Genomic DNA, 72,089 nt, shown 5'->3' with positions numbered 1-72,089 from the left:
CGTCATTCCGACCCTCCAATAGCGTGGATGTGTGGATGGGATCATTTTTGTGCAAGATGGCGCAACTCCGCACATTGCAAATCCAGTTAAGTAGCTTCTGAAGCGCCATTTCGGAAATGCTGGAATTATCATCTGCCATTTCCCTACAGCCTGGCCGTCCCAATCACCTGATCTTAATCAGTGTGACTTGTGGCTGTGGGACAATCTGAAGGATGTGTTCAGTGTCCCGATTGAAAACTTAGCTCCACTGAAGGCACGCATTACACGACACATTCTGAACGTGACACCGCAAACACCTCGATCAGTTGTGAAACATGCTGTTTCTCGATTTCAACTTGTTGCAGAAAACGGCGAACACCATACTGAACATGTTTCGCGCCAGTCACACGGAAATTACTAATCCGATTTGATTTTTTCATTGGTGGTTTTTATGTGGGTTTTGGCCTAGGAGAATTAAAAACCGATTTTATTGTTTTTTTAGTGCTTTTCGGCCTCAGGACAATTAAAAACCTAATGATGCTTTTTATGTGGTTTTTGGCCTCAGGACAATTAAAAACCTAATGATGCTTTTTATGTGGTTTTTGGCCTCAGGACAATTAAAAAGCCGATTTTTCCCATCCAATGTTGTAATGACCTATCAGCTAACGTAACTAACAGTATCAGCCCTGTACACCCATGCATACTGAGTAGTACAGTTTGTTTTAAGTCAAACGTACACCATAGGCATTCTTGTATGATTCATTTGTCATTTGTCATTTGTAGACGAGCACTATTAAATTATGAGTCTTACAGTGCCATCTATTCTTACATCTTGTAGCACGTCTGTAGCCAATTGCAGTGAGAACTGTAGAGGACAGATGGTTGGTGCAGTGATGAGCAGCTGACGCTCAACATAAATGAACGTAACGTATTGCGACCGTGAGATGGATTACCATTCGATTAGACTATTGGCGAGAAATCCCTGGAAGCAGCAAGAAATGTAAAACAGATAGCAGCGACCTGAAGTGAGAGCGATGATGTAAAGCGACTTGAGGGAACAGTAGATGCCAGCCTGAAAACCTTTGAAAGACCCCTACAGAGAGATAATTCGTTTTACATCTAGATCTGCATGATTACATTTCATACTTACATGTTGGACACACGGTTCATAGCACCACCTTTACACTATTTCTCTAGAGTTCCGCTTTCGAATAGCACGTTGGGAGAAAGTACTCCTCAGTCCTCCCGTGCGAGCTCTGATTTCCTTTATTTCATTACGATAGTCATTTCTCTCTATATAGATGGGAGTCAACGAAATATTTTTGCTTTCGGAAGAGAAAATATGTGACTGAATTTCGTGAAAAGGCTCTCGTCAGAGCGAGAAAACACCTTTCTGTTGATGACTGGCACATAGAATTCGACTATCACATCCATCTTACTCAGTCGTGTGTTTCGTGATGTACAGAACGAGCTGCCCTTGTTTGAACTTTTTCGGTGTCCCCCGTCAGTCCTATGTGGTAAGGATCCCACGCTGCGCAATAGTATTCCATAGAGGACGGACAAGCGCAGTGCAGTCAGTCTCTTCTGTAGATTTGTTGCATCTTGTAAATGTTCCGCCAAAAAAAAAAAACCAACCTTTGAGTCACCTTCCGCAAACATTTTCTATGTGACGGCTCCAAATTAAGCTGATTCTGACAGTAGTTCCCAGATATTTCTAACAGCTATGAAAAAGTTTCCGTTCGTAGGCAGCACAATCTAGAATCGGTATGTCAATCAGGCAAAATTGCTGTGAGTGTTGAGGACACCGTCCCAGCGACGCACCAAGTTGAAGATCCTATTACATGAAGGAGGCCGTAACTGCCTGCTGCACATCGACAGGAACTGACGACCATCCAAGAACTTTTCTAAGGGACTGAAAGCGATCTGATCGCATGGGCAGGGGTCAGGACTACGGGGCGGATGCTCGAGTGCCTCCCTCTTCGAGTTGGCGTAACTTCTGCGTTACGACAGTTGCGGTGTGGGTACCTGCGTTATCGTGTAGTAGCAACACCTCTTGGCGCACTATTCCACAATGGCTGTTTTATACAAATATGATGCCACATATACATTCTTCATTCTCCGATGAATGGCTATCGTTGTTCGTCCTTCGGCAGGGAAAAGAGTAACAGCACGTTGGTCGTGTTTGAACACATTTGGCAATAACCTCACCAGAGTTCACCTTTACGCATTTAGTGCATGAGCCGTGTCGGCTTTGCGGCTATCGATATTTGCTCAGAGATGTTAACCTTTCGGCGGTGGTGAGCCGGTCGCCAGGTGGCGCGGCGGTGGGCGGAAAGACGGGTCAGCGCGAGTGAGTTCGAGTTGGGAGGAGAGAGAAGACGGTGCGATTGACCAGGGAGGGGAGGTAAACCGGTCGGTGAAGAGGTATTTTTGAAAAGGCATTGTACAGGCGCCAGTTATAACGGCTGTGTCTTGAGATGGTCTGCGCAGCCAAGCAGTTGGTGGCCGTTAACTGATGGCATTTTATTGGGAGACTGTAGAGGCGACCTGCTTCTCTGATGCTGTTGGACGATTACGTCGCTGAACTGATAGGGTGGCGTCTTTTTATCCATGTTTTTCATGTTGTGGTCGGACCATACGCAATTTATTACACCGTTTTGATGGGACTCTTGTTGCTTGGTGTCTAAGAGCGTCGGCATTCTGCCTTACCATCCCAGCCGTGACGCCTATTGTGTGTTTTAAAACTGAGTGTTTAGTTTGCTCCAGACAGTCTGGTGGATCTTCAGCTGTATGATGTACCAAAGTACGATAACTCCGTGAGACACTTGTGCGGAGGTTTGAATGTCCGCATCCATCAAGGGTTCTATTATCGTAATAATAAAATATCATTTGCTGTTTTTTTGGCATCACGTGTGGAAGTGATCTCAATTGGTTATTTAAAATATGTCAACCCTGAGTTTAATTGTTACTTGTAAGCTGAATTTAGCCATCCCAATTTGTTTTAACTCTTGCTATGTAGACTGCTGCTATGCCTTTTTATTTAAAGTCGTTTTAAGTGACTGATTTTGGTTTATTAACATAGCACTGTTTGAGACATTCGATTGTATCGTGTTGTTTCTGCGTCAGCACACGCGATTAGTTGGACTATAATTGTGTTGTTCTACATCTGTGCCTAGGTGGTGAGTCTGGGTTACACCTTTGGGTTCCTGCTTGTGCTTGAATTGGACGAAATTGAAAGTTCCGTTAAGACCGAGATCTACCCAATAACAGGCCTCTGAATTGGCTGGCTGAGGAAGAGGAGCACCCGGGAAGTGAAGTCGGACGCGTCTGTTGCACTCCGCGCCCTCGGTCGGGCCGATAAGTCGGGTCCCAACGGCACAACCAGGTGTGGCACGTGTTGGCCGATCCTCAGGACGTTCATGTCCGCACTTGGCGGATCCCCTGACCTGGGAACTATTTGTAAGAGAAGTGTCTGATATAGATTATTGCCTGTCTAGTTGAGAGTCCGCATGTAAAGTTACTCTTTCTTTTAAATAAACATTATTGGGCAAGGTTTTAACAACTCTCTCTAAGTGTATTTACGATAGCCCACTCGGCGTGCAGTGTCTACTATTTTCTATAAGAAGGTATTATCTTTCTCATTTGACAATTTGTTATACATTTGTTAGTAACTAAAACAAACTGATGGGCTTTACGTATTAATGTTCTCTGACTGGGAGTTTATTACAAATGTTATTTCTTCACTGTTTGTTAATACGAAACACAGCTATTCAAAGTTCATGTGTTAGGTTACCCTTTTTTAAGGTATTGTCCTTCTCATCTGAAGCGTTGTCATATATGCTTGGGTACTGAAAGCTTTATGACAATTGTTTTTTCTGATCATTTACTTTAATAAATATTGTGAACAATAAATGGTGAATGCTCCCCTGCCTTAAGATCCAGTCCTTCCCCTTAGTCCTTTGGGAGTTTTATGACACGCCGAGGTAATACCGGTTTCAGTGCAGACATGGCGGAAACACACTAATTCCACTCTCATCCCTTGCCTATATGTCGGTGCTTATATACCGGCATCGGAGTGTCGCTCTGTTGTGTATAACACACTTGGCGGATCCCCTGAGCAGGGAACTATTTGTAAGAGAAGTGTCTGATATAGATTATTGCCTGTCTAGTTGAGAGTCCGCATGTAAAGTTACTCTTCCTTTTAAATAAACATTATTGGGCAAGGTTTTAACAACTCTCTCTAAGTGTATTTACGATAGCCCATTCGGCGTGCAGTGTTTACTATTTTCTATAAAAAGGTATTACCTTTCTCATTTGACAATTTGTTATACATTTGTTAGTAACTAAAGCAAACTGATGGGCTTTACGTATTAATGTTGTCTGACTGGGAGTTTATTACAAATGTTATTTCTTCACTGTTTGTTAATACGAAACACAGCTATTCAAAGTTCATGTGTTAGGTTACCCTTTTTTAAAGTATTGTCCTTCTCATCTGAAGCGTTGTTATATATACTTGGGTGCTGAAAGCTTTATGACAATTGTTATTTCTGATCATTTACTTTGATAAATATTGTGAACAATAAATGGTGAATGCTCCCCTGCCTTAAGATCCAGTCCTTCCGCTTAGTCCTTTGGGAGTTTTATGATACGCTGGGGTAATACCGGTTTCAGTGCAGACACGGCGGAAACACACTAATTCCACACTAATCCCTTGCCTATATGTCGGTGCTTATATACCGGCATCGCAGTGTCGCTCTGTTGTGTATAATCTGCAACAACGGCCTTAAACGGAGACTTATTGATCGCCCCTTATAGTTGAATCGGCTGTCTTTAAATTGTGGAAAACCTCACACTTTTTACTGCTTGGGGTCATTGCCACTTTTCGCACCATACCGATGCTTTATATAAATCATTTTGCAATTGGTTTTGTCTTTTGATGACTTTACCAGACTGTAGACGACCGCATCATTTGGAAACACTGGAAGACGGCTGCTGAGATTGACACCTAAATCAGTTGCATCTACTAACAATAGCAGAGGGCCTGTAACACTTCCCTGGGGAACCCCAGATACGAACTAAAATTAAGAATCCAGTCGCACCACTGAGACTGTACTTCAGGTACGCAGTTTGATTTGAAGCCGATTGTGGCAACAGGCGAAAGAAGCCTTCTGGAAGCCTAGAAATATGAACTGAACTTTAGATCCCATGTCGGTAATACTCAGTGTGAAAGGGTACAGTACCGCCCGACATTGAAAATAGGTACAACATACTTCATTATTTTTGTCAGAACAACACTTTTTTTGTAAAATAACTCAATTTCAATTAATACAGTGAAGCCGGATACCAGTGTGGGGAAGAATGACAATTTATTTATTTAATTGATCACATGTGCACTCCCACAAAATACGCGTAAATCCCTACGTCCAGTTTGGTGAGATCTTTTGAAATGAATGAATGTATGGTCGTCTGCTAACCACAGATAGTGAATGTGAATATATGATCATCTTTGAGTCGATCCTTTGGCCACCTTTGGTGGGACCAAAGAGATGAAATTTACCTGAGCTTTGAGCGCCTGAAATGTGGCTGACCAATACGATAGCATGGTCTTCCCCCACCTCGACAGAGGTGCGAGAGGACCTCGAGAACGGCCATGTTTCAGCACTCTGCCGCTGGATCCTGTGCTGTTAACACCTGTTTTAGTTGTGCTCCGTAATGACGAAAGAGTGGAGTCATGGTATGCATGTGGAATATTTAAGAGTAGTTTGAAATAATAATTTCTCTATTTCAGGAACTTTTGTGGGGAGAATTAAATGTCAGGCAGGTAATATTAATGGGATTGTAGTAATCTTCGGAAGTGACCAACGGTCACAATGAAACCACGTGTAGCAATAAGTTGAAATACTTCCTTGTGCTTAAGTTAAGCTGAATCACTAGCGTGTGTACAATAAGTTGAAATATTTAAGAAATAGCGTGTGTACCATAAGTTGAAATATTTAAGAAATGGTGTGTGCAGGACTTGAAATTAGAGACGAGTACTTCCACGTGGTGAGTACTGTGTGAGTCTCAAACTGGGTATGAGACAAAAGATAAAGAGAAGTACTCGTCCATGGTATCAGTTGAGGACTCGCGTGTGTGATGAATAAGTTCTTAATATTACTTTGCGTGATATGGTTCCGTGTGACGCTAGATTCAAACTCTGAAAGAGTAGCAAGGTAGTTTCAAAAGATTAGTGGGTTATGCTTGTTCCTTCTGTATCGCTCGGTCTGGAGGAAAGTTTCGTGATGATGATTGTGAGAGTCGAAGTGTGAGGTATAATAAAAGATCCACCATCCTATCCAGAAAGTGCACTGTTAAAATAATTACGAGGCCATAATATAGAGATTCACCAATGTAAAGTCATGCCCACTGGGCGGAATTTATCTTGTGTTATTGTTGTAGGTTATAGAATTTGTGTGTTTAGGTTAGAGAATTTATCGGAATAAATAAGATAGTGAAAAGAAAAAGATTGGTGGACTTTTCCATTGAATTGTATGTTGCCATAATGTCCTGAATTTATGATGTGTGTGCCATTCATATTCAGTGCGGTGGCCACGTGTAGACAAAAGCCGTTAAATAAAAAAGGAAAGAAAATGTGGTATTGCCAGTGCGTAGTGTACAGTCAGAGTTCTATAAATTACTGATAGTCAGATGCGTGTTTCCGTTGCGTATTATTCATACAGGAGGATAATTTGTAACTTAATTGTGAGTACGAGAGTTCATGTTACTCGATAAATAATAATGAATCCACTCGCTTGGCAGACCACTCATCTTGCAGGCCTGACTGGTTGATGCCACAGTATGAGCAAGGCAAGTGGGTGCCTCTCAAGTGCTTCGAATACATAAAGCACCGTGTTTCACAATAACGACGCTTTCTGAATCCATATTGGTTATGTGTCATGCGCGGAAGATCTGGCTTGCAAGTCAATAAATTGATTTAACATCGTTCATCATATTAGATGATTCATGATTCAGGTACTTCTGTAATTGTGTCATTCATGATTTAAATAATGATAACTGCAAAAATGGTTCAAATGGCTCTGAGCACTATGGGACTTAACATCTATGGTCATCAGTCCCCTAGAACTTAGAACTACTTAAACCTAACTAACCTAAGTACATCACACAACACCCAGTCATCACGAGGCAGAGAAACTCCCTGACCCCGCCGGAAATCGAACCCGGGAACTCGGGCGTGGGAAGCGAGAACGCTACCGCACGACCACGAGCTGCGGACAATTATAACTGCACCAGTTACTTATTTTTGATGCTTAGCACAACGCGTCGTGAGAATTTAATCTCCCTTTAAAGTGCATTAGCTTACATGAATATAATTGGTGATGTTTGCATGTGTGATTTTCTGCCTCTCTTACGAGTTTTTAAAGTTAGACTGCAATCGGAAAACCGGACAAAATGAATCTTTGAGTGTCTCCTCCATTATATAGGATATCACACACATGCAAATCATTACTTACACTGTTTGTATACGAATGATATTACGACACTATGACTTCACAAAGAGATTGTACTCAGTCACATTTGTTAGGGTTATTGCATTGTAAAATTCAAAACATACTTTTACCACTGTTGACTTAAATTATCGAATTTTTTTTTGGTGACGAAAGTACATATTTATGAAAATTGTTAGTCTTAACATATCCAGGAGAAACATTTGTAGAAATTGAGTGATTTACCATCTATTTTGTCACTGAGAATGTTGTCGATTTCCTTTTTGTGGTGTACAAGTATATCAAGCTCCTCTATTAAATCCATTGCATGAGCGCGCACAAGCAATAGTAATTGTGCACCAACCAGAAACATACTTACAGACGTCACTCACCACATGTCGCTGAGATTCAAAAGCCCCTCAGTGCAGGGGATGACCTCGCGGTTTGGGCTCTTCCCCCAGGCAACCAGAGCCCACCCCCACTAAGTACAATGCTAGAAGGGGACATCACCAATAAGAAGTGTCAGGTACCGTGGTTACACCAGATGACAGGAACCTTCTCAAAACTCAAGGATTCTTTGGTGTTGGCTACTGTTACGTCATCCAACTCATACTGCAGACCTGCCTCTAATGACTGGCGCAAGCCAGAGGGCCATTGGTGCAGCAATGCAGCAGCTGGTAGCAGCGATATGGCAGCCATTGGCATTTATTCCAAGAAATCTCTTGCCAGCTCACACTCTGTGGTCAGCTATCGATGGTGAGTTTTTGGCAATATACAAAGAAGTAAAATATTTCACTGCAGATTTAGAGGCAACACCCATCTCTACCGCCCACTGGTCAACGCCTTTGGGAGGATTCACCAGGAGAGTACGGCAGTCGAATCAGGCATCTGCAATTCATAGAACAATTTACAACGGACATACGTCACATCAGCGGTTATGACAACATTGTTGTTGGCTCTCTACGAAAAGCGTGTACAGCGATTCAAGGAATTCCATCGCCAGCTATTGCGCCAGCACAAAAAGTGGACGATGAACTGCAGAGATTAAAGGAAGACAAAAATTAGAGTTATGAACTAAAAGAAACTTACGTACCGGCCGCGCATACGACATTGCGGTGCGAGGCAGCTGGTGGTCAAATTCGCCCCAATATTCGTGAACAATACCGTAAGACCTTATTTCACATGGTTCACGACCTTTCCCATCTAGCAATTCATGTGTCGACGCGCGCAGTTACTCAGTGTACCACTTGGCCGAACGCAGACAAGGACTGTTGACGACTGGCTAGAGAATGTTTACAGTGTCAATAACGCAAGGTCGGACGGCATGTTTTTGCACCCACTGGCAATGCCAGTACTTCAGCAACAAGATTCACCCACATATCCGTAGACTTCGTGGGACCATTATCCTTGTCGGAAGATACAGTTACCTACTTATAATGACTGGCTGCTCTACAGAATGCCCAGAAGCTGTACCGATTACGGACATTTCGACAGAGACGGTGGCTAGGAATTTTACCGGTATATGGATCGCCAGATTTGGAATCCTTCCACGGTGATAACCAACCGGAGACGTCAGTTTGAGTGTGAACTTTTTCCAGAGCTTAAGAGATTGTGTGGAATTTCATCTTGCTACCATTGGGATGGTAGAGAGACTCCATAGAAGTCTTAAAGCCGTATTCACGTTTCAGCAGGAGATGTGGATCGAAGCTTTGCCAGTAGTTTTGCTTGGCTTAAGAACAGCTGTTAACGCTAATATCGATCTAGCAGCAAGTCAAATGGTTCTCGGTAAACAGATTCATATTCCCGTGGAGTTAACAGAGCATCGAAATACAATGATGCCTTCAGCTAGCGTGCTACAAGACTTCTCTCATAAACTACAACGTTCAATCCAAAATCTTCCTATATTTATTCGTAAAAATCTTCATCAATGTCCAGCTGTGTGGTCACGAGTAGTAGTTGCAGTCAAACTACCATTGTGAATGACATGTGCATAAAAATAGTGCAAATAAGCGGCGTAAAAGCTGATATCAACTAATAAATAATAAATAGTGAAGTTTGGCAATCTCCATGAGACATCTGGCGATTATGAAAGTTTGCTTTCTTTACTTACACAGCACTGCAGTAGGAACTCAGAGGTTACGTAAGATCCCATTATTTAACATCGTTGCGGCCGTTTTGAGGTAAAATAGAGGAATACGGGAAACATCTGACTTGAAATACACATTTGCAGCGGGATTTAAATGTATGGCTACTGGTGCAGTAGCACACATCCAGTGTGGCATCGAGAATATGAAAGTTCTCCCATTTCTGTGATACAGGCTAAGGCAGAAAGAGTCAGATTTATCACAAAGTAAATAATGAGTGACTTTGTGATTTACTCGTAAAATAACCTTCTTGCGCTCGGAAACTTAAAAGTTTGCAACCCACTGCCACTTACTACGCTCGACTTCTTCAGATTATTTAATCGCAATTACAACTAAATTTGTAATGGAGCTAGTAGGATAACGCAGATCCAGTCCTGGAAGTCCGCCGTCTATCCCTGAGTTACCAAGCGTTGTCTGGATGGTAGTTTATACACATACACATCAAAAAAAGTTTTCCATCACCCAGGTTCCCAGAAGTCCTGAAGATAGTCGTCGACTGTGGATATTGTATCAGAGACACAATCCCTTTGACTGTTCTGAGATGGCACTAAACCCTCCCAAAGATGTAAACAAACATGCATAAGCAGCGCCTATTATACGGAACTGGTCCGACAGCTGATCAGTTCCAGTCATTTCACCAGGAAGGAGGTACACGGCTTGTGTTGTCTGCCGTTCAACTATGCCTCGACGGTCAATACCGCGGTTCGATCGCATCCGCATTGTTACTTTGTGCCAGGAATGTCTCTCAACAAGGAAAGTATCCAGGCGTTACGTAGTGAACAAATAGATGTTGTTCGGACATGGAGAAGATACAGAGAGAGGCCGAAACTGTCTATGACATGCCTCGCTCAAGCTGCCCTATGGCTACTAATGCAGTAGATGATGATTATATCTCGGAGGAACCCTGACAGTAAAGCCACCATATTGAATAATGCTTTTCGTGCAGCCATAGGACGTCGCGTTACGACACAAACTGTGCGCAATAGGCTGTATGATGCGCAACTTCACTCCCAATGTCCATGGCGAGATCCAACTTTGCAGCCAAGACACGATGCAGCGCGGTACAGATGGGCCCACCAACATGCCGAATGGACCGCTCAGGATTGCCATCAAATTGTCTTCACCGATGAGTGTCGCATATGCCTTCAACCAGTCAATCGTCGATGTTGTGTTTGAGGCAACCCGGTCAGGCTGAACGCCTTACACGCACTGTCTAGCGAGTGCAGCTAGGACGATGTTCCCCGCTGTTTTGGGGTGGCATTGTATGGAGCCGACGTACGCCGTTGGCGGTCACGGAACGGCGTAGCGGCTGTATGATACGCTAATGCCATCGTCCGACCGATAGTGCAATAGTGCAACGATATCGGCAACATATTGGCGGGTTATGCGTCTTCTTGGACTACAATTCACGCCCCCATCGTGCACATCTTGTGAATGACTTCCTTCAGGATAAGGACATCGCTTGACCAGAGTGGCCGGCATGTTCTCCAGACACGAACCTTATCGAACATGCCTGGGATAGACTGAAAAGTGCTGTTTATGGACGACGTGACACGCTAACCACTGTAAGGGATCTACGCCGAATCGCCGTTGAGGAGTGGGACAATCTGGAGCAACATTGCCTCGATGAACTTTTGCATAGTATGCCACTACGAATACAGGGATGCATCAATGTAGGACTTGCTACTCAGTATTAGAGGTACCGGTGCGTACAGCAATCTGGTCCTCCACCTTTGAAGGTCACGCTGCATGGTGCTACAGCGTGCAGTGTGTGGTTTTCATGAAGGATGTTGGCACTTGCTCCATACACTTACGCATCCTACAGTGCTGGTGGACAGTGCATATGCCCGGACTTAACGATTCTGAAGGGCGGCCTGTAATATTGGCCGCCGTAAGTGCGTGACTCCGACTTAGTCTCTGCGGCGGCCGGGCGGCGGTAGGGTTTCATGACTAAGACTGTACGTATGAGAGCAATATGCACGTTTCAAGGGCGGTATCCTTCAGTAACATACAACTGGCATAAACTTAGTGGTGGATGAAGCTACACGTTGCTGAACAGACGTTCTGATTGGCAGTGTTCATCATTTGACGCATCGTAAGTGGCAGGTGTTCGCAGCTCGAAAGCGCAATTCAAAAGTTCCGTATGTGAATCAGGGAAATAGCGCACGATCCGATTCCACCTGTCTGCCTCGACACATTACGTCAGATTTCGAATACACTGCACAGTTTACGCTATTTGCTAAGAAAACCACAGATAAAATTTAACAACAGGCTGCTTACTGCCTTCAACATGGCGATCACGAGCTAGACAATTTAGACTGCAAACAAACTTAAAAATACGCAAAATTTGTCAGTCACTTAATGAAACGAAACTGACGGGATAACCGCGGGTTGCGACAAACTTAAAATAGGGCAATAAGAGTAACATTATTCCGAGATAAGCACATGATCTAAAAATAACAGATAAGAATTCCTCCAGAATAAATTGAAAAAAAAAAAAAAAACCAACACACATACACACACGCGCGCGTGCACAGACACACACACACGCACGCGCGCGCGCGCGCGCGCGCTCTCTCTCTCTCTCTCCCACACACACACAAATCGGAATCGGTTATTTCATTCGGCCTATAGACATTGATGGAGAAAAAGCCCGAGAAGGATTTCTGCAAGTTAAACGAAAGCTGGTAGGCGCTCTACATCTGAGAAACAGTGTCAGTTCCAACTTCGCGCCAGTCGCGTAAGAGTGGCACTGCTAATGACACTATACGGATGCGGATCAGGTTTGCTTTACATACGCGCTGTATTGGTTATGAGCGTTAGTTACCTTTGAGACTGAACATGGTGAACTGATGTTAGTGGAGAATACTTTAAGGCGACAAAGCCGCCACTATCGGTACCTCACTGACTTTGAGAAAGGTGATGTGATAAAGCTACAAGAAGCGGGATGCTCCTTCTGTGATACTGCAGAACGACCTGGCATCCATATAGCCACTGTACATAATTGCTGACAACGGTGCTCACCCGAATGTACCGTAGCGAGTAAACCAGACTCCGGACTGTCATGTGATATTATCGAGAGGATAGACCGTCCTGTTCGGCATATGGCTCTGGCGCATCGTACTGCATCTGCAGCAGCAGCTGGCACCACAGTGACACAACGAACTTTTACAAATCGGCTACTTCATGCGACAGTTTCGAGCCCGGTGCACAGTAGCGCGCAATACACTGACCTCAAACGAAAGCCGTTTGACACAACAGTGGTGTCAACCGAGCGATCCGTGGAAGCCAGGATGGATCTCTTGCGTGTTTTCTGATGAAAGCTGTTTCTTTCTCGGCACCAGTGATGGCCATGTGTTCGTAAGGACGAAAGGTGAGCACCTGCAACTAACATGTATGTGTGCTAGATACACTGGACCTTGAAAGGTGGCTACACTGAGCCACAGCGCCAGAGATTGCGCCAGAGAGTATTTTTTAGCCGCCTCCACAGGCAGTAGTCGTTCAGATGCGGTGGTAGACAGTGCTTGTCGTGAAGTCGTAGTGGAGAATTCTTGTCGAGAAGTCGTGGTGGAGAGTGCTTGTGGAGATGTTGCAGTAGCGTGTCGTTGTTGAGAATATCCCATGGAGAGTGCTTGTTCAGATATTGTCATATTGCTTTTATGGACTAGAGTGTACTTTTCGTCAATATATGTAAAGGTAAAAAATTCCTTTCACCCCTAACATTTCCCGCAAAACTAACTTCCTTCGACATAGCCGTAAAGTTATCTGTGTTCGATACTATTCCAGAATCTTCTGTCGTTAATCTCGGCATATGGCTCTGGCGCATCGTACTGCATCTGCAGCAGCAGCTGGCACCACAGTGACACAACGAACTTTTACAAATCGGCTACTTCATGCGACAGTTTCGAGCCCGGTGCACAGTAGCGCGCAATACACTGACCTCAAACGAAAGCCGTTTGACACAACAGTGGTGTCAACCGAGCGATCCGTGGAAGCCAGGATGGATCTCTTGCGTGTTTTCTGATGAAAGCTGTTTCTTTCTCGGCACCAGTGATGGCCATGTGTTCGTAAGGACGAAAGGTGAGCACCTGCAACTAACATGTATGTGTGCTAGATACACTGGACCTTGAAAGGTGGCTACACTGAGCCACAGCGCCAGAGATTGCGCCAGAGAGTATTTTTTAGCCGCCTCCACAGGCAGTAGTCGTTCAGATGCGGTGGTAGACAGTGCTTGTCGTGAAGTCGTAGTGGAGAATTCTTGTCGAGAAGTCGTGGTGGAGAGTGCTTGTGGAGATGTTGCAGTAGCGTGTCGTTGTTGAGAATATCCCATGGAGAGTGCTTGTTCAGATATTGTCATATTGCTTTTATGGACTAGAGTGTACTTTTCGTCAATATATGTAAAGGTAAAAAATTCCTTTCACCCCTAACATTTCCCGCAAAACTAACTTCCTTCGACATAGCCGTAAAGTTATCTGTGTTCGATACTATTCCAGAATCTTCTGTCGTTAATCTCCAATTCTGAAAATTTTTTGATTGTGAAAATTTTTGAACTGGTTCTGGACTATTTTCCCGACTTATTAAATTGTTTTCTACTTCATTATTCATCATACTGTTCTCATGTGTTGGCGATTTCGCCATGTTAACAATTTCGTCATTCTCACTATCCATCATTTTTGCCTTTTTCATCGATCGGGTAATCATTTACAAAACATACAAAACTCGTCACAATACGAAAATTTCACAGTATATAACACTTTATCACCAACAATACCATTCACACGAAATGCTTCCCGACAAACACGATTAACGGACATTTGAAATCTTCATAATTGCACAAAATTGTCAAACCCGTATACAAGACATAAAAAATTAAATTCTGCAAAAATACCGTCAGAAGAATGACAAGACAACTGCAAATGTTCAATTACAAAATCTATACATGCAATATAGACTACAATTACTGAAGTACAAATTACTACAACAATACTACTGTCTGCTATTTTTACTATCAGAAGATTCCACGGGACGATCCGAAAAAGCGGTCGCCACGTGCATGGGGGCTTAATTAAATATTAGTGCAAATAATTTTAATTTTTTAGTAGCTGAATGTCCGGCTATGCAGTCTCGTAACCGGTTGGCCCTGACTAGTATTAGTACGCAATCTGACTGCATTGAATAACAACAAAGAATGTAAGAAAACTTCTGTTAACACAATTAATTAATTAAGTCCCCAGCATCTATAAAACCTACGAAACAACAATACACAAGTGTAGCTGTTCTGTGTGTGGAAGTGTGATTCAACGTACACATCTGGCACGGTTCTTCCTCAATAAGACCAGATATTTTAAACACCATTTATACTGAAGTAATTAAAAAAACCAGAAATACTATAATTGCACATAAAAACCAGAAATACAGTCTAATACAAGAACACGAGCCAGATGCTTTGTTGACTGAACCTCTGACCAAGAGGCATTATTGTTTAAGACATTGAAATAATAAAAAAAGGAATTTTTTCCCTTCATATATATTGACGAAAAGTACACTCTAGTCCATCAAAGCAATATGACAATATCTGAACAAGCACTCTCCATGGGATATTCTCAACAACGACACGCTACTGCAACATCTTCACAAGCACTCTCCACCATGACTTCTCGACAAGAATTCTCCACGACGACTTCACGACAAGCACTGTCTACCATCGCATCTGAACGACTACTGCTTGTGGAGGCGGCTAAAACATACTCTCTGGCGCAATCTCTGGCGCTGTGGCTCAGTGTAGCCACTTTTCAACCTACACTAGGAGTTATCGTCTGACGTGCGATTTCGTACGACAGCAGGAGCACTCTCGTGGTTATCTCACGCACCCTGACGGCAAATCTGTACGTCACTCTGGTGATTCGGTTTGTTGTCCTGTCATTGATGAACAGTATCCCCTGGGGCGTTTGAGAACAGGATAAAACTTGCCCACATATCGCTGTTGCAACTCAACGTGATCTACAGTGTGTCGACATGTCGCCTTCGTCTGCTCGATCACCAGATCTGCCTCCAATCGCGCACGTGTTGGACGTGATCGGACCAACTCCAGCGTCATAACAAACAGCGTTAACCGTCTCTGTATTGACCGACCATTTGCAACAGGCATGGAACTCTGTCCAACAAACTGACATCGAACACTTGTACAACAGAATGCAGGAGCTGTTAATGTAACAGTGTTTCACATTTGCAAAGGCTTATCTCGAACTTACATTAACCTCTGACTTTGCATTGTTAACCTCTTACATACGTTATCTACACAAATGTATTCCCGAAATTTGATTACTCCAAATTAATTATTTTTTAGTGTTGCAGTTTTTTCTCTCAGTCTATTTCAAAAGGAGACAGCGATACCACGCTTCTCTCCCCCCACCCGCCACAAAGCTATAATAATCAGTATCGTAAAATTAACTTGACAACAAGCCCCCTACAGAAAAAGTCCATTTCCAATACGCCGCATATCCACGACGTCACACTAGGAAAAAAACATAGCCAAACATTTTGTTAGAACCAACATTACATTTATGATCACTACTCGTTTCAGTCGCAACAATTTGATCTGTGCATATAGGTTCCTGCCTAACCTCCCTCTCGAAACATATACCAAATATGAGAAACAGCCAAATTTGTGACAAATAAATATATAAGTATAATCGTTAATCGTTTCACCCGCAGACAATTTAAGCACTGCTCGTAGGTTCCTGCCTAACCTTATCCGAGGAAATATTGCCGCATACGGAAATAAACAACCAAATAGTTGTGAGAACCAAAATTATAAAAATGATGTCTACCCGTTTCTCTAGCAACAGTATAGGGTGTGCTTCCAGCAGGTTCTTGCTCAACCACACCCTCGTAAAGCACGACATATTTGGAATAAACTGCCCAGTTTCACCACTCACTAAGGCAACCACGGCTAAAATTTAGTAACAGGCCGCGTACATCCTTCGTATCGTAAAGTAATGACGTCACAAAGGACGTCACTGGTCAAAGAAGGCTGGTGGACTTGGAGCGTGCTCATGACCCAGAACGACCGAGGTTAGAACTCGCGTGTCTTTCAGCCGTGAGCAAGGACAGATATGATCGCTGGTCACCTACCTGATTTCAGGCGAATCAACTCCCCGTCTCAAGATACTGCTTCCTGCTGCTTCTCAAGACGTCACACTAAGCTGTTATTCACTCCTCTGTCAAATTACAACCTTTCTCACCACGAATTAACAACCTCGGAACGATAACGAACAAAGCGCAATTCGAATCAAAATCGAATTGATGCTACGCAACAGCCGACGCAGCTTCAAAGCATACTGTATTGTTGGGATCCTGTCCTGGGTTCGATGCTAAGCTGCTGTTCATATAGATTCAGTCCACTCCTTATTGCCTTGCTGGTGATGTGTTGCTGTAATCGAAACAGTTAAGAATAATGATATATGGGTTAAATACTATACTGATGAGAACTTATACTACTAGTACATGTTATAAACAAGCCTGTCTAAAAGTCTATTATTAAATCTGTTAAATTCTACGTGTTATATAATTCACTATATGAATTTTTAGAAACAGTTGTGTTTGAGAGTACTGGAAATAGAAACTTCATTAAAACATACAACAAATGTTTTCTGTTAATTACAGATTCTTGTAAGGAATAGTATTTTAATAGTTGTCATCAGCTTGAAAGGAGGTATGAAGCTAATTCGGTATATTTTCATGCGACGCTACGAAATATTGTTCGAGAGATAACACGGAAAGAATTTTCACAGACGATACTAGCTTCTAAATGAAACAGGCAAATGTTGATTTTGTGGCCTGTAATGGACGTCAGTACTTTTATTTTTGACTGCTTGGGACCAATGCAAATAAATAAAACTTGAACTATAGTCTGATTTGAAGTTCGAATTGCAATCGTTTATGGCTAAGTGAAATATAACAAGAGTGAAGATTATTGGATGAAGCAGTAAGGAATATACTGATTCCATGTTAGCCTCAGATTTTTAATAGTGTACATGAGAGCATTCGTGATGAAGACGTAAGCAGACGACTGTCGTATATGTGTGAATTACGCAGGGTGTTCCGAAACTACTTGTTCAGATTAATACAGGAGACAGAGCACATTAAAACAATTATATTTGTTTGTAGTACATATGGTCCCTGGCGTCAGTTTCTGAGGCAAGGGGAAATTTACACAGAAGGTAGTGTAGGATGCAAAGTACAGCAGTGGTATTCATACGAACTGCTCGAATGCGAGACCATTGGCCTGTATGCACCCAGTACATCGTCGGACTTTTGGCTGGTGTGTCTGTTCGAAGATTCCTGGCATGTCCGCAGTGGAATCGGCAGGGACGAGAGTTCTAGCTACGAGGTTTTCTTCCGTCAGGTGACGGGTGGCCAGGCCTCTGTCTGTTCATATGAGAGCAGGTACCGTTGGCAGGCTACATCTACAATTATTTGTCGAATGTATTCCAAACTCTGTCTTCACTATAGTTTTTACTCTCTACTGACCATCAGTCATGTACAATTCAGCAACCTGGAGCATGACTGCAAATGAGCGAAGGAAAAACTATTAATATTTGTAAACAAGAGTATGAGTAAGATATGGGGACCAACCTTAAATAAAGGAATATGTTGGAATAGCGAGTCACGTAATTCCCGTAAATTTCAGGGAGTGGGGCGATGAGCTCTAACGCCACGATCAATCACATTTCAGACGTGTTCGGTCGGGTTCAGATCTGGCCAGCTGGGGGGCCAGCACATAAACTGAATCTCGCCACTTTGTTCCTCGAGCCACTGCATCAAACTTCTGGCTTTGTCACATGGCGCATTATCTTGTTGAAAAATGCCACTACCGTCGGGAAACACGGAAGTCATGAAGGGGTGTACGTGGTCCGGAACCAGTGCACACGATATACTTTGGCCTTCATGGTGGCTTCCACCAGCTCCACTGGACCCATGGATGTCCAAGTGAATGTTCCCCAGAGCATAATGGAGACTCCGCCAGCTTGTCTCCGACCAGCAGTACAGGTGTCAAGGAGCTGTTCCCCTGGATGACGATGGATTCGTGCCCTCCCATCGCCATGATGAAGAAGGTATCGGGATTCATCAGACCACGCAACGCTCTGCCACTGAGCCACTATCACTCACCTACGCCCTCCAAGTCAGGTACAATAAGATACTGAGGGCTGGGGTTCTCTGCCACCATTTCTCTCCTTCAATTCTCCCCCTGCCATTTTCTTGTGAATTCCAACAGTTCAGCCCTCCACCATTTGTAACCTAGAAGAGAGCAAAAATTTCGCCTTACCCTGCAGCCAACCTAAAAGAACGGATTTCACGCCAGACAGGGGGGATTCATCAAGTACAGGCTGCCGATCTTCAAGGTAAAGTTAGAATTAACTAAAATACGTATCCCACAGATCACTTCCTACAGCCAATGGTCTAAGTATGATATAATAAGCATGGAATGTAAAATGATAAAATACCGTACCTAGTTGATGTGATATAATCTAATGAAAGATAGACTCGAGTAACCATACGTCTTTCATCGTAAAGATTTGTTGGACGGAGTATACCATCACTAGCACAGTAGTGCAGGCTCAAGGCTAGAATAATACGTTAACAATAATAGTTCAAATGGTTCAAATGGCTCTGAGCACTATGGGACTTAACATCTGAGGTCATCAGTCCCCTAGACTTAGAACTACTTAAACCTAACTAACCTAAGGTCTCAGCACACATTCATGCCCGAGGCAGGATTCGAACCTGCTACCGTAGCAGCAGCACGGTTCCGGACTGAAACGCCTAGAACCGCTCGGCCACAACGGCCGGCAACAATTTCAGTCATAGAACTCTGCACACTAATCTCTCCCAGTTAAAGCCCTTTGCAAATTGTCGATTTCTATGTTAATCTGTACTACCATTTTTAGCTTGTGAGATAGTCCAAGTTTGATTGGAGTGCTTCCGGGGAGGGGGGTGGTCAGGTTGGAGGACGGACCGAATGTTGAGCGGAGTGGTTCTCGCTTTATTTCGAATATTTTGGAATTCTGATCCTTTCAGTGTAAGCTCTCTCTGTTAGTGGAGCTACCTGGTGGCTGGTTTTGCGACTTGCGGCATGCAGCAGCTGGACACACAGTCTTTCCTTTTGTGTCGTTGAAGTGGCTTCCCTTAAAACAAATTGATGACATTTCTGTTTGTGTGTCTCGTAAAGTCTTAAAGAAAGGGGATCCACATCAAAATTGGTAAAAAAGGGGAAGATACAATTGTAATATTGTAGCTTTAATTTGGTATGCTGATGTGTAAGGTTGTAACTTTAATTTGCTATGCTGATAGCGTACTGATGGTCAATAAAAGCGGTTTAAAACTGTGATCTGTCTGGGGACGTTAACCGTGGATTACTGGGCAACTGTTTCATCAGATATTTAGCAGACTAACATTAATGATCATCTTTTAATAGTCATACAAAACCGGTAAAATATATATATAAAAAGGAGAATTTAAATAAAAAGAAAGAAATCAGTTTATACTTGGAAATTTATTTTAAGATTGTTCATTGAAATTTCAGCATATTATACGTGAGTTATAACTGAGCTGGTGCCTTATTTACGATTGAAAAGAATGTGAGATTGTAATCTTACGGAACACATAAAATATGGAGCCAAGATTTGGGAAACTGCATACAACACTCCATTCATAAAATAACACACGAAGAACATTGAAACATAAGCAAGAAGAAATTAACCACAACCAACAGATTCAGTTTTTACCCAAAGAAATTACGTTCATACCACAATCCTGTCCGTCATGTAATTGCCACACACTGGTATACTAAATTCATATTAACTCTTTGTGAAGTCTTCGCAAAATGAATAGCTGAGGGCTACTTTGATGATTACACCACATGCTCCACGTGGTCAACTTGGTTTACACAAAGCGTACAACTCCACAATAATTTTGATAATTAAAATACATTAGATCGAAAAGCAATTGACAAAAGAAAAACCTTGAACTGGTTACTAACGTCTTACTATTAACGTGATGGGTCAAACAGTTATATAAGCACGTGGTACTGGTCTCGCAAAGTACACCCCACGTGGGTTGAACATAAAGAAAAGCATAAAGAAAAGTTGCTATATTAAAAAAAAATATTCTCAAGACGAGACGTTATAATCTCACGCACATTCGGATTTAAGATTGATGAACTTAGTTAGAGTTACTGATCAACACGTGGTTCCACTTTACTCACAAAGTAGTAACAAAGCAACTACCGAAAAATAATCTGAACTTCACACGATAATTACACTGCGCTGCAATTTAAGATAACATCGGATATTTTAGACCTAAACCCGAAATAAAGGTGATTAAATTTTCAGTTAGGCTGAACTTAAGAAATCCATTGTCCTACGGACTTAACAGACACGCGCTTAGCCGGAGATCTTACCACTTCAGACGCTCGCCACGGCCACCCTGCAACTGCACTACTCCCGAGCGTGCTTCCTGAGGGTGGCTCACAAAGACCAACGGAAGTGGCCAGAGGGGCAGCTTCCTATACCAACATGACAACGGACGGACAGGACCATACTAAGGATAGAAACCTCTTTGCTTTTAGGAAGCATAGCTACCTGTTCCGACGTTGGTCCTACTGTTCTCTAGCAGACAGCCTTGTCTGCTACCCTCAAGCATGCAACTAGAAATACATATGCTCATTCATCCTCTCACACAAAAGGGAAGAGGGATGACAGTATCTTATCATATACAGTATATAAAAGAAAGCGGATGTAGGTTCCGTATGAGACTGTGTGACATGAATTACATATAAGAATTACATATAAACTGTGCTTTAAAGTGTAGTAGTGTGACAGATCGTTCTTGTTTATGTGTAAAAGTAACACGTTCCACTGCTCAGTCTCCTCCCAGATAGTCAGAAACGCCACAGTACATTTAGAAGAGGAATTTATTCCATAAATGGCAACAGATTTAAGAAATTAAACATGAAAGGAATCCAACAGAGACCTTTCATAACCCCAACGCTCCGGGAAAAGACTGTGCAGGGAATTTTCTGGCCATGCTAGGACATTCCCAAGCAGGCTTCTCACACCCTACTTAAACCAAAAGTGTAAAAGAAAAGGCAAAAGGACACCAGCTACTTGCTAAAACACAATAATTTCAACACATCTTTAGAATCTACCAATTTCAAACAGAAAAAAACACAAACTGTGACACCTATTTAAAAGGTAGTGTAGACCTAATTCGGTCAGCAAGTAAAAACAATGGTTCCTGTGTCATTAATATGAAAACAATTTCTGGTTGTTACCCTTATGGAGTTCACCAGTATTTGCTCATTGCAAGCGCCAACTGATCACAGGAAAATTTATGACTGTTTATTAACAAGCAAAATTTATGAAAATAGCAAAGGTGCCACAGCAATTAAAAAAAGAACATCAAATAACATCGGTATTAAAAAGCAGAACATAACAATGCACAATCTGCAAAAGCAACAAATTGATAAGAGAAAAAACATGTTTTACAAAGTGGTTATCGCAAAAAAATTCTATATCGTATAAAACTAATAATCTGTAGAATTAAAATAACTATGTGGCACTCATTTAATCACTCTACTATATTTCAATTAGCTAGCAAACAATGAGCACTGTGTCATTATACTGAAACTACAATAATTATGTGATTGTTACCCTTAAGGGGTTCCTCACAGTAAATATGCCCCATGCAAAGGCTAATCGATCACAGTTCAATGAGAATAAAAAGCTATCTGACTGATAAACGAAGCAATGCCACAGCAATGAATTTACGAAACAAAATATCACAAATCTAATACATCACACAAAAACAAACATTGATAAATAAAACAGTACAATAGTCAACATCTAAAACAAAAAAAACACCTATAAATAAAACACCTGCAAAATACAAGAGTCAAGGTCTAAAAAAGATAAATAGAACACCTGCAAAATACAAGAGTCAGTCTAATAAACACCAATAAATCGAACTCCTGCAAAACACACGAGTCAGAGTTTCTCTGACAGAAACACACGTATATGCACTGGACTAAGAACCGTATAATCACTGTTCACTGACACACTCAGTACTTCCACTGTTCCGAGGCACAATATAGGGGAAAGGGGGGGGGGTTCGTCGCCGCAGCTGTCAGTAGGGATTTTTTTTTTTTTGTCCATCTGTTGCGTGCGATTCCGCCGTCTCTGCCCTCTCATGAAGTTTCTCCCGTGTCACGTCATCTCGATTTGGTTCCATGTTTGTGTTGTCAAATTCGTGTGGTATCCTCGTTTGACACGCCAGGTTGATATTCCTGGGCAAGGATGACACTTAATGGCTCTTCTTTTGTGCCACCCTTAGCGACCAGAGAACATCGAACCATGATTTACTGTCGCTTGACAGTGGGCATCCTCAGGAGATGTAGATAGGCGTCATTGAAGTCTGCCAGTTACTCTGGACAGTATGTGTCAAAAGGCTCCACGCCCTTTGTGTTGTTACATTCTTGGGTTATCTTCAATTGGCTCGCCGGTTTGATATTCCTGGGCAAGGATGACACTTAATGGCTCTTCTTTTGTGCCACCCTTAGCGACCAGAGAACATCGAACCATGATTTACTGTCGCTTGACAGTAGGCATCCATCAGGAAATGTCGATAGGCGTCGTTGACGTCTGCAAGTTTCTCTGGGCAGTACCTGTCAAAAGGCTCCACGCCCCTTGTGTTGTTTCACCGCGGCCGTCTCCTCACGGTCGCGTGCGTGTGGTGCGTTGCCAGCAGATGGATTTCCGCGCGGTGGACCGCTCGCCCATCTCAGGTCATCGCCTCGAGGAAGGGTCGCCCGGGGCGGCCGCCCATTAGCTCCAGGTACAAGGGAAAGTGTTTGCCGCGTACCTTCTTTTGTTGTCGGCCGCACTCCCAAAGTGGCCTGGCTGACAGCGTGTCCTGCTGGGAAACCCGCCAGTTTACTAGTCCGGCTGCTCCCGCTGTCTCTTAAGAGTTTTGCCGGTTCGCTTTCACGTTCTCAACTGCATTCACAGAAATTTTTCATCATCCTTATGTGATTACACAATGTCATACATAATACCACTTAGTATTGTCTTTCACAACTTTTAAGAACAAAGTGAGACTTAATTTTTTTTAAATAAAAAAATTAGATGAGTCGACAATATAAAATAAAATTTAAATGACTTGACAATGTAAAAAAAATAAAAGTGAAATGACTTGACAGTATAAAAATAAAAATTTAAATGAACTGACAATATAATATTTAAATCCACATCACTAATGTGGTTCACTTACTTTTATAATAAATCAAATGCTATTTATTAATTCACTAAAATGAATAGGATTATGCCTTGTGCAAGTATAGGTCAGGACAGCATAGGGTTCACATGTTATTTACACACACATACATGCACACCTGTTGTCTATTCTACAAACTAACTACCCATAAACATGCATTACTCAATATTCTACTTCTATCCACTACTAGTTAAGCCAATAAGCTACTTCAATGCTATTTCAACACCGTGTATATACCACTACAACATTGTTCTAATTCGTCCTCTTCTTGACGCTCGCGGCATACGTCTTGTCACATGATAAATATGGAGAACTTTCCTTAAACATACACATTAAAAAGAACCATGGTTATTTACACGCCAAAACATTTATACCAGTTCACACACCTGAAAAGAGACTCACAATTATACATTTATCATACTCATATATTCACACATAAAACAGTAAGAAAATTTCACCTAAAATTACGTTATCACAACAATTAATCACGCAGATGACTCTGAGAAGGTTAAAAATATTTGCATTATACAGGTTATATTACATTTTCTTACCCATTTTGCTGCTATTTCGTTCCTTCTTTACGTTACCTTTCGCTTCCAAATCAGCTCTTTCGCCTGTGGTGATTATTCTGGATTCATTTCTCATGAATGGCAAAATTGTGGTCACCTCTATTCTGTAAAACAGTATCATCTTAACATATTGAACTTACAACAGACACAAAAGATCCGAATCCTCCTGTAGTTTAAATGACAAATGTTTTGCTTTATCCTTATTACCTTCAACCAAGCTTTCCTTCGTTCCCATAATCAAAATTATTTAATCATCCTCTACCTTCAAGAGGGAAATTTCCTCAGTACAAATCATATAGGCTGTAGTGCATCCCGCACCAGCGAAAACAGTAAGCTGTAATGCTCACAGCATCAGCAAAACACATAAACGTCGCTTTTCTAGGACAAGTATTAACGCAGAATAATTTTTTAGGCTTTGGCTCAACATCAATCAAGACTACAAAAAGGATCCATATTTCCGTTCCAATCTCCATTTGCTGAAAAGCTGCTCGTATTTGACTACCACAATAATATTTCAGAGCCACGTAAATTACACAAACCACAATTCTTCTTTCACCTTGAAGGGAATCAATATACTTACGAAATCCACAGACAGCACTTTACATACTCAGCTATAAAGAACAAAAAAAAGACATATATCATCAATATTAACATATCATCGCATATTGGAAGCCAATGGTTCAACAATCGTATTATCGCATCCTGTTTTCAAGATTCCAAACTTACTCATTCCTTTCTCAGAGTTCCCCTATCTTAAAATATTCATACAGCACGCATACTATAGTAAGAGATCCTCATTTATACTGACAGATATAGAATAGTAATAGATAGATAGTAGCACTGAAAGCAGAAAATCGGAAACAAGGCTACTAACAGCTGGGGACCTGGGTTTGCCAGACCCATAATACCCACAGATCGGATATTCCCCTGAGTTTATGCACTAATTCAGCACAGATCTTGCTTCTCTCAGGAGCGACTCTTTTCAATTTACACAAAAAAACATAAACAGCATTTTACTCATTCACAAAGAAACCTTTTATCTTCACGTTTGAATCAAACTAAATCCTAATTGCACTAGGAGAGAAAAAAATTAAAACATCACTTCAATCCATCACATAGAAACATCTTTATCATTAATTTTTACCAACATATTATTCAAAATGCATACGTCACAAATTTAAACTAATCAATTCTTTCTCCTCACCGTCCTCTCTACTTCTCATGCCATGTCGCTCATTTGTTGCGATTGGGTGCCTTCTGCGCTGATCGTTTGTCATTGCCGGTTTTGTTCATTGCCATTTGCCGGATTATTTCTAGGGTTGGCCGGCCGAATTTCGACATCATGAGGTGCTCCACCTACAGTCCTATTCCCACCGTATTCATTGTAGTATCGATTCTGGTTGCCGTACCTGTAGCGTTCACGATCTTGTCCACGTCCTCGATCATTTCTGTTGTTCCACCTGTGTTCGCGACTGTTACCCCAGTTTCTGTACGGCCGGTCCCGATTATTGTTCCGTTCGCGTCGCGACGACCAGTCACGCCGTTGATTAGTAATACGGCCACGATTGCGGTCGAGCTGCTGTGCCCCGTAATAACTTTGTGCCTGATTAGGCGGGCATTCTCCTGTATTGTATTCCAACTCTTGGAGAAGCGTCTTGAACGTTTCCACGTCCTCTTTGCATCGTCCTGCCAGAATGACGTGCCGCAAGTGCATCGGCAATTTGGTGATGCATATCCTAATTAGTTCCGCAGGCCCGTATGGGTCGTATAAAAATTGATTTGCCTGCAGCATGTGGTCGAATAGGCGTGCAGGGCTGCCGAAACCAGACTGGTTCAAATTTGGCAGCATAATTATGCCATGTTTGACCCTATCTTGTGCCGCTTCCGACCAATAGGCGGATTGAAAGGCTTGTCGAAACTCCCGAGTGGAGTTGCAGTGACGCACTGCCGACCTCATGCGAATCGCCGGTTCGCCTTCCAAATAGCCACACATATATTCTATCTTATGTGAACTTGCCCAGTCGGGAGGAAGACAGAACTCAAATTGCTCGAGCCATGCTCGTGGATGTATTCCTTTTTGCGAATTTCGGAATATCTCAAACTTTCTCACCGTAAGGAAATGTTTGAAATCAAATCCCCGCATTTCCTCCTGGCGAGGCCCTTGAATGTTTCTGTTTCTCTCATGTCTGCCCCTTAAATTACATTCTTCCCTGTCGTCAAAATCTCCCTCGTGGCCGGAGTCCCTCTCTGCACTGTTCGTACGGCTATTTTTAGTGCTATTGGCGAGTTCGGAATCACACGCCATGCGGTTTTCCAGATGCGCCACGCGTTCTTGTAATTCGCCTGTTACAGCTTTGTGTTATCTGTTCACTTCAAACTGTCCCTTCTGAAATCTAAGAAGCGAACGCACTTCTTCGGTCTCTGCGGCCGCTACCGGTGTAGTATTGTTCTCGCTTTCCGTCAGCTTCATCGTGCCTACAGTGTCCGCTAATGCCGCAATCTTATCATCAATTTGTCTCTTGTCCTCCGCCCCAGTCTGCTTCAATTGTTCAATTTGCTGTTCCAACGCGTGGATCGCTAAACTGTTGTCCGCTATTGTGTTGCTAACGGACGTGGGACACTGCGTTTCCGCCTCTTGAACCCTCGAGATTACCTGCTGGTGTTCCCTTTGGCATTCTTCCCTCAGCTCTTGGAAATTCCTAAGTAGCCGTTCTTCGCTTTCTTTAGATTCGGTATCGCCCCTCCGCTTGCTCTGTTCTAAAGCTTGCAGACGATCATCGATTTGTTCAAATGTACGGCCTAATTCTTTCATAATATCACTTTTTATCTCACTTGCCAGATTGTTTATTCTTTGTGAGATATCATCGGACACTCTCTGCATCGACTTGTCGACTTTATTTGTCTGATGGATTAGTTTTTCGTCTATTTGTTCGCCTAGCTCGCGGATAGATTTTTCGGATGATTCTTTTTGTTCTCGGAACGATTTTTCTGATTTCTGCGTCATTTGTTCGCCTAGCTCTCAGATCGATTTTTCTGATTTCTGCGTCATTTGTTCGCCTAGCTCTCGGATCGATTTTTCTGTGTTTTCTTTATTTTGTTGCAATAAAGCTTTCATGAGTTCTGCTAAATCAATTTGGTTAGTTGGAGGCAAATTAATTTCTGGCTCTGCTGTGAGCCCGTTCGTGCTGTTTTGCATTTCGTCTGAAGTATTCCCCATTGCATTTTCGGAACCGCCCGACGCGTTAATATTGGAAATCAAATTATCCCCTTGGTCCATGTTGCTTACGTTGTTGGACCGCTTACTTTTAGCTTGGTTACGTGTTTGCATTAGTGCAATTTATACTCAGTACGCAACACACTAATCACAATAAATGTGTCCCCCAAAAATTACGACATTCACACGAAAGATACCCAACCTAGTACACACTTTTTCACACGCAAAACAAATTTTTATCTTTGATCGAAACAGTGGAATTTCCAAGCGAGAATAAAAAAACACACAGACATATAAAACACACAAATATAAAAAACAAAACAAGACAAACAACGCAACGCCGATCAACAACGCCGTGAATCTTTTGAAAGTCTGCTCGGAAACAACGCAGAAGTTGTTTGAGCGCTGTAGGGAAAAAAAATTAAGATTATAACACGCTCGCAATCTAACATTTCAGAGATTCCAGAGTCTAGCGGAATCACAGAACAGGGTCGCCATGTGTAATATTGTAGCTTTAATTTGGTATGCTGATGTGTAAGGTTGTAACTTTAATTTGCTATGCTGATAGTGTACTGATGGTCAATAAAAGCGGTTTAAAACTGTGATCTGTCTGGGGACGTTAACCGTGGATTACTGGGCAACTGTTTCATCAGATATTTAGCAGACTAACATTAATGATCATCTTTTAATAGTCATACAAAACCGGTAAAATATATATATAAAAAGGAGAATTTAAATAAAAAGAAAGAAATCAGTTTATACTTGGAAATTTATTTTAAGATTGTTCATTGAAATTTCAGCATATTATACGTGAGTTATAACTGAGCTGGTGCCTTATTTACGATTGAAAAGAATGTGAGATTGTAATCTTACGGAACACATAAAATATGGAGCCAAGATTTGGGAAACTGCATACAACACTCCATTCATAAAATAACACACGAAGAACATTGAAACATAAGCAAGAAGAAATTAACCACAACCAACAGATTCAGTTTTTACCCAAAGAAATTACGTTCATACCACAATCCTGTCCGTCATGTAATTGCCACACACTGGTATACTAAATTCATATTAACTCTTTGTGAAGTCTTCGCAAAAAGAATAGCTGAGGGCTACTTTGATGATTACACCACATGCTCCACGTGGTCAACTTGGTTTACACAAAGCGTACAACTCCACAATAATTTTGATAATTAAAATACATTAGATCGAAAAGCAATTGACAAAAGAAAAACCTTGAACTGGTTACTAACGTCTTACTATTAACGTGATGGGTCAAACAGTTATATAAGCACGTGGTACTGGTCTCGCAAAGTACACCCCACGTGGGTTGAACATAAAGAAAAGCATAAAGAAAAGTTGCTATATTAAAAAAAAATATTCTCAAGACGAGACGTTATAATCTCACGCACATTCGGATTTAAGATTGATGAACTTAGTTAGAGTTACTGATCAACACGTGGTTCCACTTTACTCACAAAGTAGTAACAAAGCAACTACCGAAAAATAATCTGAACTTCACACGATAATTACACTGCGCTGCAATTTAAGATAACATCGGATATTTTAGACCTAAACCCGAAATAAAGGTGATTAAATTTTCAGTTAGGCTGAACTTAAGAAATCCATTGTCCTACGGACTTAACAGACACGCGCTTAGCCGGAGATCTTACCACTTCAGACGCTCGCCACGGCCACCCTGCAACTGCACTACTCCCGAGCGTGCTTCCTGAGGGTGGCTCACAAAGACCAACGGAAGTGGCCAGAGGGGCAGCTTCCTATACCAACATGACAACGGACGGACAGGACCATACTAAGGATAGAAACCTCTTTGCTTTTAGGAAGCATAGCTACCTGTTCCGACGTTGGTCCTACTGTTCTCTAGCAGACAGCCTTGTCTGCTACCCTCAAGCATGCAACTAGTAATACATATGCTCATTCATCCTCTCACACAAAAGGGAAGAGGGATGACAGTATCTTATCATACACAGTATATAAAAGAAAGCGGATGTAGGTTCCGTATGAGACTGTGTGACATGAATTACATATAAGAATTACATATAAACTGTGCTTTAAAGTGTAGTAGTGTGACAGATCGTTCTTGTTTATGTGTAAAAGTAACACGTTCCACTGCTCAGTCTCCTCCCAGATAGTCAGAAACGCCACAGTACATTTAGAAGAGGAATTTATTCCATAAATGGCAACAGATTTAAGAAATTAAACATGAAAGGAATCCAACAGAGACCTTTCACAATGCTTTCTTTTTTACTGAATATTTTGCAAATACTGATTACTATCAGTTTCGGTAATATCTGATTTACTGAATTTACCGCAATTCAGGGCAAAATGGTCAATGTTTGTTAGCGGTGCACCTGATGATGCATAACCATGTATGTAGTTGTGATGTTTAAAGCTTTCCCAGCGTACTGATTGTTCCATAAAAACACGGGAGAACTGCCAGATATCAGTAACGTCCTGCCACGATATTTCGGCGCAGAGTCGTCTGGCCATCTTCAGGTGAGTGCCACTGTAGTAGTACTGTATGTAGTTAATATTCATACAAACGAAATTACTTGGTATAATGTTAATCGGGCTCGGAATAAAGACGCAGGCTCGATTTTCAAAAGATAAAAAAGAACGACAGATAGAGCAGTTATAACGATCGATGGTTGCGTCGCGAAGCAAATTGCTTGCAACGTAAAATAAACGACCAGAAATCATTTGATTCAAAAATTAACACAGCGAAACCGTATGAGTATTCATCTCATAAAATGAAGATTCATTTCTGAAACAAAATGCTCCAATCATTTTTGGCAAAAAGTTACAACGAAGACTCATCTGCATCGTGCTGCTACCAAAGAGAGAAGGAAACAAAGTCATGTCGCTTTTTACATAGATAACAAGGTTACACGTTCGTAAAACAAAGATTAGTACAGTCTCCGGTTTGTACAGACACATATTTTTCAAATAGACTTTGCCTTGTTATAGGTACAGTTTTTTTCTGTTCATTTAATGTATCTGTCATAATTCCACAAACAATTTAATCAAGCAAAAGAACTATCTTCTTGGTTTATTCACAACATGCGTGATAGCGTACAGTGGAGCGGAATTCTCTAGCGTTATGGCCCTCCTCTAGCGTTCTGGAGTTAAGTGTTTTCCTCCTTGAATGGCTGAGGCGAGAAGTGTCGTAGGTAAGTGTTGGTATTAAAGGTTCCCATCTGGTTGTCGTGTCCCAAGAGAATGGAATAACATTCTCCAGACGTGAATGTGTTTTGGAGTCATTTCTCTCATTTGCCAGATAGCTCGGTAGTTCACTTGCGAACTGTGGAAACGCCGGCTAGCGTCAGTCGTGTTCTGGCAGTTGCAGTTTGGTGTGTGCTTCCTGCTGCGGACAACGACTAGCTTACATCTGAGAGGCTTTGCAGTGAGTTCGGTAATCACACGTGTTTATAGTCGGTTATGGTATGACATCTTGGGAAATTGATTCTAACTCTTCTTCCGAGGTTTCCACATCGAGATGTGGTTGGAGACATTTACGTTTTGTTTCTTATCTCACATTCAAACAAAGTGGGGGATCAGTTGCCCTTTTCAAGTTTGCTAGCTTCCCATACCTCGTTCAAACTTCTAACATTCCACGCTGCATCAAGTATCATGTGAACCTTTCGCTGGTTATTCACTCATTTTCTCGTAGTCATCTCCTCCTTGGCAGTCCCCTTCTGGAGGTCCGAATGGGAGATTAATCCGTAGTCCTTGCCAACGGAGAAACCATCATGATACTTCTGTAATTGCGTATCACGTCTCCTGTGGATACACTTTGTGTCTTCAATGCTGTGGCTCTCATCGCTTTTTGTGTTGTTACGTTTTAGATCATAGCTGAGTCTTTCGCCTTGTAGAAACATTTCTCATCTCAACTGTGTAAAGGTACCGCCAACCACTGTCTACTCCTCTACAGTCTTTGACAAACCCGTCGGTAGAACATGAGTGCCTTCTAATACTCGATATCTCCGATATTTAATGGGGGTAGGTTTTATCCATAATTTAAGCAGTGGTTGGGATTGCAACTGGGACCTGGGATACTAGTCAAAGATGGTCCTCATAGACCACCTCCACTGTATGATTAACGGCCCTAAACTCCATTCAACAATCACACTTTCTGTTTAGCCACGTAAATTAGTTCATTACATGGAACTTCGCCTCATAAAATTTAGTTACTGCACATTTCTTCACATCAAGTACTCCGTCTTCTTTCGGTATACGGTCAACTACAACATAATTTATCAAGTACTAAAAATGGTTGGTGCACTTAGACGATTTTATCGCTACACGGTTTGTAACTTGTGACAAGTTAGTAACACTTCACAAATAATTCACCGTAGCTTCCTGAGAATACGTACATGCTTGTTTTCAGTTATGCAGGGCGTACCACAGTTTCTGTTACAGTCTTTTAGGGATTGCAGAATGGAGTCCATATGCGACAATGTACCGTTTGTATGTAAAATAAATGTGAAGATTGAATCAATATGAAATCTCCCGCTTCACGGTACGCAGACAGTGGAAGGAATGGTACCTGATCTCTGTACCTGCTGCACGTGTTGACACTGCTGTTCGCTGAGCAAGGTGTGTGTCTGCGACGCACGCTGCCATATACGCCGTCTAACACGCCGTTGCGCGTCCGTGGAGCACCATAGGCAACCCTCCAAGTAGCGATCGTAACAGTATATTGCACTCGTTGTTGCAGCCAGACGAAAACGATATGGGAAGGCTATCCGGAAAAGTACTCAACACAAGCTTTGTGGAGCTCTAAGATTACGTGCCAATCTGTCAAGTGGCAGATATAGAAATGATTTGAACAGCAAACATATTTTATGTCCTGACGCTACACTTCCGAATACGGGTTTCCTATCAAAACTTTGTCTACTAAGTCCACTCTACAGTCCTATAAGCCTGTAGTTGGAGTTGTGTAACGCCCTTGTAACAAACTGTTCTTTCCGCATTTTTTAACACGTCTCAGCCCACAGCGCTGTAGCTCAAATTTGACGGTCGGACGTTGTCCCCGGCTCTTACCGTTTCAACTTCTTAAAATAGCGCGCGGGCTACCAGAGCGTTGTCACCGACTTACGACAGTCACGGTTGTTGGCGTGAAGTGCCAGCACACTGAAATTTCACATAGATAAACAACCTGGTAGCCATCGGATATGAGCTATTGTGTCGACCGTTGCCGACGCTATTAACTGACATTTATCAGCCCTGAAAACCTGATGTGATCGGAATATAGATTAGACTATATGGCCTGCAGATTTTTTTTGTATTTATTTAATCGAAATTTCGCTTTGTTCACAAACTGCAACAACTTCTCAGCTTTTCACGCTAATTAAGGCCACATAAGCATGGTGTTTTCCGAATGTACCTCTGGCCAAAAGGCGATTCTGGTGTCTGTAGTCAATTTCTTTTTGGTTAATCATGCCTTTTACGTTCTTGTGGAGTTATTTCCGCAGCAACTTTCATGGCCTAAAAATATTTCTTTCTATCTAACCGATAAATGAACTAAAAGTTTTCTTTAAGGTACCGAAATATTTTCTCAAAAATTTTCATCCCTTCTTGCACTCCCTTACGGGTTGAGTTTCCAGAAACACTGAAACAAGGATTTTTTCTTTAATTTCCAACAGAGAAGTCAAATATCTGATGTTATACATTCTGCTTTAAAAACCCTTTACTAGTTATTTAGTAATTATTTACTTTCAAAAGAAATTTCACTTCCTATTTTGTACCGAGATAAAACAAGTATTTTTCATTTTCTAATTGAGGAACCAAATGCCCATTCTCGTAGTTGTAGATTCAAAATTCCCTTAATGGCGACGTCTCCCCCTTAGAGCCTGAAATTAAAAAAAACAGTGAAACATGTACTTTTTCATCTCCAGCCGAGAAGCCAAACACCAATTTTGAAACATTTCGCGTTAAAAATACTATCGCAATTAAATATTTTCATGAAACGGTTCAACCCATTTGTGGTTGAATTTTCAAAAACAGTGACATGCATATGTTTTATTCGTAACACAGAAGCCAAAAACCAATTTCCATATATTTAGCTTCAATAATGGTTACACATTGAAATATTTCCATAATAAATTTCATCCACCGTTGAATTTTCAAGGACCCTGAAACACGTATTATTTTGTTTGTAACTGAAAAGCCAAATTAAAATTATCATAGATTCAGCTTTGGGAATGGTTTCGTAGTAAAATTTTTTGATAGAAAGTCTCATCCCCTATTTCACCCCTTTAAAGTTGCAATTTAGAAAAATCCCTTTTTAAACAACACCTACATCATAAGAACCACACCTTCTCCACATTTCAAGTTACTATCCTTAGCGGTTTGTACTGGGCGATGATGCGTCATCGAGCCAGTCAGCCACGCCATGGCATTTCTCGTATATACAGAGATACGGTGAACGCGTGCTGAGCTTACTGTAGCGTTTCTGTTCCCAAAAACTAAAGGATGCAGAGGGCAGACGGTGGAAACTGGCACTGTTCTATTGTGACCGAACGTAATTGCTGCATAGGACAAATGGACCAGTGCACGCATACTCGTTAATCTCACTCCATAAGATAGTCGAGACATCGACTGTGAATCTGATGGATAAAAACCTACGTTCCCCTCCTCACAATGATCACTCCAGATTTCGGGTGTTCTGACAGACATGAAAATATCTTTTAGTAATAGGATTCTAACTTCATACGTAAATTGAAGGTGGAGAGGTGGAGATAGGACATGGAGTGTCTCACTGCTGTCAGCTGCATCGCGACGTTACGCAGAAACAGCGACGACGAGTGAAAATGTGCACTGGACTGGGATTCGAACCTGGGATCTCCTGCTTACTTGGCAGTTGCGTTAACCACTGCACTGACGGCAGTGATCCGTTCCCTTTCATATCCTTTCTCCCACTCTCCACCTTTAATTTACTTATAATGAATCACAGTTGCTGATTCTGCATGGTGTCTCTTCTTTTGGAAATGTCCGAAAGAACATACACTACACATTCACACAAAGAATTCGAGCTGTCCAGTTCATGCTCTACCGTCATGTACGTTGCCGCCCTCGGCTACTGAAAAGGATGCTCAGGCAGTTACTTCCCCGTCTTGTGACGTGTAAAAACACACGTTTACCGGTTTATCATTGTAAATAATTCTACATCCCTTCTGCTTGTTGAACATAAATGGTTAAAACATTAATATTGAACTAATGAGTGTCGCACTCTACAGATGCGAAGGCAGCGCATTACAAACGCACACGGCCTTAGAATACAGGGCTATTACAAATGATTGAAGCGATTTCATAAATTCACTGTAGCTCCATTCATTGACATATGGTCACCACACACTACAGATACGTAGAAAAACTCATAAAGTTTTGTTCGGCTGAAGCCGCACTTCAGGTTTCTGCCGCCAGAGCGCTCGAGAGCGCAGTGAGACAAAATGGCGACAGGAGCCGAGAAAGCGTATGTCATGCTTGAAATGCACTCACATCAGTCAGTCATAACAGTGCAACGACACTTCAGGACGAAGTTCAGCAAAGATCCACCGACTGCTAACTCCATTCGGCGGTGGTATGCGCAGTTTAAAGCTTCCGTATGCCTCTGTAAGGGGAAATCAACGGGTCGGCCTGCAGTGAGCGAAGAAACGGTTGAACGCGTGCGGGCAAGTTTCACGCGTAGCCCGCGGAAGTCGACGAATAAAGCAAGCAGGGAGCTAAACGTACCACAGCCGACGGTTTGGAAAATCTTACGGAAAAGGCTAAAGCAGAAGCCTTACCGTTTACAATTGCTACAAGCCCTGACACCCGATGACAAAGTCAAACGCTTTGAATTTTCGGCGCTGTTGCAACAGCTCATGGAAGAGGATGCGTTCAGTGCGAAACTTGTTTTCAGTGATGAAGCAACATTTTTTCTTAATGGTGAAGTGAACAGACACAATGTGCGAATCTGGGCGGTAGAGAATCCTCACGCATTCGTGCAGCAAATTCGCTATTCACCAAAAGCTAACGTGTTTTGTGCAATCTCACGGTTTAAAGTTTACGGCCCCTTTTTCTTCTGCGAAAAAAAAAAAACGTTACAGGACACGTGTATCTGGACATGCTGGAAAATTGGCTAATGCCACAACTGGAGACCGACAGCGCCGACTTCATCTTTCAACAGGATGGTGCTCCACCGCACTTCCATCACGATGTTCGGCATTTCTTAAACAGGAGATTGGAAAACCGATGGATCGGTCGTGGTGGAGATCACGATCAGCAATTCATGTCATGGCCTCCACGCTCTACCGACTTAACCCCATGCGATTTCTTTCTGTGGGGCTATGTGGAAGATTCAGTGTTTAAAGCTCCTCTACCAAGAAACGTGCCAGAACTGCGAGCTCGCATCAACGATGCTTTCGAACTCATTGATGGGGAGATGCTGCGCCGAGTGTGGGAGGAACTTGATTATCGGCTTGATGTCTGCCGGATCACTAAAGGGGCGCATATCGAACATTTGTGAATGCCTAAAAAAACTTTTTGAGTTTTTGTATGTGTGTGCAAAGCATTGTGAAAATATCTCAAATAATAAAGTTATTGTAGAGCTGTGAAATCGCTTCAATCATTTGTAATAACCCCGTAGTTACTGCCACCAATGTCTTCTTTCACCTATGACAGTGGTCTGTATACGCGAGTTGCCAAGATGCTCCACGGTCCTGAGTCAACTTTAAACTGCAAGTCACCCTGCAACCAGCTGTATGGATCAGCTCAAAGGCTGGAAGATGACAGCGGCATATCACCCCACCACTACAGTGCGTCACAAGGAAAGTGAAACATACAGAAGGGAAGGACACTAAACGACGTTTCACTAGCTGAAAAGATACGTGATATTATTTCGGTGATTACGAAATCAGTTCAAATTTACAAAGAACTCGGCAGTACTACGTTGTGCACACTTTTACGTTGGTGTGTGCACTGAGTCGGTTGGGAAGATTGACATAAATCTGTCGTATCCTCTTCTGAGTCAACGTCGCCCACAACTATTGTAACTAGCCCTTGACATCTGTCACTTTGAGAACAATTCTCGTGGAGAATAGCGTTTGTCCTTACTATTTTAAAATGAACATCAACAGTCTCGACCGCAAGGAAGGTTACCAGTTTCGGTCAGTTACAGACCATCTTCAGACTGCATACGATGTTGGTAGGCGGCGGCGGTGCAAGTTGCAAGGCGTAGTACTTACGCAATTTCGAGAAAATTGCAAGAGAAATTTCACGCTTTGCATCTATGAGTGCGAAAGGGGGGCGATCATGTGCTTAGCGTTCAGGCTCCGTAATAGATTGATTTGAAAACTAAAATGATGAAAAGGTACGCGTATTTGAATCAAATTTTATTGCATATCGACTGCTATTTGGTCGTTTGCTAATTTTTATTACCACATGTATTATATTCATTACTATCGAGAAGTAAACGACCAATCGCAAAACTTTTCCTAGAAATGTATGCGTGTCGTGATTTCCGAAATCCCTAACACCTGCTAACGGGTAAGGAGCAGAGGGTAGGGGGACAACCTTCGCGTCAGCGCACGTTGCAATTTTGCCAAATTTATTCAAGATGGCGGCGATGACGTCATCCAATATGGCGGCATGTAGACTTGACAACAGCGCATGACGTCATCTAAGATGGCGGCTTTTGGCGGGAGAACAGTCCAATTGTGCTAACCTCAAGAAAAATGGCGGGAAGTTTGAATTTTGGTGGTAAAATAGTCAAATTGTGCTACATCCACTAACCTAAGCCTCCAGAAGAAAAAAAAATTAGGGAAAGTTTGATTTCCAACAGGATAATGCATGCAAAGACCGTACTTGTCTTTATTATTATTATTGATTATCATTCATTAACATTCATTATCATTTATTAACATTCATTATCATTCATTGTCATTCATTATCATTCATTATTATAGGCCTGCCTCCACTAGAAAATTGCGCCAAATTCAAGTTCCAACACGATATTCTCTCGAAAAGTGTACTTCTATGCATTATTATCATTTATTATAAATTCAAGATGTCCGATTTTCTCAGTGAGAAAGCCATTCTCCTTACACCCATAAGAAAAATCTATCACAAGTTCAAATCCCCAAAACCATAATTGATCACATGAGTGAGCTTTCTCCGTCACTTATCTTTGTTTTCACTGGTAGACTGTCATAATCGCGTCAAATAATAAACTGCACTTACAGTAACGTAATTCACGTCCTTTGATTTTGCAGGGGGGAAGGGACTGAATACTTTATTTCAAGCAGTGCGGCCATCACATGTTCTCCAACACGGTCAGCACACACATCTTTGATATGGCATTGCAGTCACCACGACGTCCGCGCTCCAACTGAATTAGTTCAAATCCTCGCCACCCCGTGGCCAGCGCGCGGAGACACTGCCTACGCCTGTCACGTGAGGCGGCCAGCGCGCCAGGTAGACTGCGAGCGGCGCCTGAGGGTCCGGCCACAAACGGTCGGCCGCGCCCGCGAGCACTTAACACCGGACGCGATGTTTCCAGTCGACCGTGTGCCATACAAAGGACACGTTCCACCCCAATTTCTTCTTTTCTTTTCTGAGCAGGTTCCAACATGCCGATACCTACTTCACATAACCGCCCGAGATGTTTGGTAAGTTCTATCACATGACACACTAAAAGCTATATTGATCCTAAAGTTCGCAAATTCCCAGCACCGACGGACAGGAACAGACACGCTTGCTTTGTCCAAATCACCCTCACGCCACATGCCCACAACTCCACGGCGCCACCAGCACTTGTGATGATGGAGAACAAACTACGCTCTCGCCCCATAAACTCTGCAATTCTCTCACCGATAGACAAGAACCGACACGCTCGTACTGGAATGTTTGCTACCTAGTTGGAAACATCCTTGACGTCACTATGGGCGATCGACCACGTGGCTCTGTGGGACAAAGAACACTCTCACTAAGTTAACTACTGATCACCCGATTCTCATTATTCACCCCACATACCCCGATTACCTAATCCAGGATCTTCGCGAAAACACACACATACGCGTGAACTGTCGTTCCCGTCAAGATACGTACCTCTGCAAGTCAATTTAACACGAAGCTCTCAACTCAAATAAAAGAAATTAACAAGTCAATATGACGCGCACATGTGGGAGCCATCGCACGCTCCTAGCAAACTTCTCAACTCACATACCTTCTGTAAGTAGACTGTATAGGGTTTCTTATTGGTAACGCCACGTAGCGCTCTGTATGAAAAATCACTGGCTGTGCTGTGTGCAGTCTGTGGCTAGTTTGCATTGTTGTCTGCCATTGTAGTGTTGGGCAGATCGATGTGAACAGCGCATAGCGTTGCGCAGTTGGAGGTGAGCCGCCAGCAGTGGTGGATGTGGGGAGAGAGATGGCGGAGTTTTGAAATTTGTAACACTTGATGTCATGAACTACTATATATATTATGACTGTTAAGGTAAATACATTGTTTGTTCTCTATCAAAATCTTTCATTTGCTAACTATGCCTATCAGTAGTTAGTGCCTTCAGTAGTTTGAATCTTTTATTTAGCTGGCAGTAGTGGCGCTCGCTGTATTGCAGTAGTTCGAGTAACCAAGATTTAGGTGAGGTAAGTGATTTGTGAGAGGTATAGGTTAATGTTAGTCAGGGCCATTCTTTTGTAGGGATTTTTGAAAGTCAGATTGCGTTGCACTAAAAATATTGTGTGTCAGTTTAACCACAGTCTTGTATAATTTTTCAAAGGGGACGTTTCACTATCAACTCACTAAAATTCTATATGGTCCCAAAATACTTAACCTCCCCTTTATTCATTCAAAATATATTCGCTCCCTACCATAAACTCCTCGCCAATAAAAAAAATAGCTAACAATATTAATCACCAAAAACATTACCTTCAACGCCACTCTTAATACCATCAATCTCGAATTACGCCTAAATAACACACTTTTAAATAATAATACTACTACTAATAATAATCATTCATCCTAACACACACACATGATGATCTCACTATCATCCTATCTCTAATCTAAATAAGATCTTCACTGATACTATGAATTATTTGTGTATAGTTTTATAAATTATAAAATGCTCAGCCCTGCACCATGTCCAAAAACCATCTGACTAGTTCAGCTTTGAGCTACTAGGGGCGCTAGTGAACTCATTCACCACCCCCACAGAATTCTCAACAGCCATTCGTCCATCCTAAGATAATGTGATACTACGTCATCACACTTATATAACGAGCCACCCCCTGGTCTTCTTTCTCACTCTTCAGTTGTCCACCGTATCGTACATTTGTTCTCGCGTGTGTGTGTGCTGTATCTGTTTTATTAAGATGAAGCGAATTAACAACACCCAGGAGTCTGATGCGAAGAGACTTAGACTCCGCGATTCGCCATTATCGAGTAAGTAATTAATTGTTATTTTTAATTATCATTTTTCCTTTATATCTTATATATTCTCCTTATTAATTATATATCTCATTGTTATAGCTGAAGTCACGGACTTTGTCATTGAGTCTGAGGAGCGAGCAGGTGGCGTCAATCAACCTTGTCCTGAACAAGTTTCATTACCTGGTAAGTATATTTTTTCAATGTTTTGATATCTCAACCCTTTAACTCCGTGTACGAGCGCTACATCTGTTTTGGATAACTCTATATAAAGATCCGCTTTTCACTTGGTGTGTGTGTGTGTATGTGTGTGTGTGTGTCTGTTATACTCGCTCTCTATAAAGATTTCATTTTTTTATGTATATCTATCTTCGTCCTCTCATTTCTATATCACCAAACTTCTTCTAAAAACATTTTTTACTTTATATTATACTCATTATATTCCATCTTTCTGGATGACATCGGCCCAGCGCTAGAAGAGCTTGATCGCCAACTCGAAATGGAGAGAGCTCGTCGTAATGTAAGTATATCTCTAATAGCAATAAAAATCATACTCGCTAAAAAACTAAATATTTTTTTCTTCTTGTTCGTTTAATATATACCCTTCTTCCTAGTGTGTTGATGTAGCCTTAACATATATTTTGTTTCTAGATCATCCTAATTCCACGCAGAGCGAGGGAGCCGAACACAGTAATAACTTTTTAGATGAGGACGGACTGGACATGCCTGACTGCCTTGAGGGGCTTGTCGAATGCGGCAATGAACTGCTGAAGCCGTGGAATGAGATCGGAGAAGGTGAATAGTTTTCATCATTACTCCAAAATAATTACCATTATTTACTGTTATAATAATAATTATTATTTATCCCTCTTTTAAATCCAGATCACTAAACTTTTATTTATGTTACAGGTATATCACACGGCATTACCCGTGTTCCGCGATGCAGGTGCGGGGCTCGAGGGTGGGCGAGGACACGCCCCACCTTGCATCGCACCCATCACTGCAGCTCGACAGGCCGCGGTGGCAGCGGCGGCGGCCCAAACTATCTGGTGTCCATGGGCATACCAACAAGCGGGTAGCAGCCCTGCCAGGGGTCCCTCGCAGCGGTCAGCACGTGTGCGCGAAGCTGCAGCTGGCAAGATCGCCGAACCTCTGCCCGGCTGCTCGTACTGGCCGCCTACAGCCGCCACAAGGGGGGCGGTCGCCACCGCCGCTACCCCTCCCGAAGCTGACTGCCCACGACACCGCCAGCGCAAGTTTCGTGTACCAAGACGCGTACCCCTCCCATTAAATGATGATGATGACGCACCATCGCCAACACCGTCATCCACCGGCTGGACCCCCAGTATCATTAGCAGTAATAGTATTAGTGATCACCCTGTGGCAGTTCTCTAACCCGCCTTTTAGTGTAGTAGATCGGGTCGGTGACACCATACCTCAGTTGCAGTACTCGGCGATTGCCGACGCCTTCGAGGAGCGAATCTCGGTCACTCGCATCGAAAACCCAGCAGGGGGGTACCGCGATCCTGTTGGATTTTTAAACGCATGCCTCCGTGTCCTGGAAACCGAGCTCCTCAGGGTAGTCGATAATCCTTGTTATCCCACCGTTAAGTGCAGTGCAGTGCTCCCTCCCCCCCCCCACCCCCTCCAAGTTCAGTCTGGTCAGGAAGAGACCAGTATTCATTATCTTTGGGGGGATAATGGCGTGATAACGTGGAGCACATCGATCGCCGAGTGGTTTCGTAAATCCACCCTGAGTGACATTTTGGGCCGGTTTTCCGAGATGGAAGTCAAAGGCTCAGCTAAGCCACTCAGCAGAATTCTACACCTAAACATGCATATACATGTCCACGATCCATTAAATGGTGGGTCTAGCTATATCAAGCTCCCTAAAGATATAGCTAACAATAGGGCATGCATTAATGTCCAAAATACAAAAGATCAGGATTGTTTTGCATGGTCAATCCTGGCTTGGCAAAGAAACTACAGTTATAGAGATTGCCCTTAACGTCCGGGTACATACAAAGTCAGTGATATTAACACGCATTATAACTTTGATTGTATTGAGTTCCCCGTCAAGATCCAGGACATACCTAAATTTGAGGCGCAGAATACCGGAATATCGGTACACGTTTATGGCCTGGAGAAGAAGAAAAGCAAGTCAGACGAGCTAGACAAGCATGTCGTAGTCGGCCCCCTCCGTTTCTCAAAATTTGTCGGTGAGAGTGAGCTGCATGTAAATATGCTTCTCTTTTCTGAAGGTGCAATTATCACTATGTCTGGATGAAGGACATCCGACTCCTTTCCGCCCAACTATCAACTGATCATAAAGTCAAACATATTTGTTTAAGGTGCCTCAATTATGTCCCCTCTGAACGGTTATTAGATACGCATCTAGTAGACTGTACTTCCAAGGATGCGGTACGTGTTATTATGCCCACGGAGGAAAACAAATTCATGAAGTTTAGGAATGCTCACCACCAGGAGCGGTGTCCGTTTGTTGTGTACGCCGACCTTGAGTGGCTCCTCTCTCCTGTGACCCGCTGGGAGCGAGGGATCCGTGGGGGGCTCTGCCAATGTATTCACAGACACGCGAAAGCAAATAACCCGCGGATGGGTGACAGATTTAACGCATCCCTTGATTCAAATTATATAATGTATCTAGATGTGAATAACTTATACGGACATGCTATGAAGGAATGTCTGCTTATTCGCGAGTTTCGCTGGCTGTCCGAAGATGAATGCAAGGGATTAGGTGGAAAAATCAGGGGGGGAGAGGTATGGCCGCCGATTCTGGTGTAGGGTATGTTGTGGAGGCAGAACTCACATACCCTATTAGTTTGCATGACGCGCATGCCGATTTGCCGCTGTGTCCAGAGCAACTAGTTCCGCGAGGAGGTTCCACACCGAAACTGATGACAATGCTGGGGGGCAAGCAGAGGTACATCATTCACTATCTTAACCTCCAGCAATGCCTCAGCTTGGGTATGGAGCTGGTTAAAATCACCCCTGCCATCTCCTTCAAGCTGTCCCCCTGGTTGGAGGAGTATATTGATCTGAATACGAGACAGAGAACTTCCGCGTCGTGTGACTTTGAGAAAGATTTTTATAAATTAATGAATAATTCAATTTTAGGAAAAACTATGGAGAATTTGAGGGAATGACATGATATTTTTATTAGAACGCAATGGGATGGGCGTTATGGCGTACGAAAATGCATTTCCAGACCAAATTTTAAACGGGTCACTATTTTCAATATGAATTTTGTTGCTGCGGAGATGGCTAAAGCTGCAGTAGAGTTTTTCTAAACCTATCTATGTAGGGATTTGCACACTGGACCTATCCAAACTCCACATGTACCGCTTTCATTATGAGTTTGCGAAAACTCATTTCGCAGATCCTAAATTACTTTATATGGATACAGATAGTTTCATCTACTGGGTGAAGAACTGCGATCCATATGAAGTAATTAGGTACCACGCCAATGAATTCGACACGTCTTCTTATACGGCCGATAATCCTTATGGTATTATTCCGCAAAACAAGAAGGTTGTCGGTCTCATGAAAGACGAGACGAATGGATTGCCGATTGTGGAGTTTGTAGGTCTTCGGTCCAAGATGTATGCATATCGCACATTGGAAGGTCCCACTCAGAGACGGGCTGAGGTGGTATGACGGATGGCATCACGAGCTCTGTCTATCGAAGGCTATTTGCAGGGCCTACGTGGTGGTGTTCGCGGTGCTGAGCTGCAGCCGCTGCATATTGTCCAGCAAACTAGTATTCAATCGATAGCGCACGAGGTGTACACTGTGCTGCAGTTTAAAATCGGTCTGTCGCCTCATGACGATAAAAGGGTCATCTGTGATGACGGCATTTAAAGTCGCCCGTACCCACACTACTCACTTGTAGCGAGAGAAGGGGTGGGGGACTCTTATTGAGAGAGAGAGAGAGAGAGAGAGAGAGAGAGAGAGAGACGGCGAGGGTGTCTGCAGAGTAGTAGTATGAGCCTTTTATCATAGTGTAAATATTGAATGAGAGTGTTTTGTAGTGTATATCAGCTTACGTACTTCCGTGTATGTCTGAGTGTGTGTGAATGTGTGTGAGCCTGTGTTAAGTGTGCATGTGTGTAAATATTATTTATTCTATCAAAAAAGTCATAAAAACAGAAAAAAAACTAAAATAATCCCATTAATAAAAAAAGTCTTTATATATATATTTGTATATTTTTCTCCACTATTACTACTCAATGGCTATATGACTGAAAGCAGATAAAAATTTTACACCTCTTATAATCAAATAGAAGAAGACTAAAATACAATTTTCGCAGTTCGTATCTGGTTTGATCTTAGTAGTAGTTGTAAGTTTCACCTGCTGCTAGCCATCCAGTCAGAACTAGTTTTTTGAGAATGTGAGTTCCACCAATTAAATTATTTATATATACTTCACTGTGGAAAAATAATCTTTATACCCACAAATATGTGTTCACCTGCTTGTTGTAGTGGAAAATGTCTAGAGCTACTTACTTCAATGAAATATAATTTAAATTGCTAGTGGAAAATGTTTTAGAGCTGCTATCTTGAACTAAAAATACGTTTGCCTTCAGTTAAAAAAGTGCTTCTGGTGGAACTTCACTAGACATATTATTTACCTTGTAAGACAATATAATTACGTTCTAGTACCTCTGCTTTAGTTTTATATATATATATATATATATATATATATATATATATATATATATATAGGGCTTATATATTTATGAATGATGTAAAAACACGTATCTGCAAAGATCAGAACTTTTATATTTTTACTTGAAGACAAATAATGTATCTGTAAACTCATATAATGTGAAGAAAAAGTGAGTCATTTTACTGTAAACTGATATGTCACAAACAAAATCTGAATTTAATAATAAATTAAATTTTTTATTGTAAAAAATGCCCGAGTTTGTTATTATTTGACCCTCAATCATGATCCATATACGTTGCACTGGCACAGAGAGTGACCTATAAGATTTTTACTGATTTAAAGACAGAGATGAAATCTCAATGACGCGTGCTGGACTTCGTCCGCCAGTCACAAACAGACCCCGCCACTCTCTTTGTGGTCCTGTCACTTTAAACGGCGGGCATCTGGCGAAGCCGACCCTAGCTAGCACTTTCTCTTTCAGGTCCTATCACTTTCAACGGTTGTCTCATCGCCGCGCCGGCGAGGTGGAAGCAGGTAAACTGGCTCAGAAAGCTCCAGTGGAATGTGTTTCACGAACAGTATCACCAATAAACTTACTTCTATGGAAGTAGGTGTCACAGAAAGAAAACAACAAGTATTCTTATGGAGAAAAAATTATTGATTTTTTGTGAGCCATTTTAAAAGTAAATTTACATTTGCAGATGCTGACACAAAACTATTTCTTTCTTCTTCACACGTTCGTTGTCTAAGTTGATGGATAGGTGGACAATCGTAGCATTCCAGGTTCTGGATAGCCGCATATTTGGAGATTCGACGCAGCCAGCTACTGTTCTCATCGCCTTTAACGTATATTACTGTCGCCTAGTGATCAAATACTCTCAGCAATTGCAGCAAATGATTATAAGAGATGCCAGGGGCGTACCACATAATCCCTTGATAGAATATTGTTAGCCACATCGCGCTTCTGACTGTCTTATTGCACTTGACGTAAAAACTTCCTGGCTGATTGAAACTTTGTGCCCGACCGAGACTCGAACTCAGGACCTTTGCGTTTCGCGGGCAAGTGCTCTACCATCTTTTTTTTTTTTAATCCTCATTTTGTTCGCTTTTGTTCCTTGCATCTGCTCGGGGCGGACGTCGTAAAACATCCATTGAAGTTCGTTGTTGATCGATTAGCTCAGTTTTTTTATTACAGAGGACTGCTAACCCTCTGACCGAACATGCTGAGCTACCGTGCCGGCACCATCTGAACTACCGAAGCACGACTCACGCGCGGTACTCACAGCTTTACTTCTGCCAGTATCCCGTCATATCAGTGCACACTCCGCTGCAGAGTGAAAATCTCATTCTGCACTTGACGTCTTTAAATGGTTTCGGCGATTCAGCTCTTGATACAAATGTTCCTATGACTCCATCACTTTGCGTGAATGCTATTAATGCACAGTCTTTAATTATGAAACGCCTGCACTCATCATAGTAAAATCCTTGAACGTCAGCTACCATCCTCACACCTTCAGCTGACATCGTGATCTACGCTAGAGCTAGCAGAGTGCGTATTAGTTTATACAACTCGTTGCACTACACCAGTGAGCGGACAGTAGTTAACGAGACGATAATGCAAAACGAGAGCATATGCCGAAGTCTGATCAGGAAAGTTTGCTGAAGATTCAGATTCAATCTGTACATATATAGGTCCTGATTTAACTATCTCATTCTGTTTTGAACAGTCAGTCACGATTATTGGCGCTAGCTTCTTGAAACTCTGTGGGCTGAGTAGGCATCCTTCATTTTCAACACCTTCATAATAAGATGCTCGGAATCTCGCATACATGTCAAATGCCAGACTGTATACATTGCTGTCCCACTGTAGATGTAGATTCTCATACGGGTAGTATTCTGAATTCAAGTAGACTCTGGCGTTAGTTAACTTGCAATGGTCGAATTCAGTTGAGTCCTTTGATACATTAGCACGCCTTTGAGTTTGAAATGCTAGTATGATGAATCGAGGTGCATCCAACTGCACTGATGTTTTAATAGCCCAAGTATGTGTGGACGCTGTAGGTAGGACTGGGTATTCAAAAAGCTGCCATACTCGGAAAGTTACTGGTAGGTAGGTGACAGCATTCAGAACTTTTAAGAGCTTCAAGCGCTCCTCGTCGGGCACAGTGATGTGAGGCATTTTCCATGATATGCTATTAATCTTGATTTGAACATTCTCTGCTGCTGTTTGAGAGAATGAATCCGCGTCACTTGCACTTCTCATCAAAATAAGTTCCTGTTTAGCGTTGATAATTATTCGCTGCATATCCTCAAAATAACCCATAAGAATTTTTAGTGGCACGCACGCGGTAAATCGGCTTTGTCCACCCTCCCCATCCGCTGTATCTACGAACCACCCAGCATTTCCCAAACTGTTTGAATCAGAGGGTGAACCTGAAATGTACCTCGTAAGGGCTGATGTAATGCCAACATTTCTAGTTCGGTCTATTTCAATCGCGTTGAGTTCATAGCGTATCTCTTGAAACAGGAATGCTACGGCATTTCGAGTGAGCTTCGAGAGCACTACGGCAGTCCCGTCAGCTTTCTTAAATGTGTAGTCCAGATAGAGGAAGCTCTTGCTAGGCAGTGTTACCGCGTCCTGATGCTGGATAACAATCCTAATTTCATAATTTTTGTTATATATGCTTGAAGCGTGGGGTTTGTGTGAGTGGTATTCATGACGAATAATTCGGTCATCATACTCTACTGACTGAGTTACGTTGAGCGACGTCATTCTGCGGCTTTAAACCTGCTGAAATGAGGAATTCGTAATTAAGGTGTGTTATCACCTTGCCCTTCCGTGTTGCACTAACGGGTTGTGAGCCTGGTGTACTAGCTTTATACCTTATTCCCATCTCGCCTTAGATGCAAGCGTACAATGATCTCTTTTCCTCTAAAGTTAACAAGCTGATTATTCTGATCCACAATACGCAGTTCAAGGTAGCCCAGTGTCTGAACAGTCACCGGGATATATATAGCGTTTGTGGGGGCTTGAACTATTTTATACCCTATGCTGACTGTAGGAAAGAATCCGTAAATTGAATGAATCAATTTATCGTTCAGGTATGAGTTTGTAGCAATATTACGCTTAACGTGGATTGTACTCACTGGGAGTATATCTACAGCATGATCTGATGGGTAAAATTTACTTCCGTCCTTCACCAAAACACGATCCTTCGCAAAACCTAGCAGTGGACCAATTGAATGTCTATGTGTAAAGTCGATCGTAGCACTCTCTGTCCGTATTTCAGATTTAAGGGTATTAATGTTTGCCCGTAGTTTAATACCTTTTTCTGACTGTTTTAGGAGTTCGTTTAAATCATCAATATCTTAGGCACCAGGTTGTATTTGTAGAATCTGCTTCCGGCCGTCAGTTTCAAGATGTAGTTTATTGTTGCTCTGTGTAATATTTGGAATGCTGTTATACTTCTCTAGACCAATCAGTGCAATACTCCAGTCCCCTGAACTTAAATCAATCGGCGGAAAGTAATTTGCGCGTAATACTGATCCTCGCTCTTTTAAAGTCAGAGTGTACGACATTGCACCTAAACATCAAATGATGGTCATGTGTTCAATGACAGCTCTTTTATATATCGCGCACATGATCTGACGATGACGCATTCTAGAGAGGGTTCGCCGTCGCTGTGATGAGGAACATAGCGCAGAGATGACCACAGAGATATGTGTTAAAGTCCTGATATCACCAGACATTGGGGAAGACGCGTCTTTTGCTGGCGAAGTAGCGTTGTAATTCTTCAGGCGACTGTAAATCGCCGAATGAATCGAAATACTGAACTGTATTTCGACTTTTCTTAACATACGCAACCCAATGGGTCCCTGGACCCCCAGCTACACCTAAATTTACAATTCCACATGGTCTTCGGTAACGTATTCCGCATAAAGACGCCGCGGAATCCACGAATGTGAAGTTTTTGTTTAACAATTTTAACTAGATCTTTATTCGTGAGCGCTCGGTCGGCTAGGATAACTAACGGACTTTTTTTTTATTTATGAAGAGACCTAGTCCTTTCCTATATGGTTTCAAGTAGAGACCTTTTCCGATAGCTGCTGCCTCTATAGCGCGATTACGTCTTCTGGCTTCCTCTAGTTGCTTTTGTGCATTCTGTGCGTTTTTGACCGTTTTGGCTACAGCTGTGGCACCACCTGTGAGTGAACCTATCTTGCAGCCGACAGTGCTGCAAGGGCTGGAACGAGGAACAGGATAATTCCGGCCGAAGTCTTTGGTAGCGGCAGGACCCTAGGTGGTTTAATTGAAGTCGTGTTTTTCTTCTTGTTCCCACCATTGAACACACGTTTAGCTGCAGACATCGAGGTGAGAATACAGTTTTTCAAACAACCGGGTTTGTTGTTCTTCTTCCTGTTCTTCTTCGCTCGGAAAGCTGTTCGCGCTGCTATCATAATTCGTTTGAAATTCATCACACACAAGCCGAAGTTAAGTTTCCCACGCATGGTTTTATCAACCACGAATGCTGCAACGCGTTGACCTATTCCGAGATCTTTTCTTCGCCTTATTTGCTTGGCTGTATCTGATAATATACAGTCGGCGACGTGGCGTGCTGGGAGATCCTTATTTGCTGCGTATGCAAGGTCGTGCTCATGGCAGGCTTCGTCTAGTAGGTTAATACCCTTATCGCCTCGTGCCAGGCGCTTCTAAAGCTTTGTTTCGGGCCCACAGATGTTATACCCGGGAATGTGCAATTCAACAGGCAACTTGTCGAGAACACCACCTCCACCTCTTATTATGATATGCTTCCTATCGTGCATGGTACACTACTGAGGAGATAGAGGTCTACTCTACCCGTTACATACTAACATGTCAGCTTCGATCCAACTGTTTTCTGATGATGGAAATCCTAGCGATTTAACCAGCGCTCTATTGCCACGACGTGTTATCGCGCGCCGGTAAGAAATACATCTGGTTCAAAACTCTTCTGCAATTCCTCCGTGTGAAACATCCCTTTTGAAAAATTGTACATGACTGTGCTTAATCTGACACACACCGAAATGACAGAATACAATATTGCAAATACTGTAGACTTAGGTTTTGGGTCCTCACCGTTTTCTCAAATGAGTCAAGACACATTTTCTGCTTGTCAAAATGAGAATGTTGCCGGTGAAAATGCACTGCCAAAAAGCATAGAGAAACAGATTCCAGACACTAATACATTATTATTGCAATTAATGCAACAAATGGAACAAAATCAGAAACAAATGGGACAAAATCTTCAAAAGTTAGACACAATGGAACAAAATCTTCAAAAGTTAGACACAATGGAACAAAGTCTTCAAAAGTTAAACACAATGGAACAAAATCAGAGACAAACACAGCAACAGTTAGACGCAATGGAACAAAATCAGAGACAAACACAGCAAAAGCTTCAAAAGTTAGACACCACACTTGAACAAACACGTGAAGATTTAACTACTGAGTTTCATAACTTTGAATCGAAATGTCAAAAAGTCTGTAATGACGTAAAAACACATATTTGTGAGCATTTTCAACCTATTTTTTCGCGGCATGAAAATGCATTACAGAATCACGAAGCAGCCATAAAAGAACTGCAAACCATTGTTCATGAAAATCATGAGACCTTGTGGGCTAAAATTGACTCAGTTGTATCTACCGATTCGGTTACGGAACTTGCAAAAACTCAAGAAAACTTAAAGGACACAGTAGATAGTCTGAAAATTGGTTCAGAAAGACACATGGAGGAAATTAGTTCATTATCAGAGAAAGTAGTTGAACTTTCGGATCAGCTAAATAAATTATCTACGAAGGTAGATGATAATCTGAATGACACAAAACCGGTAGTCTTTAATGACACAGAAGAGTGTGAACAAATTAGGAAACTAAAACAAAATCTGAATCAAATTAATATGCAACACCAAAGAGAAATCCGGGAAGTACAAGATCAGCTGACACAGGTAATACAAGAATTACGTATTTCAGAGGACACTCGCTCTCCAACATGGGAAGAGGAACATAGAAATACGGAACAGCCACAAAATAATAACTCAGGGCACTTTGGAAATTATGAAAGAAATTGGCAAGGTACACCGAATTTTGAGATGGAACCGCTGACACGATGTAACAATGACCGATATGCTACTCGCCAACACGATGATTTTGACTATAAGCTGTTCATTACTACACGTAAATTCAAAACATTTAAGAATCCTGGCAGGGTCGCCTTATGAAACATACCCCTTGAAAAATTGTACGTGGCTGAGCTCAATCTGACACACAATATTTATTTAGCGCAACGCAATCTGACTTTCAGAAATCCCTACAAAGGAACGGCCCTGACTAACATTAACCTATACCTTTCACAAATCACTTACCTCACCAAAAATCTTCGTTACTCAAGTTACTGCAATACAGCGAGCGCCACTACTGCCAGCTAAATAAAAGATTCAAACTACAGAAGGCACTAACTACTGATGGGCATAGTTAGCAATTGAAAGATGTTAATAGAGAACAAACAATGTATTTACCTTAACAGTCATAATATATATAGTAGTTCATGACATCCAGTATTTCAAATTTCAAAACTCCGCTATCTCTCTCCCCACATCCACCACTGCTGGCGGCTCACCTCCAACTGCACAACGCTACGCGCTGTTCACGTCCATCTGCCCAACACTACAATGGCAGACAACAATGCTAACTAGCCACAGACTCCACACAGCACAGCCATTGATTTTCATACAGAGCGCTACATAACGTTGCCAATAAGAAAATATAAAGAGCCTACTTACACGTGTAAAAGCATCCTGCAATTTCTTCGCCCTTGCTGTCCTTTAAGATATACGTCCTAGGGTTGGTTCGCTGCACTTTGGATACTGTGAATCTCGGCCGACCAATTTGGTAAGTACGATTTCTCGAACGATGTCTTGTGTTTTGAAATAGGTACTAAGTCACCTATATTGAACCTCTGTTTGCGAGGGTCGAGCATTTTAATCTGGAAATATACTGTGTCCATGAGTGAATTATCGCGTACATTGATCGGTCTCATTTTTATTGTACTATGTTTGGTTCGATTATACTTTGCAATTATCTGTGAGAGGATATCTATCCACTTGTACGAACCGCGAAGATTAAACTGCATCCACATTTGAGCTTAGATTGTTCTGTTCAACCGCTCGACGATACTAGCTTTAAGGTGGGTAAACGTGGAGTAGTGGCGTATGCCATACCGCGCCATCACAGTCTTGAAATTGTCATTGTAAAACTCCCCACCGTGATCGGTTTGAAGATTGGTCAGGCATCGATTCGTTGCTGTCTGCAGCAGACGCTCAAACACCACAGCAATGTCTCTAGCGGTTTTCGTTTTCACAGGTAATGCCCAGGCGAATTTAGAGTATGTATCAATAATCATTAAAATGTATTTCATTCCATTATTATAAGGTGAATATCGATTCATATCTACAAGATCAGCTTGCCAGAGGTCATCCATCCCTTTAATCATGACTTGTCTACGAGGGTATGTTTTGCGTGCTGGCTTGTGCAGTTCTCGGACCACGGTTTCCATACTTATTCGATGATACCTCTCTCTCGAAGCTCTGAGATTATGGATACAACCTCATTCGAATGAGATGTATTGCCCGCAGCAGCCGAAGCCATCAACAGTCGAAGTCTGTCTATTAGTTCATCTGGGTCATCGTAATATACATACTGCGGGAGTTGATTGCTCACTCCTTTATGCTGAAAGTCTGCACCCTTACCGACACTTTTAGTTTGCTAATTGAGTAAAGGTTGTATAATGGTAGTGCATCTAGAGTTTTCAGGCTTTTTCAGTGTTCTCTCGGGATTTTTGTACAGATCAGTCAAGTTAAGTATTTCCCGATAGACTTTGTGATCATCGGCTAAATATTTTAAGTTTTCTGATGGCCTTAGGAAGATTAGGTTCATTAAGCCAGGTGTTCTTTTAAACTCTGTATCCCCGATGCGTATTGTGCTATCGGATAAAGTTATAGTTTGAGAGCCCAGCATGTACGGTCTCGCCCTGCTGACACCAAATGTTCTGTCTATGTTAACGGTCGGATAATGATTGGTGAATTCTGCGATTGGGTCATTATTATGCAAAGCTATCTTGGTGATAGATTCGGTAAAAGGTTTAAAAGTTTCATTTAGTGTTTGCTCGCGATCTATATGCCCCAACTTCAGCAAACGTAATTTCTCTCGAACTGCTTTGCGCGCCTGAATGACTTTATGCTTTGTCGAAATCTCGAAGGATACTAATCAGAGCTTTGAATATCACGTGGTTTTATATATGCTTTGTTGTACTTCTTCTTCTCCTTTTTTCCTACGCCACCTTCTTCAATAACAACGACATCGGCTTCTATCACACCCTCAATTGCGCTAATTCTGTTCTCTACCCGGTTTTGGTTAATGGCTAGAAGTTTCTGGGTGTCCTTTAATTCCCTTACAACTTCAACTAGTCTGGACTCAAGATTTTTAAATCTGATATCGGTGTACATTCGGGGACTCTGTCTTTGCATACCTCATCTCTCAGACTGAGCGTCCGACATGCGTGCGAATTTCTCCATGGTGAAATGTTAACTGATGGGATAAGGTATTTTCGTACGTTTATATATGGAGAAAGTCTTGGAAGTTCCGGCTACACCTTGAAAGGTGGCTACACTGAGTCATAGCGCCAGAGATTGCGCCAAAGAGTATTATTCATCCGCCTCCACAGGCAGTTCTTGTTCAGATGTAGTGGGCAGTGCTTGTCGAGAAGTCGTAGTGAAAAGTGCTTATCGAGATGTGGTAGTAGTGAGTCGGTGTTGAGATGTTGCAGTAGGGAGTGCTTGTTCCATGTTTTATGCAGTTTTGATGGGCTAGACAGCAGATGTTGTTCGAATGGAGATATTGTAATGATCAGAGTGCTTTTCGTCAATATATATGAAGGTAAAAAAATTCCCTTTTCTTTTTATTATTTCAATGTCTTAAATAATGCGTCATTACAGGTTCTGTCAACAAAGCATCTGGCTTGTGTTCTTGTATTAGAGTGTAATTCTGGTTTTCTTGCGCAATTATAGTATTTCTATTTTTTTAATTACTTCAATATAAATGGTACTCAAAATTTCTTGCCTTATTGAGGAAGAGCCGTGCCAGATGTGTGCGTTGAGTCGCACTTCCACACACAGAACAGTTACACTTGTGCTTTGGTTTCGTACGTTTTATAGTTGCTGGGGACTTAATTAATTAATTGTGTTAACGGAAATTTTCTTTCATTCTTAGTTGTTATTCTATGCAGTCAGATTGCGTGCTATGGCTAGTCGGGGCCAACCGTTTACGAGACAGCGTAACCGGACAGTCAGCTACTAAAAAATAAAAAATATTTGCATATATATTTAATTAAGCCCCCATGCACGTGGCGACCGCTGCTTCGCATCGTCCCTTGGAATCTTCTGATAGTAAAAATAGCAGACAGTAGTATTGTTGAAGTAATTTGTAGTTTAGTAATTGTAGTCTATATTTCATGTGTACATTTGGTAATTGAACATTTGTAGTTGTCTTATCTTTCTTCTAATGGTATTTTTGCAGAATTTAATTTTTGATCACTTGTATGCGGGTTTGACAATTTTGTGAAATTGTGAAGATTAATTGTTCGTTAGGTGTGTTTGTCGGGAAGCATTTCGTGTGAATGGTATTGTTGGTGACAAAGGTCATATTGTGTTTATTTTTCATATAGTGACGAGTTTTGTATGTTTTGTAAATGATTACGCGATCGATGAAAAAGGCAAAAATGAGGGATAGTGAGAATGACGAAATTGTTAACATGGCGAACTCGCCAACACATGAGAATAGTATGATGAATAATGAGGTTGAAGACAATTTAGTAAGTCGGGAAAATAGTCCGGAACCAGTTCAAAATTTTTCACAATTAAAGAATTTTCAGAATACGAGATTAATGACAGAAGATTCTGGAATAGTATCGAACACAGATAGCTTTACAGCTATGACGAGGGAACCTAGTTTTGTGGGAAATTTTAGGGGCAAAAGGAATTTCGAACCAGTCATTGTGGAGCAGTTGATGAGTGCAATATTAAATTTGGGATCTGAATTATAAACAGTGGGATCTCGGTTAGACTCACAAATGGGAACAATGGAAACACGGTTAGACTCACTGGGATCACAGATGGGAACTTTGGCAACACGGTTAGAAACTGATATAGGAACCATTAAAACAGATATGGGAACAATGGAAACACGGTTAGACTCACGGATAGGGACATGTTTCAAAAACATGAAAGATGAATTAAAAAAAGAAATTAGAGAAGAAGTACAACCAATTTTGAATGCTCACAATAACAGATTAATTGCAATAGAAATTAGACAAAAGGAACAGGACAGGGAACAGGAAGAAAAAGATCGCGTGATAGTACAAAAATTTTCAGAATTAAATGTACAACGTGCACACGATAAGGAAGAAATAATTGAAAGAATCGAGGAATCCGTACCAAATGACAGAATGAATAACTTAACGCAACAGTGTGAACAGTTAACTACTAAATGTGACAATACCGAAACCCGAGTCGCGACACTTACGGAAGACGTAAACTTATCGGAAAGAGTGGAAGAGATTTCAGATAAATTGACAAATCTTAGTTTAAATGGGGACAGAGATTCAGATGATACAACTCCATTGCCATTTTCAGAAACCAAAGAGTACCAGAACATAAATAAGCATGTTGAAAATCACGGAAAATTTAATGAACGCGTTAAAAGAGAATTTTTTTACCTTCATATATATTGACGAAAAGCACTCTGATCATTACAATATCTCCATTCGAACAACATCTGCTGTCTAGCCCATCAAAACTGCATAAAACATGGAACAAGCACTCCCTACTACAACATCTCAACACCGACTCACTACTACCACATCTCGATAAGCACTTTCCACTACGACTTCTCGACTAGCACTGCCCACTACATCTGAACAAGAACTGCCTGTGGATGCGGCTGAATAATACTCTTTGGCGCAATCTCTGGCGCTGTGACTCAGTGTAGCCACCTTTCAACCTACCGTCATTTAGTTTACGGGTTTTATCAATAACGAGAAAGCTGTATTGTGAGTGGTTCCAGCAATCAGCACATATCTTTCCAAATTCATTGTACGACATGTCGGTCCCTACGTGAGCATGGTAAATGTGCTTTAAATTGAGGTTGTCTTGTTTGAATGCTATAATGAGATTTGCGTTGTCCTTCACCAGCTGTTTTGGGATCCTGGAATACGTTTGACTTAGATAAAATACATCAACACCCATATGATGGCCAAAGCAGAAATATTTACGGATTTGATCTTGCTTTTCAACAGCGACATCGTCAAATATGAACGCTGTGTTAGGCTTTACCTCTTCAGGTGGGGGGACGTCGTCGCTTTCACTGAAGGCACTGTACGTTACACCGTCTACTCCATCTAATATTTTCTTCAGTAACTGGTACTTGGGCTGAATGAGGATTTTGGAGAAGACGAAAAGGTGCTCGAAGAGGACTCCGTTTATGTGCGTTAACAGAGCCATGAGGACATTTGTCTTACCACAGCTAGATGGACCTACAATTATAGCTCGTATGCTGTCGGGAAGGAGTGGTCCATTCTTGTTGGTCTTCTGGTCTTGGTCATCATCACAGGACCAGTCACCTACAACAAAGCCCTTGAGGCTAGGGTGTTTCACCCAGCCCGCCATGATACCTACTGTGGTAGGTCAAGGTGTGGAATACGCTTTTATATGATTAAAAATATGTGTTTGTTGTAGTCACTATAGCGCAGTCACCTTACCAACCGAGCTACAGCGGCTACACAATAGAATGAACTCGAGGTGGTATATTTAAAGGGAAGGCAGTCATATAGATTAACGTAAGTGACATTTTGTGTTTAAAAAATAAAAAACCCGCAGTGACAAATTTAATATTATAAAATGATATATTTATTTATTAAAATATTTACAAATATGATCAGCATGAGAAAAAATTAGTACATTCTTTTTTAAGCGGTGCAGCAGAAGCACAGTATTTGGAAAATAGCTGCTTCTTGTATGCTTGAAATTCAGCACGTATAACTCGTAGTGTTATGGGTGAATTACAATAGTCCGGTATTCCATGAGTAAATTTGAGTTCGACATTTTCAACACTTATTCGAGGTATAGCACAAGACTTGGGCACTGGTGTTATACACACACTAAAACAATGTTCTATATCATCTATGTGAATGCTACATGTGTGAAGGCAGTTAATGATGTCAGTGTAAACTGCCTGAACGTATGGGCACCATCTATTTAGTATCTCTATCATACTAGTTAGAGCTATGTCTAAATTGAACAAGTTATCAACAGTGGGGCGATGCATGAGAATACTATAACCATCAGCACTTTTAATTTTTAGTGTAGCATCACCATACATTGATAGAACACTCACAGTTAGACTGCCATAGTACATGCCCTGGTAGGAGTGGGTGATTCTTGATTTGTGTTTTTAAACGACACAGTTCATCCCACTCGTAGTCAGAAAATTTCACTTTAATATTTTTGAGCACATTTTCCAGCACTAACACAGTTGAGAGGCTACAGTATTGTGAAACCTCAAGTCCAACATTGATACGGTTTGAACCACTAACTGTTAACACATAGCTTTAGGCGATTAGTAAAGGATGAGGTGAAGCGGCGGTCGGTATCTTCTCATCCACACCAGCGCTGTTAGCCTGCTGCTCTTGCACTGCTGGCGGGATGTCCCTTGTGAGATTATGATCAGGATGAGTCCAATGCCTTCACGTGCGTGTACCGGGACATGCTGGGACCTGCTGATGCTGGCGTCACGGGTGGAGCTGCTGGAGGACCAAGACGAATATCCATAAGAAATGATGTGATGTTGGTAGAGAAATAATAATAACAGCAATAATACTAATAATAATAATAATAATAATAATAATAATTTGAGGACTTACTTTTCTGGTGCTGCCTGCTCTTCCTCCTATTCTGCTGTGGTGGTGGGTGACTGATGCTTCATCTTGACCGACTGGAACAGAGATGGAGGAGCTGCTGAGTCCTCCTTATATAGAAGCCAACTACGTCATCATGATGCTGTGCAGCTATTGGTTGAATAAGGTGAACACGTGACCTATCGAAGTGCCCTCTAGCGGAGAACTCGTGAACTAGATCAGTTCGTCGCTCTGCTGGATCGGAGGCAGTCGTCTCTTGTGGGCTGGGAGCTTATATGTGGGCTTTAGAAAAGGTAGGCAGTTCCAACAGTAGCAGATGTTTCCATGAGATGGGTAATGCATTTTTAAAGCATTTCGTTGGAGGGAATTTATCTGGAGGACTGTGTTCTTATTCATATGTTCCAGGATTAATGCACGTTTCCATTCAGCATGTAGGAGCTTATGGGGGCAGTCCTCGGCTGTTTGCTTGCAAACTACACTGCTGTTAAACTCATAGCGGTCGAACACCAATAACTCATCGATTGAACACATTCTGCATTCGCAGGTTCGAATCCTGCCTCGGGCATGGATGTGTGTGATGTCCTTAGGTTAGTTAGGTTTAAGTAGTTCTAAGTTCTAGGGGACTGATGACCTCAGATGTTGAGTCCCATAGTGCTCGCATCCATTTCAACCATTTGGTTACTGCAAGCGCCAAGAGAATCCAGTTGATCATCACCGAAAGTAAGACGAGACGAGAGACTGGGCACATTGATCTCCACGAGCAACTGCAGGCTGATTTAAATATGACAATTTAAAGATTCTGTATCGATGTATACGTCCAAACGGCGGATCCCAAAGTTTGTAAAAGAACACAGAATTGTAAGAGAATCTGCGAGAGAACCACTGGAAAAACATCACTATTCCGAACTTCCGGATTTGAATTTTCTTCAGAGTCGTATACTGGAAAGGGACGGAAAACATCGTGACAGGTGGAAAGCAGTTAAATTGCGCAGGGCAGTTGATCGTGGTCAAGGAAAAAAAAAAAAAAAAACTTTCAAGCGCTCTATACTCGATAAACGCAACTGTTGGGGTGAGAAACCGTCGGTTGAAGTCAGCATTACAAATATGGGAGCTATAGTGATTTGCATGCAGCAGAGGTTAGTTGCCATGATAACTCAGACGCAAATTCATCTGAACGTTAATGCCGTGTCGTACCTGCAGAGGCCAAGAGGGAAGAGGAGGACGATGATGACGCATTGAGACGTGCGAGCCAGGAGATGAGCCGTGACCAAACACCGATTAGGGATTCAGTCGACATTTACAGTGAGTATACATAGAGTGGTGGCCCATTGCAGTGTATGACTGTACTTAAAAAGTTGGTAGACTTCGGTCGTGATGTGTTACTGGCCTGTTGTGGGATCTCGTATGTACTTGTATTTCGCAGTACAGCATCCTCGTAGTTTTGGACTGTGCAAGAATACTTCTTTCCTTGAAACCAGCAAGCTGCATTGATAAACACAGAGTGGAACTAAATATGAAACTGGCGTCCCCTGAAGTGGGTACTACCCCGCTGGAACTACTCCCACATACCGTGTGTCCAATATAACTTGAAGGCACCCTGCCTTTAGTCGTAGTCGCACGTATGGTTACAGGTGCTAAAACACGTTACCCGACCATATCACAGGTTGCTCTTGCTAATGAAAGAATTGCTCAGTAAATGATGACTTTGGAGTGTGCTGCTCATATGACGAAGTTCGCCGATATTCGCGGCTGTTTCTCTGGTAATAATGGAGCTCACACACAGATGGTTGAAGATAATTTCGATTGCTGGATTTCATCACCAAACGGTCTATCAGCAATCCACTCTATGTCACTTCTTGTAACCCAGACTTTCACTACTAGGCATAGTGCTACAGTGTCTAAACCAGGGAAAACCATTCCTAGTATAATAAAGGAAAAGCATCAAAAACCTGTTGTTTCTGATGTCTACATTCAGAGATATCAGGGTACTAGGAAACCTCCAGTGCCACAAACTGAAGCGATGAAAACAGGATTGAACCAACAGATACTGGAAGTGCAAGAAATAATTATCCCTCCGCAGAGCACCAGTCCCTACGGGCTGTTGTTTCGGAAGAAGACTGCGCAGAATTCAACGGATTCAATACTGGTGTGTGTCGAGAAGAGGACGTGCAGTAAGGCCTGTGACAGTTGCAGCACGTACACTGATGATCCAAAACATTACGACCAACTGTTTAATACTTATTTGTCCGCATCTGGAACAACAGAGAGCACTGTTCTTGCGTATCACGGATCCGAAATTTTGTTGGTGCGTTTGTGGAGATACACTCCTGGAAATTGAAATAAGAACACCGTGAATTCATTGTCCCAGGAAGGGGAAACATTATTGCCACATTCCTGGGGTCAGATACATCACATGATCACACTGACAGAACCACAGGCACATAGACACAGGCAACAGTACAGTGTATATCCACCTTTCGCAGCAATGCAGGCTGCTATTCTCCCATGGAGACGATCGTAGAGATGCTGGATGTAGTCCTGTGGAACGGCTTGCCATGCCATTTCCACCTGGCGCCTCAGTTGGACCAGCGTTCGTGCTGGACGTGCAGACCGCGTGAGACGACGCTTCATCCAGTCCCAAACATGCTCAATGGGGGACAGATCCGGAGATCTTGCTGCCCAGGGTAGTTGACTTACACCTTCTAGAGCACGTTGGGTGGCACGGGATACATGCGGACGTGCATTGTCCTGTTGGAACAGCAAGTTCCCTTGCCGGTCTAGGAATGGTAGAACGATGGGTTCGATGACGGTTTGGATGTACCGTGCACTATTCAGTGTCCCCTCGACGATCACCAGTGGTGTACGGCCAGTGTAGGAGATCGCTCCCCACACCATGATGCCGGGTGTTGGCCCTGTGTGCCTCGGTCGTATGCAGTCCTGATTGTGGCGCTCACCTGCACGGCGCCAAACACGCATACGACCATCATTGGCACCAAGGCAGAAGCGACTCTCATCGCTGAAGACAACACGTCTCCATTCGTCCCTCCATTCACGCCTGTCGCGACACCACTGGAGGCGGGCTGCACGATGTTGGGGCGTGAGCGGAAGACGGCCTAACGGTGTGCGGGACCGTAGCCCAGCTTCATGGAGACGGTTGCGAATGGTCCTCGCCGATACCCCAGGAGCAACAGTGTCCCTAATTTGCTGGGAAGTGGCGGTGCGGTCCCCTACGGCACTGCGTAGGATCCTACGGTCTTGGCGTGCATCCGTGCGTCGCTGCGGTCCGGTCCCAGGTCGACGGGCACGTGCACCTTCCGCCGACCACTGGCGACAACATCGATGTACTGTGGAGAGCTCACGCCCCACGTGTTGAGCAATTCGGCGGTACGTCCACCCGGCCTCCCGCATGCCCACTATACGCCCTCGCTCAAAGTCCGTCAACTGCACATACGGTTCACGTCCACGCTGTCGCGGCATGCTACCAGTGTTAAAGACTGCGATGGAGCTCCGTATGCCACGGCAAACTGGCTGACACTGACGGCGGTGGTGCACAAATGCTGCGCAGCTAGCGCCATTCGACGGCCAACACCGCGGTTCCTGGTGTGTCCGCTGTGCCGTGCGTGTGATCATTGCTTGTACAGCCCTCTCGCAGTGTCCGGAGCAAGTATGGTGGGTCTGACACACCGGTGTCAATGTGTTCTTTTTTCCATTTCCAGGAGTGTATGTGGCATTAGAAGTCTACGCACATCTAACTCGCGTCAATAACAGGACGCTGATTTGCATACGCGGTAATGGCGCCCGATAACAACCCAGATGGGATCCGTAGGATTTACATCAGGAGGATTTGGTCGCCGAGACACCAACGTGAGTTCACTATAATGCTCCTCAAAACCGCTGTAGCACTTCTCGGCTTCGAAAACGGACAATTATACTGCTGAAAGCAACGAGCGCTCAGAAACGCTCGTGGGTGCACCAGCATAGCTCTCTTTCAGCTGAGATGCCACTGATCACCATCTATCCTACTTTACGGAGCAGACAAGCCCTCGAACCTCACGTTCTGTGAAGAATCGTGGATGTCCAACCATTTAGCGCCGAATGGTAGTTTCACTGTCCTTCTACCTCTTTCCGTAGATGCTCACGACGGTAACACGTGAACGTTCGACCACCTTCGCCGGTTTCGAGGTACACTGTCACAGGCTTTGCGTAATAATAATCTGTCCTTTGACTAAGTCGCTTATCTCAGTGCTTTTCCCTATTTGTAGCCCATACATTCGACAGGATGATCTCCATCCGTCTCGGCTGCGCTTACATACTTTTCATAGAGCGTCCCGTACCTGCAGCGTCATCAGACGGCGTCCAACGTCTCGGTGGGCAGTAGTCATAATGTTTTGGCTTATCAGTGTACACCCCTTATCAACATGATACCTTCAGACACCGACACGGTGCTCACCACTATGATGTAGGCCAAACTACTCTCAACTGACGGTTCAAATTGTTCAAATGGCTCTGAGCACTATGGGACTTAACTTCTGAGGTCATCAGTCCCCTAGAACTTAGAACTACTTAAACCTAACTAAAGTAAGGACTTCTCACACATCCATGCCCGAGGCAGGATTCGAACCTGCGACCGTAGCGGTCGCGCGGTTCCAGACTGTAGCGCCTAGAACCGCTCGGCCACCCCGGCCGGCCGCAACTGATGCAGACCAAGAATATGCTGTGTTTACAGCAGAACAGGGATTATACTGAGTTGCAGTTGGATTAACATGAGCTTTACCTGATACACGCGACAAGTTTGTTCTCCGGCTAGGAGTAATGGACACCGTAAAGAGTTGCTGAGCTTGTGTCGGAACTCTTGTAGCAAATAGTGTCTTCAATAGTTTATGAAATATGAATTTGGTGGCTTCACTGATATGCTGGCATTAAAGAAATTTCCTCAGAGTATTCGTGATCTGCTGATTGTAACCGAGCAGCTGCTGTGGTATATTTTAAATGTAGCTATGCAGACATTTCAGTGACCATGCACACGGAAGCGGCAGTCTTATCAAATCGGTCATCGGTGTTCATAATTGTGGTCTTCATTAGAGTCGAACGAGGAGCAGATCCTCCTTTACACCTCTGCGCAGCAGAGGAAAAGCTCCTCTACTTTTCTGCAGTTAACCACTTCAATTATGCGAGGTACTGCTTGTAATATTTGAGATCAATGGAAAAATTACCAGCCCATATCTTGCAGAAATTACAGAAGTAAACGCATGTAATGTGACACAAGTAGGGATACTGGAATGCTACTTGGAGCGGCATGTTCACTGAAACTACATTCGTGCGATACGGAAAGGGTCAAGGTGACATTGTGGGTCAGACTCCTAATCCGCGTATGGTGAAAATACGTGCCCACAGTTTCCACGTCTGCAGTCAACTGGGCACAGACCTAGACGAGATGTGTGCTAATGTCAATGCAAGCAGGTCCGTCACATATCACAGGGAAGATACTGATGCTACGAAGAACTCTGACCATTCTGACCGGTAAAAGATACGTAATAAATTTTCTCGGTGCATCGATCCCCTCTGCTTTCGTCAACATCCTGTTGAAATAATAACCATATGAGCAGCAGTGTTGCATCTTTTACAGTTAACGTGGACCAAGCACTTGTCATCAGAAGGCAGCAGATGCAGACATCTGAATGAACTCGGCCAGGGGGATTCCACAACCCAATCCCGAGAAAGGTTGTAACGCTATTTGTCATGATAGAAAACATGAATGTCGGTACAGAGTTCGTATACGGCACATCATTGATTTATACATGGGAAATTGGCTTGATATAAGCTAGATCAACTGATGTTGCAAACTTGCTGAAGTGCGAACAGGCACACTTCTCCACCTCTCTCGTCAGATATGATGACCAGATTAGATTAGCCTCGTGGGATTAGCCGAGCGGTCTTGGGCGCTGCAGTCATGGACTGTGCGGTTGGTCCCGGCGGAGGTTCGAGTCCTCCCTCGGACATGGGTGTGTGTGTTTGTCCTTAGGATAATTTAGGTTAAATAGTGTGTAAGCTTAGGGACTGATGACCCTAGCAGTTAAGTTCTATAAGATTTCACACACACACCAAATTAGATTCAGTGCCAAATCACAGTTGAAGGAACTGCTGTCCACTGGAGCAACCAGACACTTCAGTCACCTCCGAACGCATTTTCGGACTTTATGTCTTCAATTAATATATTTGTCATTGGAGGCTGTGCTGTATTCTGCACAATCGTGTGGCCTACAAATGGGACAGTCTTTGACTTTATTCTAAAGGTTACTCATTTTATGGAAAGCAAACTGCAAGACTCAGGCGTATACTTGATATCTGAACGATATAACGCATACAGTATCAAAAGCCTAACTAGACACATGAGCGTGGTTTCACTTGCGACGAGAAAACATCAATTCACTCTGCATTCAGCTCTGGCTCTGCTGACTGAAAAGAAACTGCAAGTGTATGGCATTATAAGCAAACATCTGGCTGAATGGTTCTTTTCTATCAAAAAGCCCACGATCCCGTTCTCACCGGTAGAGACCATGTGCCCACTGAAGTACCAGACGAATAATCAAAGCTAAGAACAGACTTCTACGTCGAAAATGAGGGCGCCGATGTTACAGTCGTTCAAAGGACATTACGGCTGTCAAGGGGGAATGTAAGTGACCACATTAAGGTGATATCACGCGACACTGATGCTCTTTTGTTTCACAACTATGCTGAGAGTGAATAGCAAGCAAGATAACCCTAGAGCCAAACAGCCTGTGGAAAATATGTATTGGTGGTGGAACAATAGCGTCGAAGGATGCTGATATTTCCACTAACCTTCTCGCAGCACAGGTTCTGTGGGGATTTGACAGTGCGGGGAATTTTCGTGGAACAGGGGAAAAGAAAATAATTCAGAAACTGAAACAGGTTTATCTCATTTTAACTCTGGACAACCTAAGGTCAGAGCTATTGGACGTCATTAAACAGGTGACTGCTATCATCACAACTTGGTACAGTCTCAAAGTAAAAGACAGTGTGTCCAACATCTGATTTTTATTTTGGAGTACAAATGTGGCAAAACCGTGAATTTCATTTGTTAACGAATTAAAATCGTTGCCCCGGCGAATAAACGAGCACACATACAGTGTGCAACCACGAAGTCTGCAATGGTCCAACGACCAAGTCTACTGACCGTTTGACGTGTCAATGGAGTCGTGACGAAGCGTTCGGAGTTCTGCATCCAGTGACACTACCTGTCAATCTACCTATAACTCCGGCAGATATTCTTCTATGATCCGATGCAGCCATGTTGCGGAAAAGGGTTGTGCTGGTAGTGGCAACTGTGTAAACACACCGACGTGACAAGAGTCATGGGACACCTCCTACTTCAGCATCCGACCCCCTTTTGCTCGGCATAGTGCGTTGCTCGACGGGGCATGGATCAACACGCCGTTGGATATCCTGTGCAGAAATAATGACCCTGTTTCAATAGCCGTCCATAACTGCGAAAGTGTTGCCATTGAAGGATTTTGTGTTCGACCTGACCTCTCGATTATATCCCATGAAGGTTCCATGGGATTCATGTCAGGCGAGCTGGGTCGACAAATCATTCCTCATCCAGGATGTTCTTCAAACAAATCGGGAACACCTGTGCCAGGTGACACGGTGCAGTGTCATCCATAAAAATTCCATCATTGTTTGGGAACGCAAAGTCCATAAATGGCTGCGAATGGTCTTCACGTAGCCGAACATAATCATTTCCAGTTAGCCTACACTATTATGAGCCGGCACCTGCTTCTGCTGTGCCTTGTTGACAACTTTGGTCGGAAACTTCCTGGCAGATTAAAACTGTGTGCCGGACCGAGATTCGAAATCTCGACCTTTGCCTTTCGCGGGCAAGTGCTCTACCAACTGAGATACCCAAGCACGGCTTACGGCCCGTCCTATCAGCTTTACATCCGCCAGTAACTCGTCTCCTACCTTCCCAACTACGCATAAGCTCTCCTGCGAACCTTGCAGAACTAGCACTCCTGGAAGAAAGGATACTGCGGAGACATGGCTTAACCACAGCCTGGCGGATGTTGCCATAACGAGGTTTTCACACTGCAGCAGAGTCTGCGCTGATATGAAACTTCCGGCCAGATGAAAACTGTGTGCCGGACCAAGCACTTGCCCCCGAAAGGCAAAGGTCCCGAGTTGGAGTCTCGGTCATTTGGTCTGTGTTACGCTCGAGCCCTACCTTCAGCACTTACCAACTGAAATCGGAACTCATCTGATCAGGGCACGGTTTTCCAGTCGACTATGGCCCAACTGATATGGTCGCGAAACGACTAGAGGCGCTGCAGGCGATATTGTGCTGTTAGCAAAGGCACTCGCGTCGGTCGTCTGCTGCCACAGCGCATTAACGCCAAATTTCTCAGCCTTGTCCTAACGGATACGTTCGTCGTATATCCCAAATTGATTTCTGCACATATTTCAAGCACTGTTGCTTGTCTGATAGCACTGACAACTCTAGACAAACGCTGCAGAGTTCGGGTGTTAAGTGAAGGCCGTCGGCCACTGCGTTGTCCGCGGTGAGAAGTAACGCCTGATGTTTGGTTATTTCGGTACCCTCTTGCCACTGTGGATGTAACGATTTCCAAAATGGAGTGTCCCAAGCTTCTAGCTCCAACCACCACACCGCGTTCGAGGTCTGTTGATTCCCATCGTCCTGTCATAATCAGGTCGGAAACATTTCGTATGAATGTCATGAATACACATGACAGCTCCGACGATGCACTGGCCTTTTATACCTTGCGTATGGGATATTACCCCAATCTCTATCGCTACCACGTAACTTTTTCGGATTATTGACAGTTTCCTCACCAATCGACCGTCATGGTAAAAATTGAGAGTCAAAGGTCCAGTGTGTAACTTCTTAGAGGTGGCTTACCTGAAGGATCTGTCCTGTCACAAAAAGTGTTTTTTTTTATTTTTTATTTTTTACCAGATCACCGCGACCGTAGAAGACTACAACGCCAACTTGTCATCACCGAACGTTGGGCAGCACGCAGTCACATCCGGCTAAATACAGAAAAGGTAGGAGCCATACTGTATACACGGCGTCGTCCCGACCTTCGTGACAGACAGGTTTTACACAATAAGAAAAACTCTGGATAGCTTTAGGTACATAGGAGTGGCGCTTGACAGCCAGCTTCCAGGCAACGGGGAACCACCACTGAAATCACTTCCCAAGACGCTCATGCGGTGGACCTCTTTGACGGGGCTCCCCCATGAGAAACCTGCCGTAAGATAGAACACAAAGTTTTAGACGGTGAGAATTAAGTTATTTCACCTCCTTCACCAACTCTAGTCACTATTGGCGAGCCGCGACTTCAGGATCAGTACTAAACTGAGGCTATATCGAGCGAAGATCCTCTTAGCACTCCTCTATGGCTGCTTTACGTGGGAACGACCTGCTCTTTTAACGCAAAACCTCTTCAGACGGTCCAAAATCGTTGCCTCCGCCTGATCTAGGGAGCCCCAAGGAGGGCATATTCTCTCAACAATAAAATAAATTAGCAGAAAGACCCTCAGCAAGGCACAAGGACCAACGAGTCAAAGACCCTGACAAAGCGAAAACAAAGAGAAAATCATCTCCATACCTCACATCCCAGAACTACAGCCATTACATATGGTAGCACTTCGGCAGCAGAACTCAAAAAAATAAACAAATAAAAATAGAAAAATTACGTTTCTCACTGCAGTGTATGTTCAAATATAAATGTCCAACTAGACTGATACGTTAGACTATGACAGTGTTTTCGACGATGATGATGATGAACGTGGTTAAACATTCACCAAAATATTTGGACCAAAATGTAATACGGAAGTATCTTACAAGTTAAAGAAATTGCAAAAAAATATATATACCTTACCATCAAAATTCTCGTACTGCGTTTAATTTCATTACATTTCTGGTTTTCTTTCTGTTTTTCGTATTTTAGAGCTAAAAAAATGTTGCAGCAGAGCCAGAATTGCACTTGCCGAAGATCTTTCTTGCATATATTTTTCACCAGAATTCCGTCATAACATGCTGGTTGCAAGCCATTTCCACTTCAAGAGCAATTTTTAAAATCTGACACTACGCTTATCTGGCCTCTGCCACAGTATTGCTGTGTTGTTTGTGATCCTTACCAGGTATGATTAATGAAGGAAATCGAAAAAGAACAAAGAAAGGCAGCTCATTTTGCATTATAGCGAAATCAGAGACAGTGTCATGGATACGATAAGCGAAGAGGGGGCGGCAATCATTAAAACAAAGGCGTTTTTCCTAGCGGCAAGATCTTTTCGCGAAATGTCAATCATGAACTTTGTCCCCCGAACTCAAAAATATTCTGCTGACACTAGCCTACATAGGGAACGACGATTATCGTAACAAAATGAGAGATATCAGAGCTCGCTCAGAAAGAATTAAGTGGCCATTTATCCCATGTGCTACTCGAGATGGGAACGGTAGAGAAATAGTGTGAAGGAGATTCTGTGACTACTCACTCAAACAATAAAATAAGTGAACTGCAGAATAGTCATTTAGATGTACATGTAGACTGTGCCACGAGCAATATTGTTTTTGGGTTAGCAGTAGCGATTCTCCCTCAAAAGCCAAAAGGATCGATCGTTGTAAATCGTGGTGTAAACGGTGTGTCACATCTTAACAAGAACATCTCTGGAAGTGTGTGGTCTTCCGCGGCTAGAGTCGGTTAATATAAACGCTTTCCGGGTGAGGTATCGCGACGTACTGTAAAATAGCTTTCACTGAATAATACGAACGTCACGGTGTCTGCTGCACTAGACATCTTCTGGGGCTACGTCGTACCACATACATATGACACGATACTGGACACAGAAAGCTTCCATTTTAAGAAAATGTATACTCCACTAGTCAACAAAAAGTTCTGAGTCAACGCATAAGCGATATTGGACTATGATAAAGGTCACATTAGAAAATACGAGCGTTGTCCAGAAAGTAAGCTTCGATCGGTCGCGAAATGGAAACCACAGTGAAAACCAGAAACGTTTTATTTTCAACAGTTAGGTACACCTTCCACCTACTTCTCTACATAGTCGCCGCTCCAACTTCGAGATTTGTCATAGTGTTGTATCAACTTTCCAATATGCTCGTCATAGAAAGCAGCCGCCTGTGCTTTCGGCCTGTTATCTGCACTGGGCTGCAGCTCGTTGTCTGTGAAAAAATTTTGTCTTCATAGCCAGCGGTTCTTGTGAGCAGAGATGAGACTCAGGGGGAGCCAATTACGGACTGTATTATGGGCGATCAAACAGTTCTCATCGGAAACGCTGCAGGAGTCTCTTCATTGCCCCTGCAGTGTGCGGCCGAGAATAGGCATGAAGAAGGAACTGCTCGACAGTTGTGTTATGTGGGCTGCATGACACAGGCGAAATCTCTAACCAGGCCCTCATACTTGGCGGGAGACGCTATTCTGTACGATTCTTTACGTGCTCACTGTTCACTCAGAACTGAAAAGAGCGACGCGATACGATCAGCGGGCATACTAGAGACACTGCCCAGCACATCCGTGCAAATCTTTACCGGGTTCTCCCAGTAGTTTCCATTTTGCGACCGATCGGAACTTACTTTCTGGACAACCCTCGTGCTTAGTGTCGGGCTGTTCAAGCGTTTACGACGCCGAAAGAATCTATAAAAGAAGACTATAGTACTGAGTATCATCACGGACACTCGATATATAAGCGCCATTGTTCTTGTATTTTATCCATACGAAATCATAGCTGAATATACTGACGTTATCTTAGGAGAAAGTCTCAGTTGACTACGTTTTCAGGAAAATTAATCATAATGTGTACTGATATGAACTGGTCACCAACCAACTCACCATTACTTCCCTTCAGGCAGGTATCACAGTCGAACAACTTTTCTGAAACGACAGTATTTCCAACATCCAATGATTCTATGTGAAGATGATAACAGGATCACTATGAATGTAGTGTGTGGACATAAAGCTGGGAATGAGCGTCTCACGGGGTGAGCGCAAGGGATAAATCCCTGCAGTCGCACTATCCTCTGCCCCCTCGGTGATTCAAATGGATAGAGCATCTGCCATGTAAACAGGTGATCCCGGGTTCGAGTCCCGGTCGGGGCACACATTTTCAATTGGTCCCGTTGATGCATATCAATGTCTGTCGACAGTTTAGGGTCTTGCTTTAATTATCATTTCATTCCAATGACTCTTCTCATATCCACTGTAGTGCCAGATTTCGGCTATGATACCATAATCAAGTGGCAGTTGACGCACGTCAGGTGACGACATCACGCTGTCCAGTCACCGGCAACAAGCAACAAACTATGCGTCAGGATTGCTATGGACTGCTTACTATCAAGAGCTTCTTGGAGACTAATACACTTAGCAAGTATTTTCAAGATTCTACTGCGTACAACATTCAGTGGAGATCCTCGAGTAATTGTTTACTTTCATTAGTCAGGACACACAAAATATCTTTGACAAATGACCATGTGAAGTTTACTGTTGGAGTGTCAAAGAGAAGTGTCAAGTGCTATCCAGTATTCCTAGGCGACTGTGAAAAAATAGCCTAAAACCAACATGCCGAATGTGGATAATCTGTGTGTTTCTCTGTCCACTGCTGCGGTATTGTCGCTGAGCAGTTTCTAAATGACAGACTGCATACTAATTGTAGCTATTCAGCCACTTTCTGCCATTATTCGTTAAATGCAACGATCTCACTGACCTGCTGTGTGCGGTCTGCTCCGGGCCTCTGTAACTTCTCTGCTCCACTGACTCTGTGAGTGAGTTATCAGTTCATTGATCCCCTTTTCTCGGAACAATACCGTCACGTCCTCACCGATCCTTCTAAATAATCTTGCTTTTACATTTTATATGTTGCAAGTAGTTGTTACCTTTAATGCTCAATATTATATTCAAAATGCCTCTTCGTCCTCCTTGTCCAGTGTTACCATGGAAAATATTCAGTTCTTCTCCAATCCGTTGTTGACAGAGGTGTACACTAACAAATTTCTTCCTCCATTCTGTTTTCATGTTGGTTACCGGTCAGCATCAGCTCTCACTGTGGTACTCCCTTCAACTGTCACTTGTAATCCTATATTCGAAACAGTATAAGTGTTACACTTTCTCCCCAGAACTTCCTTCAGGTACAATATGGAACAAGTTAGAAATTTTCGTACCTTCATTTCTCTTCTCTTTGTTTTATTCTAACTGAAACATCTGACGTAGCGGAATGTCCAAGTGATAGCACAGTTCTCAGACATTCTTACTTCCACCCTTTGCTATTTAAATCGTTCGTCGCCTACACACTTTTGCCTACGTCCTGAAATTTTATTGCAATTCTTTGGCGTGCAAGTCAGTAGTGGTCACGAGCTGAACACTGCCTTTCACACCGTGTAACATTCGTATATTCCGATTTTCAATTCCACTGGTTTTCGTCAATTGTATAAAGTATTCACCAGTTCCATGGCTTCCCTCATTTGATTCTACCACAGCAATAGAAGAACTACAAAAAGCCTTCGACAGTTCAAAGGAGAAAATGACGTCCGAAATCGTGGAGTTAATGCTTCGTCCTCGAAGGCTATTACCTGGGAGTAAAACCGTATACTAACAGAAGGAACAGTCGGCTGCTGTGGGCTAGAACGACTCCTATGTGATACAAACAACCTAAATGGCGAAGAGAACTTGGTATCATAAGGCACGAAGTGCGGCATTCCATCTCGAAACACTGTGACAGGTTAAAAGCTGAGCGTTGGGCCGGGGTTTGAACCTGGAACCTTGTCCTTCGCAGGTAGTGATACTGTCGCGTGAGCTACTTTCTTTCTTTTCTTTTTTTACAGAAGAATTTGTCCTCTTACTCTGGAAAACGTTTATATTTATACACAGAAATAGTAACAGCTACACACATTGCCAGTCAAGAATTTTTTATTTAACTAATTTTTTTATTTAACTAATTTAATATGTAATTATATCATTCTCAGTGTCTTTAGTCCAAATTACATATTCAAGTAGAATAAATGTCTGTTTCCTAATTTACATCCTATAAACTTCGGTACGGAGATCACAGTTCCTGACAAAGAGTATTTTTACCCTCTGGTGTTTCATAACACATAAGCGTACGCTTCCTTACGTAACTATCACACAATGAAAGATATCCAACTCCAGTGAAAGATTTGTTATGTACAGAAAACATCTGAATGCATTC

The sequence above is a fragment of the Schistocerca cancellata genome, chromosome 7 (assembly GCF_023864275.1).
Source record: "Schistocerca cancellata isolate TAMUIC-IGC-003103 chromosome 7, iqSchCanc2.1, whole genome shotgun sequence".
Lineage (NCBI taxonomy): Eukaryota > Metazoa > Arthropoda > Insecta > Orthoptera > Acrididae > Schistocerca > Schistocerca cancellata.
This window is presented reverse-complemented; position numbering follows the sequence as displayed.